Source organism: Haliotis asinina, chromosome 2 (genome assembly GCF_037392515.1).
Source record: "Haliotis asinina isolate JCU_RB_2024 chromosome 2, JCU_Hal_asi_v2, whole genome shotgun sequence".
NCBI classification, from domain to species: Eukaryota; Metazoa; Mollusca; class Gastropoda; order Lepetellida; family Haliotidae; genus Haliotis; species Haliotis asinina.
In genome coordinates this window covers 97,837,951-97,910,039 of record NC_090281.1, presented here as the reverse complement: position 1 = coordinate 97,910,039, position 72,089 = coordinate 97,837,951, and positions in this window count along the sequence as shown.

Sequence of the window (72,089 nt, the reverse complement as noted above, 5' to 3'; positions counted from 1 at the left end):
ATATAAAAACAGGCTATAGATCGCCAACAGCTGAAGGTAGATCACCACACTAGGGACCATGGGGACTTACAGTGCCGTTGCTACCTGCATGGACCCTAGCTGGATTTACACCATCCTTCAGCTGCTGACGATTGTAGGAAATCTTAGCCAAAACTAAAATAACAGAAATACTATATTTAAAACTCCTGGTAAACTTAAATTCACTTTGATCGTTTCAGGACTTACGTACCCTCTTAGGAGGACAATAATTTTACAATACTTCAACCCCCTTTGAGGGTACTGCCACTAACAGTGAGTGAGTGAGTTAATAGTTAACGTCACATCGGCAATATCGCAGCCATATCGTGACGAGAACAATGAAAAATACATGATATATATGAAGAATGTTTGATACAATCTAAAAACTGTTAACGAAGAACAGCAAAACCACTAGTATATCACAGACATTCATTTAAAAACTAGTAATGATATCTAAAACAGTTTAATTACTGAGAACAATACAAAATAAAAACGGGCTATAGATTGCCAACAACTGAAGGTAGATCACCATACTGGGTACCATGGGGACTTACAGTACATTTGCTTCCTGCATGGTCTCCAGCTGGATTTACACCGTCCCTTCAGCCGTTAGCAATTTCGTCATATCTAGCCATACATTAAAATTACACGTATGCTACAAGTAAAACAGTGGAAAGCTTTAATTTACTTCAAATGTTATGGGACTTACGTACCCTCTCAGGAGGACAATAATTTTACAGTACTTTAACCCCCCTTGAGGATACTGCCACCAACGATCTCAGTTACTAATTGAAACTTCCATTCGTAAAATATTTATCTATTTACAGCTCAGATAACAAATCTAACTCTTTTAAAAACGCAATAATTAAATGAGAACTATTATCAATAAAAAGATCCTTCAAAGTTCGTGATGAAATATATTTATCCCTTGTGATGGAATATTCTACACAGTCAAGCAAGACATGCTTGACTGTGATTCGTTCATCACAAGGGATACAAAATGGAGGATCTTCACCTTTCAATAGATATTGATGTGTATACCTGGTGTGGCCAATACGGCATCGTCGTATGATGACCTCCTCAAATCTGGACTGACAACCCAAGTAGGTGTAACCAATATAGGGTTTTATTTCATGTAATTTATTGATACCTACTTGAGTGTCCCACTTCTTCTGCATTATATCACGAATATATGATCTGATAACAGCTTTGTAATCAGAGTAGGACTGCCACTAACAATGTCAGTTACTAATCTAAACTACCAATAATAGAATATTTAATTATTTAGTCACTTAATAAATCTAATTCTTTTAAAAACGCAATAATTAAATGATAACTGACATTATTAAAAAGATCCTTCATAGTTCGGGATTTGAAATATGTGTCCCTTGTGATGGAATATTCAACACAGTCAAGCAAGACATGCTTGACCGTCATTCTTTCATCACAAGGGACACAAAAAGGAGGATCCTCACCTTTAAGCAGATATCCATGTGTATATCTTGTTTTGCCAATGCGACATCGTCGCATGATGACCTCCTCAAATCTGGACTGACAACCCAAGTAGGTGTAACCAATATAGGTTTTATTTCATGTAATGTATTGATACCTACTTGAGTGTTCCACTTCTTCTGCATCAGATTACGGATATACGTTCTAATGCAAGCTTTGTAATCAGTGTATGGAATAAGAAGTGGCGTCACAGATTTGTTGAGTGCTGCTTTAGCAGCAAGGTCAGCCAGTGTGTTACCAGAAATGCCTACGTGGCTGGGTAACCAACAGAAGACAATGTCGTATTGGCCAGTAGCAAGATCATTATACAATTCAATAATTTCTATTAAAGGTGGATGTTTACAAGAAATATGTTTCACAGCCTGAGACAAGAAAGAGAGTCTGAATAAATTATATATTGTTTCCGTTTATGGTGTCTTTGAATATATTTAAGAGCTGTTAATATGGCGTTACCTTCAGCTGCAAAAATAGAACTATTATCGGGTAATCTAGAAGATATTGTTCTGGATCCAATGACAGTGGCACAAGCAACTGCGCTATCGTCCTTGGACCCATCTGTAAATAAGGATTTATAATTGCTATATTTATGTTTCAATTGATTATATTCTTGTTTATACTGTAATTCATTGGTTTCTGATTTTTTAAATGTACTTAATGTTAGGTCAACTTGTGGCCTAACCAACTGCCAAGGAGGAGAAGAAAGAAGACGGGAAGGAGCTATATTTTCCAGCTCAATGCTAGAAGCAGCAAGAAATGGCTTAATTCTGAGCCCAAGAGGCGGAACAAGGGAAGACGTTTTGTTATGCAAATCCTCATAGAGAGGATTAAAGACACAATTAAATGCGGGATTAGATTCATTAGAAGCTAATTGTGTAATGTATTGTAAAGATAGTTTGATACGACGTAAGTTGAGAGAAAGCTCATCAGCTTCGACGTATAGACTGTCGATTGGAGAGGTTCTAAAAGAACCGAGACAAAATCTTAGGCCTTGGTGGTGCACAGGATCAAGTAGTTTTAGGTTGCTTTGACAAGCTCCACCATATACGATGGAACCGTAATCAAGTTTAGATCGGATCAGTGATCTATATAAGTGAAGGAGGGTAGTTTGATCCCCTCCCCATTTTGAATTTGAAACAACCTTTAGTAAATCGAGTGGCATTTGGCTTTAAGGGATTTAATATGCGGCAAAAAGGTCAAATGTGAGTCGAAAATAAGTCACAAGAACTTGGCCTCCTTAACGACTTTGATTGGGGTACCACTGAGATACAGTTCTGGGTCTTTATGGGACAGAAGTGTATACAATTAGTTTTTGATTTAGAAAATTTGAAGCCGTTTTCAAGACAACATTTATCTATTTTGTTTAAACACAGCTGCAATTGCCGTTCAATGGTATGCATATTTTTACCACGACAAGAAATATTAAAATCATCCACAAATAAAGATCCATCTATTAAATCGTTTAAAACTTTAGATAGACTAGTGATCTTGATGCTAAAAAGAGTGACTGATAAAATACTGCCTTGTGGAACACCCTGATCCTGATTGTAATGATCAGACAGGGTAGAACCCACACGGACATGAAATTTACCTGTTATTTAAAAAATTGGCTATGAATTGAGGCAAACGACCTCGCAAACCGAAATCATGTAAATCTCTTAAAATGCCATGTTTCCAGGTTGTGTGATATGCTTTCTCAAGATCAAAAAAGATAGACACAGCATGTTGTTGATCGACTGTACTTCTGTTTTTTTCGGAAACCGCATTGTATGTCTGCGATAAGGTTATTTGTTTCCAAGTACCAAACAATTCGATTATTTATCATGCGTTCCATGGTCTTGCAAACACAGCTTGTTAGTGAAATAGGTCGATAATTGGACGGATCCGTATGATCACGTGCAGGTTTAGGTATTGGTACTACCATGGCGTCCCACCATGAGGGAGGAAAGTTACCCGATGTCCAAATCTCATCAAGAATATTTAGAAGAGTTTCTAGGCAGGATTTTGGTAAGTTCTTCAGGAGTTGATAATGTATGTTATCAGCTCCTGTAGCAGTATCATGAGCTTGATCAAGAGCAGTATGGAGCTCATGAACAGAAAAAGTTTCATTATAATCTTCTCCATTATCTGAGTTGAAATTAATAGTTTTCTTTTCTTGTGGTTTTTGATACTGCTGGAATTTAGGTAAATAATTAGAAGAGGAAGTAAGTAACTGATCTCCATGTTTAAGATGATGGACAGTAGAATTAGTACCTTTGCCTTTAATTTTTTGGACCATGTTCCATACCTTGGACATGGGTGTCCGTGAATGTATTTTGGATACATAATTTTGCCAAGATTGGCGTTTGTTCTGTTTAAAAGTACGCCGTGCTTTAGCATTTAAAATTTTGAATTTATTTAAATTATGCACCATAGGATGGCGACGGAAATAATGTTCTGCTTTTTTCCTTGCCTTCCTAGCTTGTTTGCACTCATCGTTTAACCATGGATTTCTTATGTGTGGAACTACAGAGGACTTTGGTATACACTCAACAGCTATGGAATTCAGTTCATCAGAAAAGCATTTAATAGCATCGGGAACGTCAATAAAAAGTTCAGCTTTACGTTTTTCAGCATACAGTGTTTCATATAAAGCCCAGTTAGCCTTTTTAAAATTTCGTCTTGATGATGGAGGAACATCAGATGGTGTTACAGGTTTTAATACAGTAGGAAAATGGTCACTTCCACAGAGGTCATCGTAGACTGACCATTGAAATTCATTTAGTAGTTCTGAATTTGTCAATGACAAGTCAAGAGCAGAATAGGTCCCTGTCCCAGGGTTTAAATATGTGTTGGAACCATCATTATAAATACATAAATCATTGTCAGAACAAAAGTTCTCCAACAACTTACCTTTAGCGTTTGTAGTTACACTACCCCAAAGTGGGTTGTGTCCATTTAAATCTCCCATTATAATACAGGGCTTCGGGAGTTGGTCATATAGAGCTTGAAGATCGGGTTTGGCAAATACCGAAGACGGTGAAATATAAAGAGAGCATAGTGTAAACGCTACATGTAACGTAATTCACAGCAACAACCTGCATATTAGTAATAAGTGGAACAGGGCTTTGAATAACGTTTTGTCTGACTAGAATGGATGATCCGCCAGTGGCCCTATCACCTGGAGGTGAAAAACAATGATAAGCATTAAAAGGACGAAGGTCAAATATATCTGTTTGTTTTAAATATGTCTCTTGGAGACATAACGCTGAAGGTGTGAAATCTTGGACTAATAGCTGTAATTCATGTAAATTAGTCCTCAATCCTCTGCAGTTCCACTGTACAATATTATTGGAATAAACTATCTTTTTGGGGATTTATTGGGGATCTACCCTGCACTCTTTTGGAAGGCGACAAGCTATGTGCCCTAGAATGGACGTTTTCAGAAACGTCCATGTCTTCAAGAGACCCATATTTATTAAACAATTGAACTTTATTTTGTGACCCATTAGGAGCTCTGCCACTTTGATGTTTGGAAGCATCAGGCTTTGGCTTCGGTTTACTTTTCACCGTTTGTTGGTTATCAGCTGTTGATTGAGACTTTGAATGTGACTGAGATGATGATGATTTGTGATCAAAAGACGACTTTGATGTACTAGGAAGTGATTCCTCAGTCTGTGATGATATAGCAGGGTACAAAGCTGTGGAGAATCACAATTTACCCAAGTCAAGGTAGTTTGGCAGCCTGTGGTTGATGTTGTTTGAGAGCTAGAACCCGATGATGTTTTTGCTATTGTAGCATAACTTTCTGGAAGATCAGATCTCTTTACCAGTTTTTTTGCCTCAGAGAAAGAGATATTTTGTGTAAATTTGATTTTTTTTATCTCCATTTGTTCTTTCCAAATTGGACACTGTTTAGAATATGAAGAATGGTCGCCTGAGCAGTTGGTGCATTTTTTAAAATCACTGTCACAATCTTCTGTTGTGTGTGTCTTCTCACCACAGTGAGCACACACAACAGACAATGTGCAAGTACTAACACCATGACCAAACTTCTGGCATTTAAAACACCTTAATGGATTGGGTATATAGGTGTCTACATTGATGTGACAATAGCCTGCCTTTACTGATCTGGGAGCTGTTGGAGAGGAAAATGAAAAGAGGTAGGTATTAGTCTGAATGATCTCCTGGTTTTTACGTGTTGTAAAACGCTTAACATATGTGACCTCTTGATCTTTCATTTCTGAAACAATATCAAATTCAGACATGTCGGCAAATAATCCATCTCTATCCCTGATGATTCCTTTGCTTGTGTTAAGTGCCCTACGCGGAGATACTGATACTGGAATGCCGACGAATGTGGTGGTAGACATCAGGTTAGTAGTCTGTTGTCTTCTGTTGCACTCAACGAGCAACGCACCTGAACGCAAACGTCTGATATTTTTGACGTCACCAGCAATTCCTTGTATGCCTTTCTGTATCGCAAAAGGGTTTAACTTTAGTCTGCTGTCATCTTGAGTCTCAATCACGACAAAACGTGGCCAGTAATCAATGGAAGTGGACAGTCTTTGGTCGTTATCATCTGGATCATTGTCAAGTGGACGTTTTTTCTTTGTAATGGGGATTTGAGAAGCCATGGTTATGGTTGAATAGTTCATCATCCGAGCTCCCCACCCACCACGGAGTATCACAAGGACAATGCTAAAAACAAGCGGGTCTCCGGCTTGCAGCACCAAGGATACTCGGATGATATACTCCAGCAGAAAAATTAAAAGATTAATGATTCCACCAGATTGGCCCATGAGCCACCGCCTTCTGGCATACGACTCTAGGCAATAATAAACAGTAACGTTTTCAAATTCTGTTTCGAAAGTCGCCAAGGCTAGAAAATATAAACACACAATTCTCAAATTTTTGTGCAACACTACAGAGTTGTAGCACAGGGCTTGGCGTGACCAGCCGATTGCTAGAATCGGGCCGATTCTACCACCTGTCTAGGTGAAGTAAGGGCCAAAGTGGTGTGTTGGGCAATGGAACGCAGTTAAAAGCCCCAGTGCCCTCAACCACCAGGATCCCGTCCTCCACCGACATGGGACGCAACCCACGGCAAACGGGTTGGTGTACCAAATATCCCCCCGGGTCCACTACGGGGGTGTCGGCGAGCTCATGGCGTTACCCAGCACCCACCACGAGGAGGTGGCTCGCCACGGGTGCCACCTTACTCCGAAGGACGGCGTGTAGGACGGGGTGTATGGAGAAAGTTAGTGATATATCCAGAGCTGGCAGCTCACGTCTCGGTAATGAATTCGAAGAAGTGGCACACACAGGTGTGCACCTAATGCAGGTATTACAATCTAGTCATACATACCACCGCTCCTAATACAGTGGCTACTGCTCATATTATTACTACCGCTGTGCTGTTGCTGCCAGTTTGTTATCTACTATACAGGTGTTAACATAGCACAACAGTCCAACCCACCTACATAACGAGGTACCCATTCACAGGTGGGCTGACTGGGACACATAGTTACTACTACTACTACTACTACTACTACTACTACTACTACTACTACTACTACTACTACTACTACTACTACTACTACTTCATGAGGTGGAACCCCGAATTGAGTAGATGGAACCTCAATGACATAATGTCAGTTGCTGGATTGTCTGACCTTGACTCTGATTGCCGTCAAATAACTAGAAGGTTGCTTAGTGCGGTTTTCAACAATGCATAAACGTTCAGATTGCAAACGCTTTTGGACCCATCATGATGGACATGCACTAACTATAATGGCCATGTTCGTGTAGATGCCAACATGTTGACTGGACTTAACGAATGTGTTGACGTTATTGAAAGTAAACAATCATAGTGACGGAACTAGTAGGCAGAGTAGTACAGAGCACTGACTGATAATATATCTGGAACTAAAATTAGTGAAGTCACAGTTTGATAACCAAATGATGAAATCCCCTCAGAAGCAGCAAAATACAATACTGACAAGTCTCAAATTTTCAATAATGTTGTGCTAAGCAAACCAAAGGCAAAATATGAAGATTCACTATAGAGGTTTCATGTATAATGCAACTGAGTCAATTCTAAAGTAATAGATCACAAATATAATGTCAAAGCCCCGATGTCTTGGTGTGAGAGTGAGAAACAGCATTACTGAATGTAACATAGCGAGCGGTCAAGCAGCGGTTATGTAGGTCAAGCGTTGACGGGACAGGCAGTTATATACTCATTTAATCTCTCTGTCCTGTGTCGTGAACACAACCAGCCTGTCTATACAAGGTCACTGAGTCTTGAATATTCTAGCACCTACTACCATCACCATCAACATAGAATCATCTAGTAGTTCCCCGGAAGTAGGCACACGCAATCAAAACACATAGTAAAAGTGAGGTAACTCTAGATAACTACCTTAAAGGCCTATAAAATAGTAATAGCACTGAACATTTATGATACGAAATGTGACCCATACTATTTATGACTTAATTAATAAAACAGTCATCAAAATTTGCATCTATTTGGTTTACAAAAGACAACATAATTCAAATACAAAATAATCAATCACTATTTTCACAAATGTCAAACTACATTGTTAGGGTTCACATATCAATAATATTTGAGGCTTAATTATGTTCAGTATTGTCATGAAGACTAATTAAACTAATTAGGTCAAAGCCACAATGTCATTCCTTTAACAACAGTAATACTTTTATTGTTCTTAAAAATACATTGACACCTAAATATATTGCATTGTAAATTCTACCGTACCTGTTATTTTGTTACACACACTTAAAAATTCAGGTCTACAATTGCATGTTTATGAAATAAACCTGATCTACACTGTGTCAGATGAAAAAGTGAAATCTGCTGGTAGTTTTCAATGTTCTTGATATCCCCTCAACTGTCTGTCATAAAAAACATATTGCACTGAAGGCGATTTGAAGAGAATATTTTGATATTTCTTATTGATTTCTGACAATGTCTTTCTCGTTAGATCATAAAACATTTACTTTCAAGTCCTGTTATATGAAAGACAGTATCGTTATGCCAAAGACAGTCTGTGTTATTGGGGAAAAAATGTGAAATAAATTAGAAAAACTATTTAACTGTAACAAAAATCTTTGGTCTATCTGTAATGAAAGAAAGACAGTTCGCTTGTATTTTTTGGTTAGGATATTAAATACATCAGTGGCATTGATGATAAGCTAGGTTCATATCAATCAGTTTCTAAAGGTATTGTTTTTACCATACTTGTAGACCAAAATATATGCTATATATGCTAGAACTTTGCTTATTTGTTAGCCTACAGGCATGTCAGTGTTACTGGAAAGACATTTCAGAACATGTTAGTGGAGGACAAAGAAGAATTAAAAAACTGTATATTTCGTGCTTTAAATAAACAACAACTAAAGTATCAGTTACTATCTTGAAATTTGTTTCTTGTAGGAACTCAGGCAAAAGACTTAATGACAAGTTTGACAGTATTTGTCATGAATTTATGAAACTGCCAAACAGGTTTACAAGTAACAAATGTATCAAAGTTTGGATCACCATCCTCAAACTGCCGAACAGGTTTACAACTAACAAAAGAATCCAAGTTTAGATCATCTGCCTCAAACTGTTAAACAGGCTTGCTACTAATGAAGTATCAAAGTTTAGATCATCTGCCTAAAACTGTTAAACAGGCTTGCTACTAATAAAGTATCAAAGTTTAGATCATCTGCCTCAAACTGTTAAACAGGCTTGCTACTAATGAAGTATCAAAGTTTTGATCATCTGCCTCAAACTGTTAAACAGGCTTGCTACTAATGAAGTATCAAAGTTTAGATCATCTGCCTCAAACTGTTAAACAGGCTTGCTACTAATGAAGTATCAAAGTTTAGATCATCTGCCTCAAACTGTTAAACAGGCTTGCTACTAATGAAGTATCAAAGTTTAGATCATCTGCCTCAAACTGTTAAACAGGCTTGCTACTAATAAAGTATCAAAGTTTAGATCATCTGCCTCAAACTGTTAAACAGGCTTGCTACTAATGAAGTATCAAAGTTTAGATCATCTGCCTCAAACTGTTAAACAGGCTTGCTACTAATGAAGTATCAAAGTTTAGATCATCTGCCTCAAACTGTTAAACAGGCTTGCTACTAATAAAGTATCAAAGTTTAGATCATCTGCCTCAAACTGTTAAACAGGCTTGCTACTAATAAAGTATCAAAGTTTAGATCATCTGCCTCAAACTGTTAAACAGGCTTGCTACTAATAAAGTATCGAAGTTTAGATCATCTGCCTCAAACTGTTAAACAGGCTTGCTACTAATAAAGTATCAAAGTTTAGATCATCTGCCTCAAACTGTTAAACAGGCTTGCTACTAATGAAGTATCAAAGTTTTGATCATCTGCCTCAAACTGTTAAAGAGGCTTGCTACTAATAAAGTATAAAAGTTTAGATCATCTGCCTCAAACTGTTAAACAGGCTTGCTACTAATAAAGTATCAAAGTTTAGATCATCTGCCTCAAACTGTTAAACAGGCTTGCTACTAATGAAGTATAAAAGTTTAGATCATCTGCCTAAAACTGTTAAACAGGCTTGCTACTAATAAAGTATAAAAGTTTAGATCATCTGCCTCAAACTGTTAAACAGGCTTGCTACTAATGAAGTATCAAAGTTTAGATCATCTGCCTCAAACTGTTAAACAGGCTTGCTACTAATAAAGTATAAAAGTTTAGATCATCTGCCTCAAACTGTTAAACAGGCTTGCTACTAATGAAGTATCAAAGTTTTGATCATCTGCCTCAAACTGTTAAACAGGCTTGCTACTAATAAAGTATAAAAGTTTAGATCATCTGCCTCAAACTGTTAAACAGGCTTGCTACTAATAAAGTATAAAAGTTTAGATCATCTGCCTCAAACTGTTAAACAGGCTTGCTACTAATAAAGTATAAAAGTTTAGATCATCTGCCTCAAACTGTTAAACAGGCTTGCTACTAATGAAGTATCAAAGTTTTGATCATCTGCCTCAAACTGTTAAACAGGCTTGCTACTAATAAAGTATAAAAGTTTAGATCATCTGCCTCAAACTGTTAAACAGGCTTGCTACTAATAAAGTATAAAAGTTTAGATCATCTGCCTCAAACTGTTAAACAGGCTTGCTACTAATAAAGTATAAAAGTTTAGATCATCTGCCTCAAACTGTTAAACAGGCTTGCTACTAATAAAGTATAAAAGTTTAGATCATCTGCCTCAAACTGTTAAAGAGGCTTGCTACTAATAAAGTATAAAAGTTTAGATCATCTGCCTCAAACTGTTAAACAGGCTTGCTACTAATAAAGTATAAAAGTTTAGATCATCTGCCTCAAACTGTTAAACAGGCTTGCTACTAATGAAGTATAAAAGTTTAGATCATCTGCCTAAAACTGTTAAACAGGATTGCTACTAATGAAGTATCAAAGTTTAGATCATCTGCCTCAAACTGTTAAACAGGCTTGCTACTAATAAAGTATAAAAGTTTAGATCATCTGCCTCAAACTGTTAAACAGGCTTGCTACTAATGAAGTATCAAAGTTTTGATCATCTGCCTCAAACTGTTAAAGAGGCTTGCTACTAATAAAGTATCAAAGTTTAGATCATCTGCCTCAAACTGTTAAAGAGGCTTGCTACTAATAAAGTATCAAAGTTTAGATCATCTGCCTCAAACTGTTAAACAGGCTTGCTACTAATGAAGTATCAAAGTTTTGATCATCTGCCTCAAACTGTTAAAGAGGCTTGCTACTAATAAAGTATCAAAGTTTAGATCATCTGCCTCAAACTGTTAAACAGGCTTGCTACTAATAAAGTATAAAAGTTTAGATCATCTGCCTCAAACTGTTAAACAGGCTTGCTACTAATGAAGTATCAAAGTTTAGATCATCTGCCTCAAACTGTTAAACAGGCTTGCTACTAATAAAGTATCAAAGTTTTGATCATCTGCCTCAAACTGTTAAACAGGCTTGCTACTAATGAAGTATCAAAGTTTAGATCATCTGCCTCAAACTGTTAAACAGGCTTGCTACTAATGAAGTATCAAAGTTTTGATCATCTGCCTCAAACTGTTAAAGAGGCTTGCTACTAATGAAGTATCAAAGTTTAGATCATCTGCCTCAAACTGTTAAAGAGGCTTGCTACTAATAAAGTATAAAAGTTTAGATCATCTGCCTAAAACTGTTAAACAGGCTTGCTACTAATAAAGTATAAAAGTTTAGATCATCTGCCTCAAACTGTTAAACAGGCTTGCTACTAATGAAGTATCAAAGTTTAGATCATCTGCCTCAAACTGTTAAACAGGCTTGCTACTAATAAAGTATCAAAGTTTAGATCATCTGCCTCAAACTGTTAAACAGGCTTGCTACTAATAAAGTATAAAAGTTTAGATCATCTGCCTCAAACTGTTAAACAGGCTTGCTACTAATGAAGTATCAAAGTTTAGATCATCTGCCTCAAACTGTTAAACAGGCTTGCTACTAATAAAGTATCAAAGTTTAGATCATCTGCCTCAAACTGTTAAACAGGCTTGCTACTAATAAAGTATCAAAGTTTTGATCATCTGCCTCAAACTGTTAAACAGGCTTGCTACTAATAAAGTATAAAAGTTTAGATCATCTGCCTCAAACTGTTAAACAGGCTTGCTACTAATGAAGTATCAAAGTTTAGATCATCTGCCTAAAACTGTTAAAGAGGCTTGCTACTAATGAAGTATCAAAGTTTTGATCATCTGCCTCAAACTGTTAAACAGGCTTGCTACTAATGAAGTATAAAAGTTTAGATCATCTGCCTCAAACTGTTAAACAGGCTTGCTACTAATGAAGTATCAAAGTTTTGATCATCTGCCTCAAGCTGTCAAAGTAGCAAATAAATCAACAAAAATTAATCTCTGTATTTGTCATACCCATTGTACCAGTTCTGAAAATCATACAAAAATGAATGTTTCACTGATTTTTTGTTTTAGATGATCACCAATTAACTTTATTTAGGAAACTGGATGTTCAACGCTTTGATTGTTTCTGCAGACTGATTATTACAGTGTCATGATTAGTATGATCAGTCACACACTGTCTTTCAAATAACAGTCTTTAAAATAGATATAAGCATGCAAAGTTTCAAGAACAGACTTCTGTGGTAAGCATAAGGTAATTTTGTCTCATATCTTAATGCACATCTGAATAAATCAGGAAAGAAAAACAAAAACGAAAGATCATGTATATTAAACTATCTCTGCAGTAACAACATAAGTCCGTTAAATAACAGGTATTTTTGAAAGGTGTGGAACTTACAAATTGTTAAGGAAAATATCAATTGTTACTTCAAATATAAACTTAATGGTCCTAATGTAAGGACATAACAAATCTAGATGAACAAAGACCTTCTAGATATATTGGGTATTTTCAAATTTGTATTGAATTGTCTTTGCAGTTACATAACTTGTCTCTCCAGTAACAACCTTTGACAAAAGTAAAAGTATAGCTGCATTCAGAAGAGAAAGTGTAAAACATGTTTCAGTTTCTGCATATATACACCTTAGATCTTTGTCACAATTAAGCTGTTAATGACATTGACATTGAAATAAAAGGAATATGTAACTTAATCAAAATATTTTTCTTTGAAGTAAAACTGATGGTCTTTCCAATAACAAAATAGCTGTTATAGAAAAGACTGTTGTTTGAGAGAAATATTGCAGAAGTAAATTAAGAAAAAAAATGACTATTCCCTTTCCCATTTCTGACAACATCCTTGTATTGTAATTATGGTTCCAAATGCAAAGAGAAACACGTAATTTTGGAAAATTGTTTGTTTCTTTTGTTAATTGATGTTACTTAAAAGACACCGTTACAAAATACTTCCAAATGTTTACTTAATTTTCTTTAAACGTTTTGTCTTGAACTTAACGCCACATGTTTATCACTCTCAACCAGAAGTTGTTAATGAGCATGATAGGGAGTTTCACAAGATGAGAGATCACTGATTATTTGATACTTTTATGGAACTGTTACAGGAAAGACATTTTTCTTGTATACAAAAAAAAAAGAAAAAGATTGTTTTTTACTTCAAAATTCAGCTTGAAAATCACAGACATCTGCCAGGAATGGAAAAAAGGTCTATTCTTTTCAACTACTCCAGAAACAATATTTTCTTAAATGAAATTTCGTGCACAGCAGACAAAAAGGAATAAAATAGAAAGTATTTGGTCACTTTGTTTGTCATAAAAAATTGCCAAGATAGATTAGATATAGCTAATGACATATTGATAAAATTTGACGGTTATATTGAAGTTTGAATCCTGATACGTGAAAAAGCTGATTCTTTTGAGAATGACCCTTACAGGAAATGCACTCTCGTAACAGAACTAAGAAGCTTATGACTTTAATCGCACAGCCACAAAACGTTCAGGTTTGTCCTGAAGCAGACTGTTATCGATGAAACATTTTAAGAGTCAGTAACTGTTACTTCTGAGCATTCAGTTTAGGTTTAATTTCCTTCCTGTATTCTAAAAGAAATACAAACCATCCTGGTGGTTACCGTTTGGTTGTGTTCATGCACATGAGGGCACATGCTTAAAGCCACATACCACTTACCAAGAAATTCAGTAGCATATTAATAATGCAATATCCCATCCTTGATATTTTGTTAACATGATTTAAAGGCAAGTGAGATAATTATATTTGTATTTTATGGACTGCATTTGGTTATCTGGAGCTGAATATAGTATTAGAAATCACACGGGCTTCTTTTAAAAATAACGTTACAGTTGATGATGCTTAATATCTTGGTTTGATTCAATTTGTATTTAATCTATTACTCGGAATTCAGAATCAGCTTATCTTTACGATCAGTCTTATCTTAACTGTAAAAGAGTTGGCGCCAGACTCCCCGAAGCTTCCATTATTTGATAATGTCTGAACACATTCATGTTAGACTAAGCCACGCTCAAGTCACTAACATCAAACCAGTCGTAATCTACTTACCTGTTTAAACAGCCAGCTGTCGTAAAAGTGTCATGCGTTATCTGAGCTCTGTTAAAAAAGACATGTTTCACTTCTGAACTGTTATGAAATGTAGCAGGATTACTAAAAAAGAAAATGCAATCTAAAGATGTAATTGAATCTCGGACTTGTACAGACGTTTGCGAAGGTGACGTGACGGGAGATCTGAGTTTGTTGTGGCATTTACGCTGTACAGCAGAGGAGAATGAGCAAATGAATTAAATCGGCTAAGCCTGACATGGTGTCTGACCTTTGGTTTTACAAATGTATTTTCTTTGTGAATGTTTTATGTGATAATAAGTGACTCAGCTTCTTGTATCTTCTCACAGAGGAATGCAACAAACATGCCAATATATTCCGATTCTTGAAAGTGCATTTCTGCTTCAGCTGCTGGGTCAGGACACATGCACTGTCGATCAATAATAGGTAGTAACGATAACGTGAATGTCTAGTTCCTGATAACTTGTCAAACTTGCATTTCAGCAAATCTAGTGGCCTTGTCACGAACTCTTACTGACAGTGTTGTTATTTCTGTAGCCGACGTCTCTGTAGATTGTCATTTTATATACTAGTGTGTACTCTCTTTCAAAAGTTTAGACTCCCGTAAACACTCACTATTGAAGACTGATTGTTCCACTAACTTTGAGGAACCAAATGGAAACCATGCAGATGAATTGCAGGAATGAATCATGCATCAAAATGTTGAAATATCGTGCATATAAACAGCTGCGTTTTAGTGTAAACTTTTGTAAAGAATTCGCCAGTTTTTATCATTTATTTAACTCATGACAATCTTCTTTTCAACGTAACCAGTTTGGTTTTACAATACATCAGTTCATGTGTAAACTGTACCTTTAAACAGTATGGAATATTTTGCAAAATCTAGTTTTCAGAACAGTTGACTGTAGTAACTTCCTACATTTATACTAGCGAGGCTAAACTTTCGAAAGGAAGTATAAATGATAGCTTGCAAGCTTATCTATAATTGTCAACTACTATCTTTAACTCTAACGTTAGGCAATTATGTATGGTGCAATATTCGACAAGGTTAGAACACCTTTTGCTTTTTACAGCAACCAGCTGGTCACTCTTCAGGAAACCTAACATGTGATAACCAGTTTAAATAATGTCATTAATAAGCTCTGTAATATGGTTTTCGGGTTTATAAGTTATTAAATGTTCAATTCTGGTGAAGGCTTATCCTCGCTGTGAATGTGTCATACACCATTTGTCGATGACAATTGACTACTACTGACTATCCTTACACTTACACTTGTTACGGTTACGAATTTACCGTGACAAGCGATGAAAGAAGTCCCCTTGTGAACCAGCTAAACAGAATAAAGACAAGTCATAAACGTTCAAATTATGTACTATTATGCAACGAGAGCAAGGTATACAAGGTCACAAGTGAATTTCACAATACAGATTTCAAATACAATATAAGTGAGACAAAATCTAAGGCAATGGGTCACAAAATATATTTAGTAGTAAACTCACCGAAGTCTTGGTGTGAGAGAAAATCAACTATGCAGAATGTAAATACAGCGATCGGTCTGACAGCGGATAATGTAGATTCAAGCATTGACGGGTTTTGATGATCAAGCGTTGGCGATGTAACTACAGTAAATATGAATGAGTGTTGCCCTCAACACGGCTACCAGCCTTTTCATATACTAAGTCATTTCCCGAAAGTCCGGGCACTTACGACCATCGTCAACACTGTAGAATGCCCTCAAATAAGTCTCCCGGAAGTAAACACATAGAAAACTAAGAGCAGACAAATTCTGGAAAACCAGAATCCTAAAAGTGTTGACCATCTATTAAACAAAATGTGACCCATCATAATTATTTTTCAAGACACTAAATGTTGTGACTAAATAATAATTATTACTTAATTAATTACAAAATATACAGAAAATACACACTCGCAGCACACTATTCTATTGAGTGTTCTGTATCTTATTACACGATGTTTGACACGCGTCGCCATACAGCTCTAGTTCAAACATTGTCTTTCAACTGTTGACAAATATTGTCTATCACTGCAAACGTCTGCAAGTATTGTAACCCTGTAGTGACCAGTGATTGTCAGATTTATAAGGCTTCATTGTGAACAAGGTTGAACTTGACATACTCCTCATGTTGGTACTTGTTATTTGTACTTGAACTTGTTACAGGCTTGAACTTGGTACAGATTACACATTCAATATCATCAAAGGAACAGGAAAGGAACATACCTGTTAATTAGCAGTCTGAATGACGATCCCGCGTGTATTATTACAGACCATTACGGGTAGTGATTGGAGATACATACCATCATACATGCTCCACACTATCAAAGCACTTGATGTCCACTCTCTGTCATGAAATTATATACTGTCTATAAGAGATGGAAACCTATAATCAAAGTAGAATGTTTGGTTCGCCCTTGATTTTGGAATACTCATTGACTTGTTATTAACAAATCACTACAGTACCGTCATGTTCCCTTTTATCTCCACTTTGTCCTTCAGCTGTCACAAATAGGTCTGTTTAATAAACAGGATATCGGTGTCTTCTGTTTGAGCATAAAGTGGTTTGAACACGTAATCGAGAGAGGAAATGTATTGGCAATGACTATTTATCGACTTTCAGTGGACGCTAGTAGGGTTTATCTTCCTCGGCTCATTGTGTCCAGTTTACTAAGGAACTTTTACAATTATTCCTGGCATCGATCTGTATGGAGGAAGTCAATGACATGTACCACTGTTCGTGGACAGGGTGCACAGAAACTAAAACTATATAATAGCTGAGTCGTTCTCCAAAAAGTAAGGTAGTGCAACGAGCCACTCCGTCAGGTTTAGCATTACATTCTGACATGACAGGTGCCGTAACAGAGTGAATCCATCCGTAAATGTAACTGAACCTTTCTAGTAACGTCATGTTGCGTAAAACGAGATCACTCATACAGGAACATGAAATGTCATTAAATTTGGATTCCAGAACCATTGGCTAATCTGTTTAATCAGAAACTGTAGGGTTTATGTATTTATCGTGCATCCTGGACCTGTGTCAAATCCATTTCTCTCTGCAACCAATTCTTCTTGAATTCTCGCATTTCTGAGACACTGTTTTCTGTATTTCTTCATAAAACCAAACCTGTCTTCCTTTCCGCTTGTAAGCATGCTTGAAGGGCAGACGTTAAAGTCGCCCAGACAAAACTGCATTTTTAAGACGTGACCACAGAATGATTTCCATTTTCACAACTTCCCACCAGACAAATACAGTTATGAACAGCGCAATTCTAATGACATTTCCTTGTGCAAATTATCTCATATCTTCGTTTATTACCAGTTAAATGAGACCATCAAGGCTAAAGATCCAGTGTTGGTGACCAGAAGAGGATTTGGGTGTGATAGGTACAAGATCTGTCTGTTACCAGCAGAGTGAAAATTCCCGAGTGAGTTAGAGCCATTTAGATACAAGCCCTCAGAAAACTGAGTCAATATTAATCAGCTTCGTGTTGAAAGTAGATCCCAGTAACCAGAGATTCCTCTCACGTCGGCTTACAGATCACTGAGTTTTCATTCACGCTCAAACGAGACATTTATTATGATGGTGTAGTAGTTTGGTTAGATGTGTACAAAATCCCGATTCGTTTGTTTACCAAAGAAGGCACCAGGCCCTTCATCTATGCATAAAGCTAAAGTATGAAAAAGCCATTCCCATCAACGAGTCAGTTTGAAATTCCTTCTGAAACCAATTATGATTCAAGCAAACTAAGCAGATATAAATTGACTTGGTTCCGCATCAACAACGGTCCTGCAATTAGTGTTTCCCTCTTGTGCACAAGCAGGTCTGTCATGTTCGTCAAATAGAATTATAGCGTTAACAAACATTAACTAATTCAAATGTGTTTTTCTTTTTCCCACTGGGATCAAAATGTTGCTCTCTATATGAAACATGTCAAGTTTAATTTACAGGCTCAAAGGCAACGACGATGAAACGCCAGCACGACCCTCGCAGTCATAACTGCAAACAGTTACTAGTGTTACGAGTCTGTATTTTCTGCATATTTTGTTATTAATTAAGTAATAATTATTATTGGGTCACAACGTTTAGTGTTTTGAATAATAATTATGATGGGTCTCATTTCGTATAAAAGATGGTCAGCATTTTTAAGATTTTGGTAGCAGGCTGGTCGGAAATTATCTGCCCTAGGTTTTCTATTTGTTACTTCCGTGACACTGCTAGATATATCTACAGTATTGGCGATAGTCGTACGTGCCCGAACTTTTGGGAAATGACTGAGTATATATATAATGCTAGTTCCCGAGTTGGAGGGGGACACACTGACACATTCACTGGAGTTATCATCATCAATATCCGCCAACGCCTGAAACAGCTGTCAGACCGCTCGCTGTGTTGCATTTTGCATAACTGTTTATCTCTCGCACTAGGACCTTGGTGAGTTTGCTATATTATATTTTGTGACCCATTGACTTAGATTTTGTCTCACTTGTATTGTATTTGAAACCAGTATTGTAAAATTGACTTGTGACTTTGAATAACTTGCTCTCTTTGCCAAATAATACAAAATGTGAATGTTTTGTTACTTGTCTTTGTTCTGTTTTGCTGGTTCACGGGGGATTTCTTTCATCGTTTGTCACGGCAAATTCTTAACCGTAACACTAGTATCTCAAATATCCCGACTGACCATTACTTTGTGCCCCACAGAGTTCCGCTACATGTTATGCACGTCCACATATGGAGTGACTAGAAAGACAAAACCTGCTTGACTGTTGCGTGTACTTGTCCCCTTTAAGAATGTTTATGTGAAGTTTTTTGTAAGCAGGTATAACCATTGATATTTGATGAAAGGGGCCACGTTGTTTGCCAATAACTCGCAAAGGTAATTCGTCAAATAGATAGAAAACATATGATCTATTCGCCCTGCTGTGCTACATCTAAGGCAGCGAGGCTATTCCTATTATATGATAAAACCAGTAACGCGATAGTGTTGAACAGAGAGTATATTTACAAGGATTTCTCATTACATTGTGTGTACATGGCATTATTGTGTATAAAAATTGCCTTGCAAGAAATTTGTTAATACAATGGTGTTTGGTAAAAGTATGCAACATTCGAGAACTTGGTCTTGAGGGCTGAAGTGAAATTTTATGCATACGTTTGTTAACCATATGACCATTACCAAAACCCTGTCTCATGCAATGTGAGTTGAGATATCAAGTGTCACATACGAGTGGACGATAATACCGGTTAACCGGTATATTGCTATTCGAACTTCACAATACGATATATTGCGGTACATTTTTCGCGAACCGGTGCACCCGATATTATCGGTACTTTGCGTGATGTAGTTAAGACTACTAAGAACATTTGTATTTCCTTTATACTATACATTAACAGTTTTGAGATCTGAATGTTTATTTGCGTTATAATTGCATTAAGTGAACTTTAACCTTATAAATAACAAAACAATAGACTGGTACCGGCACTCGTTGTAAGAATAAGCAAACCGAAATGGCGGATGCCACTACAGGCGCTTTTTCTCGAGACCCAATCTTTAAAGCAAACTTAAGATTTGGAAACTTTTTGAACTGATACATACACGGTTGTGTTACACTTTCACAAAATATTGCAATACATACTGCAATACGCCAACACATATCACATTGTATTAGTATATATCACAATACGAAAATTTCGTCAGTACCCAACCCTACCTGCTTGAAGTGTGTGTACTTGTTAAACAGCTGTGCGAATGTCCCGTTCTCATAACATCCAGCGAAGGAAACCCGAATATGGCGCTGAGACGTTTCAGGGCATTTATGATGTACTCAGGTATCGAGTTAACTGCAACATTATAAAAAGAATGTATTAGGGATTACATTTCCTCATTAAATAACAGGTTAATGTACATGTTTAACTTGTGTCCCATCCGAGATTCGAACTCACAGTCTCAGAGTGCCGCACGAAACCACCACCACACATAATCACAATAACCGAATATATCTGGTCTGACGTAATGGGTAAGTATGTATACATATTTGCTACATGGATTTTATCCTCAGTTGTTAAGGGGTTGAACCTTATGTGAATAGTTTCACTCACATCGTGACTTTCAGATGCGTTTGGAAATACCAAGCCCTGGAAGTTTGGGAAAAAGAACACATCGACATATTTTTAAGTAATGAGTAATATTCATAAGGCGTATTTTAATGTGAACTAGTCTTTATTTATTCCAATCTTACCTGCAACATTTTCATTCATTTCTAATAAGCCTGATACTTCAGAACCTGGACTAACCTCATCTTAAGAAGCATATTCGGCAGGTCTATCCTGATTGTAGAAGATCTGGCGTCAGGCTCTTCAACTTGATGATGGCTGAAACTCACCTGTCAGACTCTGGCACGCTAACTAATCAACATCAAAACCGTTTCGGTCTACTTTTAATAGACTATGCTTAAAAGGATTTGTGATATAACTGAACTCGGCAGACAAACGGCATTGTTAACATCCGAGCTGCTATGACATAGCAGGGTTGTGAAAATCGAATAAAATCAAAAGACGGACTGAAGCAATAACTTTACAGACGTTTACTTTTGAGAGAGATAAAGACGTTATACTTAAAATGTGTAAATGAAGCTGGACATACGTGACTTGCGTTGATTACACAATGCCATTTAGAAAGTGGTCACATGTAACATATGTCATATCCAGGATTCCACAAAAATGGTAGTCGGACAACTGGTAGACTAGACTGCGTACCTCTGGTAAGTGTAAAATGACAAGGCTATGATTACACAAAACCATTTAGAATGTGGTCAAATGTAACATACGTCATATCCGGGATTCCACAAAAATGGAACTCGGACAACTGGTAGACTAGACTGCGCACCTCTGTTAAGTGTAAAATGACAAGGCTATGATTGCACAATGCCATTTAGAAAGTGGTCAGATGTAACATTTGTCATATCCAGGATTCCACAAAAATGGTAGTCGGACTACTAGTAGACTAGACTGCATACCTCTGTTAAGTGTAAAATGACAAGGCTATGATTACACAAAGCCATTTAGAATGTGGTCAAATGTAACATATGTCATATCCAGGATTACATTTTCTTAGTAAAGTAGTAAATTCTAGTACACTTTTGGTTGCGTGCCATCCGGGATTCGAACCCGCACCCTTAGAGTGAGGCATCAAATCACCAGCAACAAAGACAGCTGCCTAACCGGCTCAGCCACTGTGGCATCCAAAAAAATGGTAATATAGACTGCGTTACTTGTGTACCCCTCTGATAAGTGTAAACTGGTATGGCTCCTACGACCGAAAGCTGTGATTACACAATGCCATTTAGAAAGTGGACCAGTGTAGCATACGTCATGTTTGGCATTACACTAAATGATAAATGATGCGCGTGCTTTAACTAGCCACAGAGCTTCTGACCGTCCGTTTGTATTGTCGGGGACATCATGAATAACCTAGCAGGGTAATTGGGTTTGACGACAGTATCTAGAGATAAGTTATTTAGCTTCTGGAGATGAATTATGCATGTCGTTTTCTTAAATTACTGTATAATGGACTGTCAGTCTCGTTGAAAAGAGCAAACTTAAAACACAAACGAGCATATAATATTCGACTATACAGTGAGTAAAATATAAGCAAGGTTTTGTTAAATGACTCCACAAATTTCTAAAGCAATATGATTGGGTCACAAAACTAAAATATTAACTAAATGTATTAGACACCAAAGTCTTGAAACGTCAAGGTTGGTCCAAAGTCGTTCCACTATACACTTCAGCAGCCATCCACACCTTACTGAAAGTTAATTCAAACATCGCCATCTTCTCATGGCAAAGAAAAAAGAAAGAAAAAAGGACATAACTCCTCAGCTTACTCCTAATTAACCTATTGGGTGAAAATATATAGTCCAGGTAAGAGTTCAAATCCACATTCAACGGTGGTGACCCATGATATTACATATTAAATGTGACATTTCAAGTATCAAGAACACATCCTCATAACAGTTTGTGGGATTTTGTGAGCATTATTCCCGCTCCATGGAGGCACACGTATGGATGGATGTTTTCGTTTTAACAATGAATGTGACGGTTTCTGATGCTTTCAGTATCGTGTGGGTTGTTTGATGGTGATGTCAGCAATGTTGCATCAGAACGACAGATACATGCCTTCGGTAAACCATCTGAATTGGATATCGGCGCATAGAAGGAGTAAAACGTTTTAGTTTACCCCTTCTTTAACAAAACAACACGTGTGTAACTTGTCAAAATGTTACAAAGACTTCTGAATATTCTTTTCCCTGCAAGTCACTTTCATTTGAAAAATGCACAATAACTTTCGTTAACTCGGTGACCATATAATAAAGTGCCACATTCCAGCAATATCGCGGATGGGGACACCAGAACTGACCTTCACACATTGTGCCGATGTGGGGTTTCGAATACGGTTCTTCGGCGTAAGAAGCGGACGCTTCAACTACTAGGCTACACAACCGCCCCAAGTCTGCAATGTAGTGGTATTTCTTTGATAATAAAAATGAATGTATTTGATTTTCTACTAATGCCAATCTCATTGTCCAACGTTTGTGCATGGAATTGAATATCAAACGGAAACCGAAGGGATATTGCTTGGGTACAGAGACAGATTAACTTAGCATATGATATTAAGGGTGTTAGGATAGTTCCAAAGACTTAGAACTTGAATTTCATATCAGCGTGTAAAATTGTCACAAACTACTACCCATGGCAAAGACCTCTGTCTTCCAAGTGCAGTCACCTCTTCGGATGTCCGATCCTATCCATTGCCACAGGTATGTCGTCGTAACATGTCTTTCCACAGTTGTCAGAAAATGTCTGATGATAATCAGTACAAAAACTGACAGTTGGTGTGAGATATACACCATACAATGTACTTCATCATCGGCCGATCACATGCCATGTGCTCTCTGCGTGATGGAGTGAAAGACTTTTTAAAGAAACATTTCATTAGTAACAGGAACCTATATACAAAGTCTGAATTTTTTGTCAAGATTCTTTGTGTTTTTTGAGTCTTGAATACACATTCACTTAGTTATTAGTTGGGTGTCGGTGAATTACATATGAACCACAGCGATTCCTTTCATCTCTATGAGGACTTCCTGTGCTCTCACTTACATTTTCCAGCTCTTTAGTCAACATGATTTCGCTGTTTTAGGTCATTGTGGTCGGTAACGCTCGTAGTCTGAAGCTTAGTATGGTTCAAAGACGTAATCGATGGAAGGAGTAGATATTTAGAATGGTTATCTAACTTCATTGGACCGTATGTAGCGTAATACTTGCTCGGCTCATTACTCCGGATTACCGTGGAGCTGAAACGTTACTGCTGGTATCGATCTGTGAAGGACAGGGTGTATTGACAGAGTCTGTGAAAAATATCAGTGATTTCCCTCGTCAAATAGATTTATGGTGTTAACAAGCGAGAATTGAAGTGATATCTGTCCTACCTTTCCACATCGGTTTCAAAACCGTGTCATCGTGTAATATATTGAATATGATAGATGTCAAGTTAAATATGTCATGAATACAATACATATAGAAATGCAGTAATGATGAACCGCCAGGAAGACCCCTACAACGATAACTGCAAACAAAGGTTTACTACTACTACTACTGCTGCTGCTGCTGCTGCTGCTACTACTACTACTACTACTTCTACTGTTAAAATTAATAAACATAACTGAATGGGCCTGATGGTGTACGACTCTTCATGGTGGGCCTAGATAGATTTTCACTGAAATGAACGTATACCACCCAGTTAGGGCTGATCCCCTGAAAGTGGTTTTCTTACTGGGTTACCAACGGACATGAAGAGTACAATCTTTCAACTCCACAGCCCAGTCAGCCTTCCTCCGGTAGTGACAAAAACATAGTGGAGATGAGACTTGCCCCAGGGGAAGGCTCAAAACCCGATCAGGATTATCTTGGTCTAACCATCTCAAATCCACACTACTAGAGTGTGCGATAATTCACGTATCAATGGTAACTCGCAAAAAGACTCAGACTGGTTTATCCAATACTGCAGGCCATGTGACCCTGGGAACAATTACACCAGAACATATTATTTTGCCACGTGGATTTGACATGAAGAAACAAAACTAATAATCAAGAACAGCTTCAAATACATGCTTTAAATACAATGATGGCAATTTCAGTGTCGGTGGAGTTTGATTACCTTTGTTTTGCACAACGGAGGCTAACCATGGTAAATATTTCGTTCGGAGTGCACAATATTTTGGACAGGTAAACAGTATGTGGACTTCATCTTCCATGTGAAGATCCATACAATCCACAGCAGATGTTATAGTTGCAGTGTCGTTTCTCCTTCCCATATGCATTTACCTTCGGATTGTTCAATTCTATTCTAAATTGACTGAATGCACGTACCAAAGACTTGTCTTGAAGACAAGTAACATATGTTTCTGTGTTAAAATCAGTTTTGAATCCATAGTATAATGACAGATAACTTGAGGTAGAAATAGACAAATGCCAGTCCTGAATAAAGATATTCTGTAACCTTTGGTTGAACGTGGTGAAGAATAGGTTTTCACCATCAACTTCTTGTGATAACCAAGTGCATGCAAAACCCGTTGAAAAGAGCAGAGATCTGACCTCCGAAACCCAGTTATGTCTTCTATTATCGTCTAGAGATCCGCGTCAACCTATTTCCTCTTCCAAAAACAACCTCTTCCGGCATAGAGCTATTTGGCCCCGAAATGTTGGACAATCACTCTTCCCATTCTTCAGTTGCTGGTCTTTCCGAAGATCGTGTGTATAATTTGTATCACTCTATTTATGATGATATCTCTGCTATACCTGTAGAAAAACGGGGGCCAATCAAAACAAACAAATGCATCCTGTCCAAATGATGGAATTGATTTAATAAATGACATTATTACTATGAAACTTTAAGTGAACTGTTCATTACATGAAGTTAATTGTTGTGTCTATCCCGCCACTCGAAACTTTGAGGAACTTCACACAGTTTCCAACGAAAGATGATCAAATACTGGGAACAATACACCAAAGAAAAAACGGTTTTTACACAACATAAACAGAAACTAGAAAATGCATTTCCTGGATAGAGCATTGTCTTAAGTTAAGATCATCACGGACTTCCATGTCTAATCGTCAAAAGGCAGTTTAGAGAAGATTGAAATTACAGTGCAAGACAACACAATAAAATGTATTTCTCTTTAGGAACTGCAGCATACAAAATGTTCCATTATATACGCGTGACATTAATAATTATTAATAATGTGATCCGGTGTGACCTCTTGATTGCTAGATGACGCTTAGGTATCAGACACATAAAAATGCAATTAGCGAATAACGCTTCAAAAAGTGGCCAGCTGTTTGGTCGATAAACATTATCTTTCTTGATTGAAAATCGTGGTCAGAGAAGCTTTGGCTCTCTGATTGTGCAGAAAAAAAGGATGTCTCGTGGTATAAATTCTGAAATCTATTTCCAAAATACGTTGGTACAGTAGAGACATCGTTAATATTATTGATCTTCTTCAGCTGCACTGTAGCCTTTGGACTTGTCTGTCGAATCAGTATAAGGAGTTACCAATACGTAATTTGTGATTCATCGTGGATTTGTGTTTCAGTGTTCACGTTCAGTGTTCTTGCAATAGTGACATTTCATTCCAACAATGACATGCAATTTGACACTTTTTGAAGGAGCAAAAATGTAAACTTGTATCCTCTGCTGAAATTTAAACAGAGTTCCATTATTCACTGAGATGTCACTCATCTTATACTCTCTTAAAGAAATGAAAGAAAAGAAACTAAAAAACAAACCCGCAAATGGTGATTTTTTATTACATTGGGGTCATGTAGCCTCGGCAAAATCAATTCAAATATACTATTTCTTTCGTGCCAGTCTGGTGTGATTGTAACGACTTCAGCTCAAAACAAACCCCCAAAACAAAAACACATAAAAACCGGCAATTTTCACCTATGTTTTAGAAGTGTTTGAAGATATATTCGCTAAACCGTTATCAAGAAGACTAGCAAAGCAAAATACACGTGCATGTAAGCGGAAAAACATGCCGTACCAATCTCTATGAAAAGGCAAACATTATGTAAATTTTGTCAACGTATCAGTTTGCCTGGAAAAGAGGAAACCATCATGCCAATCGAAACATCGCCATAGACCGCCTTGAAGCTGGGGTGTCGCCATCTGCATTTCAACGTTCACCAGAGCACCACATCTCGCCTTGGCGATCGTTTCCTGCAGACAAGTTGCACCCAAGACCGCCTGAAAAAGCGGCCGTCCAACAGCTACCACCCAGGCACAGTCGCCCACGTGCGTGGTCGTGTTGTCACAGCCGTTGACACCGAACAACACATCCCTAGTTTGAGGCAAAAATCCCTACCAAACTGTCAGCAAAAGATTGCCTGCAGTGGGGATTCTACCAACAAGCCCAGTTGTCGTCCCTGTTTTAAGAGACGTCCATACAGCGTTTTATACATAAGCATAATTATGTGTAAGCGCTGCTACAGGTGTGACAGTAAAAGTGTATGGAAATCTATATTTAGACATTAAACTCTCGGGCTTCGACGATAGCGCGTAGAGCCATATAACATATTTACACAAAGGATTTCTACGCAAATGGAAATAGTTCATCACCTCATTTTCTCAATGAAAGTTTACTCGTATGTCTACCTTTGTACATAGACACATCAAAAATATAACTGATGAACAACATATATCAGATTTTGTATGGAAGAGGTATTATGCTGAGCCGTCTGGGCAATAGAGATATCTGGTCTGGTGACGCGCATGCACATGTGTGGCTGCTGCTTCAGTTTCGACATTAAGTGCGGAACACCCTTTAACTCATTTTCAGTCATAGTAATGACGTTCATATCTACTGCAGTTTTTGTGAATATAGTATTTCCTTAATTATTGTAAAATGTTTAGGTTTTTTTCCGAGGAATTTCCGGAAATAGGTTAGTGCAACTTAGGTCCAAGTTGAACCGACCAGATCACTATGTAACAAATATATTCTATATTAATTTTCCTCACTTCACTGAATAGAGCAACTTTGTGTGTAGATGGGTGAAAATAACATTTTGTGTAATGTTGGCGTGTATATTGATTCATTAGCCCTCTGTGAGCATGAGGGAACACTAACGTAAAACATTTTAGAATGTGTACTTCTGAGTCACTATTTTCTTCTTGTTCTTCATGAACATGAACATGTTATCGTTCCTTCTGTAAGCGAGTGGAACACATACGTTCAACATTCACCGACAAAAGAAAAACAAGTTTGTGTAGATTGTACATACTTAATTTTCCTTTTGCAGCCTCTTCTTCCTATCAGAACAAAACAGTTATCACCATATTAGTGCAAATCACATTTTCATCTTGATATTGTCTCTGTATCCTAGTTTATAACCAGTATAAATGAATCGATGGAAGCTGTTTTTGGAGAACAGAAGACTATTTGTGCCTAGGTGCAACCTCTGTCTCTTACAAGCCGAGCAATGGCTTTAAAGCCATTTAGGTACAAACTCCCAGAAAACGGAGTCAATATTAATCAGCTTCATGTTGAATGCAGATCCCAGTAACCAGAGATTCCACTCACGTCAGCTTACATTCGCTTTCAAACTGGGGCAAGTATCAAGATGATATATTAGTTTCGTTGGATGGTATACTTTAGAGTATATAAATCCCGATTCCTTTGTTTACCAAACAAGACTTCAGGCTCTTCATAACTATGCATATCTATAAAATATAAAAGGTCTTTCAAATTAGTCAGTTTTGATAGCTTCCTAACACGAATAATTATTCAAACAAACGAGGCAGATATTACAAACTTTCGTTCTGTATCAACAACGGTCTTACAATTAATGTTTCTCCCAGGCACAAAAGCAACTCTGTCCCGCTCGTCAATAGAATTATGGCGTGAACAAGCAGGAATCAAATTGATATATGTTGTACCTTTCCCCGTGGGTCTCAGATTGTTGCCATTTAGATGATACATGCCAAGTTTAATCTGCCATGAATACACATAGAAATGAAATTATGATCAAACGGCAGCAAGACCCCCCGCAGTGATAACTGCAAACAGTCGTCTCCGACGTCCTGACTGACCATTCACTCGAGGCACTTCTACGTCCTTCATGTGTCCATATAAGGAGTGAAAGGCAAGACAAAATCGACGTTACAGAACGCATGAATGGCACAGAAAAGAGCTTAATGGAATGTTTGTTATCATAACAATTCAACGGTTCCTGTATTGTATAAAATATAGCTACGATTCCGTGTATTGTTCCCCTTTAGGAATGTTTTTGCAACGTTTTTGCCAGCAAGTATAACAATTGGTATTTGATAAAAGGAAATGGGTCGCGATGTTTGCCAATAACTCGAAAACACGATTCTTCAAAGAGATAACAAACATATCATCTCTCCCCTCTGTTGTGCTGCATGAGAGGCAGCGAGGCCATTCCTGACATATGATGACACCCAGTAACACGATAGTGTTGAAGAGCGGTTTAGGAAGACAGGCTTCTCATTACGCAAAGTATACATGACAGTATAGAGTGTCACAATTATGTCGTCAACAAACTGATATAAAATCATTAGCTATTAAAATGGTCTTTGGTGAAACAATGTTTTAATCGACAATTTGCTCTTGAGAATTGGAGTGTAATATCATTCGTTAGTCAACCGTTAACTCGATGATCATTACTAGGCGTTATGTCTCATGCCGTTGGTTGATGTGTCAAGCGTGTAACTTTGTAGTTCAAGTTTGATAAATGTCAATTTCTCAATCAGAGTCCGTAAAACAAACATGGCTGCAGCTGTCATATTTAGAAATGCGCCCAGCTATCGCTGAGACGCCTGAGGGCACTTGTGTGCTCGGTTATTGTGTTCATTTTAACTCTAACACAATGTATATATTTCCTGATTGTCGGGGCTGCTCCTTTATTAGACAGAAGTATACTATCTGGATTTGGGAATAAGTGTATTTAACGACTTACCGTACATTCTCAGTGAGTGTGGGGGTAAATAAAGGACTTCGGCTGACAAAAATTAGAGGATAATCAGGAATATCACCGCCGTTCATTGAGGACGTCGCCAACAGGTTACTCCACTAAGTTTAGAACTCAACTGTGGACAACAAAGCATGGACATATTGGATTGAAATCTTTGGTTTATACAAGATCACTGGTGTTGTATTCATGAGAGAATAACAAAAAATTGTGGATCAAAGGTAGACTGATTAAAGATAAATAGACTACATGTCAAAGATGTTTTCATTGACTAGTGCAAGTGAAAGACAAAAGCTATGTTACCAATTGTATTTTGGTTATTATCAAAACAAATGAATTACAGGTACAGTTGTATTACCAAGGATGCTGTGTTCAAGCATATGCAGCAATATGTAGTGCATTCATATCCGAGCTATCATCGTGAGATGAACTCCAGTGTCCAAGAAGCCGCCATTCACTATTGCCATGTGAACACCTACACATTTATACGGAGGAAACTACCTTCCTGACAATAAATAATAACTATTTATACAGCGCCCTTTCCACACACTGATAGAGGGTTATTAGTCTCACTAACTATTTCACCGGGTACCCATTTTGTGCTGGGTGAACAGAGGCAATTGTGAACGAAATAACTTGTCTAAGATGAGACCATATGTGGCACATATGCTTCATTGTGTGGACCGAAGTCCTTGAAACGCTGAGGAGTGAAGCTGCCAGGAGTCACCCATCCAGGTTCTGTTCGCGCTCAACGTTGCTTAATTTCAACTGAGTTGTGATCTGAGCTCTATGCAGATGACCACACGCCACCACAATAAGTCATTGACACAGTACTGACCCAGCCCCTTTCTCCGATTCTTAATTATTAATGCGGTGCAAATATAAAACACAACATTGGAAAAAACATACTTTATCGACCGCATGTCTTTTTCAGAGGCTGATTAAATAATACCCAGCAAGTGGGCTTTGTGCAGTCACCTATGCTAATCTTAACTGTGATAGTTTGATTCACTTTTTAATGAGCCTGCTACTTCTGAATTTGGAATTAGCTTATCTTTACAACCACACTTGTCAATTCTGTCTTGATTGTAAAAGATTTGGCGCCAGGCTCCTCAGAGCGTGCTTAACTTGATAATGGCTTAAACCAACCTGTTAGACTCAGGCACGCTAACTCACCAACATCAAACCCGTCTCAATCTCCTTTAAACAGACAGTTTTCTTAAAAGCATTTGTGATTTAATTGAGTTCTGCGGAAAAAGAACATGGATAACTTCCGAACTGTTATGAAATTTAGCCGGCTAGTAAAAAGCAAAGCAAATGAAAGATGTAATTGAAGCTAGGGCCTTGCATAGACGGCTTCGTTGGAAATTGACGTGAAGGGAGATTTGAGTTAGTTGCAGTATTTGCTTTGTATAAAGAGCCTGATGGACAAATGAATTAAGTCATTTAACCCCGACATAGCGTTAGACCGATTGTTTGCCTGGTCGGGGCCTTCTCAAATGAATCTATAAAAACACCAGGTGTTTGAGATTTGTCTAAACATTTATTATTCGGTATCTTGCATTCTCTCATAGAAAGTAAACCACAGACACACGGCAAGTGGAAGTTGACGTGGTAGGTGTATTTCCGTCTCAACTGCACACTTTTTCCTGGACAGTGGTGGCATGAGAAGCAAATAACCCGAGAAAGTTCAGGTTCGGCATCGTGTCTCCGGGAGGAGCAGTAATTCGACCATTTCTCAAATATATCGTGGACTGTGGCTCATCGTTGGATCATGCCGTTTCATATTCAACATGACTGGCAAAGGTTTGTCGTTGACACTCATGCTTGTCCTGGTGGTGATAGAGTCACACGTGCTGAACCAAGCTATGTAGCTGAAAGGATCATTTACAACTTGCTGAATGTAATAAGCGTGTCCATGTAGATACTGACGCCGGTAGTATCACAGGCAATGTTCGCATTAAAAAATCCACTTGAAGAAGTGACACGCTTTGTTATAACAGAAAATGTCGATCAAACTCATCTTTGTTCGTAATTATAATGTCAAGACGTAGTAGTGTGGTTTGTTTGTTTATGGGCATCGAAACGACATTTAGATTCATATTTAGATCGACCATTTGAGTTAATGCTCAATGTCAATTTCGCTGCCTTCCAGTTTATACATGATTGGTGTGCCCAGTATTTCTCAGCGACTACGACCTGTACTCTGCGACCTGTGAGACATGTATAATTTGTGCTGATGTACAGGACGTTTGTATCAGTGTCGAGTGCATCATCTATAACCATCACACGAGCCATCCCCTTATAGATATAATATGTCACGAGTAGAAGAATCTCTTATTTCGGACTTCCAGTTATTCCTACAAATCTCAGATGTCAATGTCTCATTGAAATGCCACCTAAGAGTTCAATGTCAAGCCACTCCTTTCAGTGACTCAATGTGTGGTATTTGTGTAATCTGAGTTTGCCTTGGGAGCAGTAAGTCCTTTGTGATGCAGGAACATCCGTGAAAACAACAAGAACCGTTCTATACTGTACATACACTTTAGAAGATTTACTTAAAATGAATATGTTGAGATATGATTCTGTTACAATCTAGGTGTCTTTTCAGCACTTTGTGAGACCACCTTGCCCTGCAATACATCACTGAATACGTCTGCGTATTCTACCGATCAAAGCTAGTAGGAAATCGTGTAACAGGGTATCCCGATATTCGACAACGTCTTTCATCATATGATCAGTATGTGGAAGTCCTTTTTGGTTTAGTCTGTACTCTATTAGTCCCCACACATTCTATATTGTGTCAGTCTATCGTGCCAGTCTAAAACAGGGCGTCCGACAACCACTGTTTTGTGTAGTCGTAGGTGTGTTTTGGGTCGTTATCATGCTGGAAAATCCAATGGATCTTCATTCAGTCTTTCGGGTCTCTTGGAAGGTGGTGGCCTTTTCAGATGTCAGCATGTCGATCTAGTGCAAATAGACATCGGCGTCACTCCACCGGATGATATCCCACCCTACAATTGAAGTTACGGGTTATGTTGTGGACGTTGGCTGGTAGGTTACACGCTATCTTCTGTCCACATTTTGAAAAAAAGGACAGATCTTTCGTCAGAAAAGACATTACTCAAATTTTGATTTGGTGAGCCGTAACCAGTTTAAACGTTTTTCTTTTAGTGCATCTGTCAATTGTGAGGCAATTCCGCGCTTTTTCGCCCAGTTAAGTCTTTAAAATTCTATTGTTGCGGTTTTATTATATACCTAAGTGCTTCCTCTATTAATCATCTCATTTCTGATATACGCAATGTTTTCACAAGAAATGAATGCTATAACTCCATATCCAAACAATATAGTGTGAATAATTAACGTTTTATGATCCATACATTTACGTGGTATTCGCGTGCAGTATATTTACATTAATCTCACGGTTTGATCTTCCCATTTCTGATCAAGACATTCTCTTTTGCAACAGTGTATAGTCAGTCTACTGGTAACACACATCATTCTGCCGGCCAAAAATATATTAAAACTTCAAGTATACAACAGAATGAACTGTGCATTGATTGTTTTGTTAATATCGTCATGGGCATGTACAAAGTAGAAAGAATCAATGCATCTAAAAACGTCATGCCTAAATTTCATTCGAAACCCTTGAACAACGTATTATAACGTAAACATACACTTGTCATGTCCATTCTATAACCGCTTCTTTTTATATGCTATACACTGAATGCTATATGTCCGTTTCAAATGCTTGTAAGATATGAATAAGCCCAACCCATTGCTGTTATTATTGCGGTTACTCATAATCAGCAAACATATTCTGATTGATTTAAAGACCGAATGTATCAACCCAAAGATCAGGCAATCGAGTAGAGGCACACTATTCACATGGTAATACCTACAAAAAACGGAACTAATTAGTAGTGTTTTCTCTTTGTAGAGTTATCTTTCTCGAAATGCACTGTTCTCTCCATGTACTCAATGAAGACAGAAATTCAACTCCATATTTCTCACAATGCACACAAATCAGAAGAAAAGATCTGCTTCCGTTTACCTAATCAGTTTTTACGTGAAGGATATATTAATCCCATGAGCCTTAGAAATAAATCGGTACACCAATAAGATACATTCCTTTGAGAATACAGCATTTATGAATAATGCAGTGTGATTGACTTTTAACTGATGGCAATGTCATAGTTATATTTGCCGAGGAAACGGCATAAATCGATGTTCATAGTCTTATTACAATGAAATACAATTTTATCTTCCGGCAATCTAATACCAAACATTTTTTTATCATATTATGGAATCCATTAAAATGAACCTAACTCCATGATAATGTCCTTACCATAAATTACCATAAAAAGATTGATACCATTGTGTTTCTAGAAAGGTAGTGAATAATTGTCAAAACCGTTTGATCGGTAGCATCAATATCCGCCTTAAAATGGAAACATGGAAAAGGTTTAATATGAAGCTGAGCAGTTCTCACCATGAAACAATTCCGATGATGAAATAATGTCTCTGGGTATGTCTTGTGAAATCCATGGTCGACATTCTTTATCACCGTCTCATCAGTGTAGGCCAGTGAGTTGTGGCCAGTGCTTAATATCGTGCTTCTTTTCTGCTTCATTATGAGATGTTATTCTGAGAGTGCATATTATCTGACTATAATGAACAGGACATCCGATACTGGACAATATATAGGATCAGTTTTAGATCTTTGTGTGACGAGCTAAGGATATGGCACCTTTCTAAGTACTGGCTGATTGCAGCTTAAGGAGTCAATATAAAGACATATGGAAACATAAGGAACGGGATCTTTGCTTGGTTATTATATGTCAGCCATTATGGGAAGGGGTCGATAATGAAGATAATGAACAACGTATTGTTTTTAACTGACATTTGTTTGTGAATTTCCCATAAAGGCAATTTTGCCCGTAATACCTTAATAAGTCATTGAGTTGTAGGTAACACCTGGAAATGAATTAATATTGAAAAGTCACTGGCCAGGAAAACTAGTTAAATAAAAATGTCGCTAGTCCACTCTTTATGTCACTGGCCCAGCAAATATTGCGATCTTCGTGTGACAAGAGGTAATAAATATCACGAAACCTTTACTGACCTACTTTTTACACCTTAATAATTGACTTCATCATATTCATGGGCATTAAATAAAAAGCAAATTTACATGAAATTTTTAACTAGCAAATCGGGTTAGCTTTAACAATATATTAACTGTCCCGATTCACCTTCAGCTAGCATTAGGCTACCGGGCCAATAGCTATTTCGAACGATGAATGGAATGCAATTTCAAACTGCACGTAGGCTATTGGTTATTACTGTGCACATCCTTTGCTGACCGATTGTTTTAGAGGAGACCATTTGAATTCGTGTTTAGAATAAGGTTCATACATATATTTTCAATTCTGTCCATATACCTTCCGCTGCGTTATTGTTTTTGTGAGGGATATAGACCCAGACATGGACTGGTTTGAACACCGCTCAGGGTTTTCTTCCTGAAATTACCAATTTATGTATTTTTTCACATTTACCCGTCAATGCCAGCATCAAAGGTTTGAAAGGTGTAATCGACTGTAGTTACGAACCACGTCCTTAGTATTTCATCTTTGTCAACTGCTTCAGTTGGCAATAAACACGAAGGAGTATCATCCCAGTCACCCCAGACGTCCTGGAGGTTGAACAGAAATCTTCACGAACTGCCAATGTTTCTGTTGTTTGTATGTGATAAACGTTTTAGCAAAGGGAAAGCATTCAATGATTGATGGAAATATTTTCCAGATGTGTTACTCCCGTTGAAATGGGATAACGTGTTGCATTACACCGTGAAATATGTATGGTACTCAACATTCTGACAATTTCTTGTCAATAGGGCAGTCTCTACAGAAGAAACAGACATGATTTATTCCACTATCACATGAAGGATAGCCGTTTGATGAGGAAATGGGTGATATCAGATGGCTTGCAAAATTCCCTTTGCAAACATGTTTAAAGTTAGGCATATGCAACTCGTTTGGTTGGATGTAAAGAAAATTTTGTCCCATTATTTTTGCCCAACGTGTGGTATTGTATGGATGCATTTTGCAAAATCTTTCATCGATGTCAACCACATCGTAAAATGTATAAGCAAATACGGACCACACCATTGAGTCACTCAGCAGGGCCATCATTGTTTTGTTGGTCCCTTTTGTAATACAACGTCAGGCAATCAGTGTATGCTAACTACTTTTGTGTATAGTTCCATTTCCAGGGGAAAGTAATTTACGGACAAATATGACTCAGATCACTATCAAGGCTTTGGTAATTTTTTTTATTATGTTGGTTTTCCAAAGACTATTCAAACAGATCAAGGGCTCAGGCCGAATTCCAGCAGGCTACATATCAGTGAGTTTCCGCCAGACAGTTAATAAATATGACGACTTGCTGTTCTGAGACTGAAAATTACTGAATATGGAAGGCATTGTTTGGTGGTTTCAACCCTAGTTCTATTCTTGGGCTCAACCTGGGAATCAAGTCGTAAAACATGAAATAACCGGAGTGGGCAATTGACGCTGCCTTTATCTGAGATTTCTCATGGATGTGGGAAAGGGTTTTAAGGCTTTTATCCTGAACGTCTTGACCTCAACAGTAAACTCAGCGAGCATCACATGTGGCAGACATACACTGTCAAACTTCATCGGCTGGCATCAGCATCACAGAACATTATATTCGCTCTGCTTGTGGAAATGAAAGGGTGATACGAAACGTCAAAGAAGAAAACCTGTAATTTAGTTGAAAACGTCGAGTTCGGATTCTTTGTTGTCTTACATTTCTGGGATAGGCATTCATTGATTTCTTAACAGTTGGATGACGACGAATTATATATCAACCATGCTGTTTTCTTTCATCTCTGTTTGAACCTTTTCTGATCACACATTCATTATGTACCTCTTTAGTTAACAAGATTTAGCAGTTTAAAGTTATTGGGTTTGGAAACTGTAGCAGCACAAAGCGTAGTGAGCTTATCAGATGTAATTATTGATGGAACGATATACTTAAAACGTTAATACAAGGTCAATGGATCGTTGTAATTGTAACAGATGCTCGCTTCATTACTTCCGGGTAAGTGTGAAGACATTAAATTAATCCTTGCATTGATCTGTGAAGGGTGGGACCAGACAAGCACTGCAAAGGTAAGCGATAAGCACGATTCTGCCTGATCACTTCTTGCTTAAAAGCAAAGAGCAACTAGTACAACATACGTATAGACCCTGTGTCACATGCGTTTCAAACGATGGCTATCATAAATATGTATTTAATACGCATAAAAGTACCTCTTCAGTGAATCGTAGGAGTATGTGATGTTTGTGTCAGGCTGGTTTAAGCATCATTTCAGCTATACTGTGCAGCGTCAGAGTATTGTGGGAATAATTAGAATAATGTATGGAGTTCACAGATAAGGACGAATAAATGAATCAATCACTTTTCAGTTGCTAGACATTATACTGTAGTGAGTGAGTTTGGTTTTACGCCACCTTCAGTAATATTCCAGCAATATCCACACTAGTGACAAGCCACTCGTGGTGGGTGCTGGTTAACTCTAAGAGCTTGTCAATACCCCGTTGTGGACCCGGGGGAAAATCGGTGCATGAAGGGATCATGGAGGGTGAGGGCAATAGGAGTCTGAAACCCTGTTCCTGTAGCCACACACACCACTTCGGCTCTAACTTCTCCGAGACGGATAGTTGAATGGGCCCGGTCCAACCCATCGGTCACGCCAAGCCCCGAGCGTTACATTAAGTAATGTTGCACAAAATGTTGAAAATTGTACATTGATAATTGTAACTTTTATGTTGTTTTGTTTTTTTCACCTGAGTCGTATGGCCAGAAGGCGGGGGCTCATGGGCCAATCTGGTGGATTGATTATCCTTACTGCTGCTAGTTGGAGACCTACATTGTCCTTATGATACTCCGTGGTGGGTGGGTAGCTCGGATGATTTTATTACATTAACTGATGAAATTGCACGCCCCCCAAAATAGGCCAGACCCTCTTTATCTCTCTATCGATTGAATATTGCCCGCGTTTCCCTGTGATTGGGACTCTTCATAAGACATCTTTAAATTTGAACCGTTTGCAGTAGCTGAGGGTACTCAAGGTATTGCTTGGGATGTTAAGAACATTAAACGCTTACCTTCGAGTGCGCTGCTACTTGAGTGCGGAAATAAACAACAATCAACCAGCCTGACGAGTAACGAATTGTTAGTAAGCATTCCAGTCACAGTCTCTGGTCACAAAACTTTGCACAAGTAAAAGTATTGCCAGAGATCGTGATCGAGTGTTTGCTGAAATGTCGGAAAATGACATAATATCAGAAATGAAAGACCATGGAATGAAACCAATGAAACTTTCAAACCAAATGCGTATCTGTTTCCTTATTATCTCCGACAGCTCCCAAATCACTGAAGACAGGTTACTGTAACATCCAAGCTGACACGGTGCAACTACTTGCAGAGGGAGTTATACTACTTGTAACAGAAGATTGTAACAGCGATTCTAAAAAGTGTCCTATTTGGAAAGAGCAAATGGCGATGAACAAAATGAAATTTAGCCCAAATATCACTTTTTCGGGGGCAAAGAAACAAACAAACGAAACCAAAAACAAACAAACATAAAAACAAAACACAAAAACAAACAAAACCCAAACAAACCAAAAACAAACAAACAAACAAAAATGGTAAAGAGATCGGACGTTACAGAAGGTTATACTTGCAGGTGCCAAAACACTATCTGATTCCAGCGCTAAAATAACAAAATCATCCACAGGCTGCCAAACAACTTGACTTGGGTCAATTTCGACTCTCTTCAGTTTTTGTACCCATCTATATGATATCAGACAAAGGAATCACAACCTAAGGCGTCAAAGTCTTCTTCTGATCATAACTCATCCACTCAATCACTCTCAGAATGTCCGTTGTCATCTGATAGTCAACAAACTGTTAAACGCAAAACTAATTTGCAGGCTGTTGCATTGAGAATTACTTTACATGTTGCGTTTTCACTCTGCTTTCTCTGTACCTCTCCATCTACAGCGTTTTGCAAAACTGATCTTCAACGTCTACATGACCAACTCCAGCACCTTGCATTATCATGGGAGGTTTATATGGCCACACTCCACTCTGGGGTCGTGCAACTGCCAACGCTAAAATACTGGAGGAGTTTTGTTCAGATAATGATTTATGTATTTATAATGATGGTTCCAACACATATTTACAGCCTGTTGCAGGAACATATTCTGTTCCCGACTTATCGATCACGAATTCTGAACTACTATATGAATTTGAATGGTCAGTCCACGATGACCTCTGTGGAAGTGACCATTTCCCAATTATACTAAAACCTGTAACTCCATCTGCTGTACCTCCATCGTCAAGGCGGAATTTTTAAACGGATAACTGGGCTTAATAGGAAACAATGTGTTTTGCAAAACTTAAATCTGAATGTTTTATTGACATTCCTGGTGCAATGAAATGTTTTTCTGATGAACTGATTTCCATAACTCATGAATGTATACCAAAATCCTCTGCAGTTGCACATATCCGAAAACTATGTTCAACGATGTATGCAAACAAGCTAAGGAGGCACGGAAAAAAGCAGGACATTATTTCCGTCGCCATCCTAACAGCGCATAATTTAAATAAATTCAAAAGTTTACATTCTAAAGCGCGACGTACATAATGAACTTCAATCTTGGCGAACGTACATCTCCAAAATATATTCTCAAACGCCCATGTCTAAAAAATTAAAGGTAAAGGTACTTGTCCATCATCTTAAACGTTTAGATCAATTGCCCATAAATCAGATATTGAGAACACACTGGGTGAAACTCTCGTTAAACATGGGGAAGAGTAAAAATGGACTGTTTTCTACTAATGAGCTCCACACTGCTCACGATACTGCCACAGGGACTGATGACATACATTAAGCTACATACAAAAATGACATGGTTCTCGGACACATTTTGTTTTCAAAAGGGATGAGCGCGGTAGGACTGTTTTCGAATTTGACAGAAAAAAGTGACGACGGAGGAACACATTTTTATTTATTGTCTCGGGAATATATCTTGGAAAGTTTAGAACGTCTTACAGACACTCATTCTTATAGTGGTCAATTGGATGAAGTGGTCAACCTGATATAGAGCGGAACTATCTTTAATGGCACTCTCATCAAAGTTGACAAGGAGGCCATGTTCTTGGGTTTAATGTTTGACTGCCATCTAACGTTTCTGTCGCATATTAAATCCCTTAAATTTAAATGCCTGAAGGCACTTGACTTGTTGAAAGTGCCTAATTCAAAGTGAGACGGGTATCACGCTACTCGGATACACCTATACAGATCACTTGTCTGCTAGAAGGTAGGTTATGAATCCATTGTATATTGTGGAGCCGGTAAAAGCAACCTAAAACTATTAGATTTAGTTCACAATCAAGGTCTGAGTCTTTGTCTTGGGCCCTTCAGAACTTCTCCTATTACAGCCTTTACGTCGAGGCCGATGAGCCTTCTCTTAAGCAACGCCGAATAAAACTATCTTTACAATATCTTACAAACTTATATTCTACCGAGTCAAATACTGCATTTAATTGTGTCGTTAACCCTCTTTGTGAAGATTTGTATAGCATAAAGTCTTCTCTTGTTTTTCCTCTAGGCCTCAGAATTAGGCCATTTATTCCAATGCCGACATTGAGTTTGTGCCACTATCGTTGGATCCAGGACAATATCTTCTAGAAAGCCAAGTATCAGATCTATTTTCACAGCAGAATCAAACGCCATATTAATGGCTCTGAAATATATTAATGAACACCGTCAATATAAACAATACATAATCTATTGCGATTCTCTTTCATGCCTTCAGGCCATTAAACACATAATATAAGACAAAATGGTATAGATGTCAACTTCTTTATCATTTACAGATGGATGATCCACCTGACGAAGGATCAAGGAACATCCCAGGAACAATGATTCACTTGACAACGGGCAAAGGAAAGCTCAGAAACGTTGTATAAATAATAAAGAAGTTGACAAAGTTAATAACATTTGTCTTATATTAGAATACCAACTTCCAAATGCCTATCAAGAACCTCATTAAAAAGCTGTCTTGTAAACATCCGCTTTTAATAGAAATTTTCGAATTGTATAATGATCTACCATCAGTTGTTGGCGATCTATTTCATATTGTATTGTCTACTTCAGTTATACTGTTTATATAGTTTTATGTTCGCACCTGTGATAATCTAGTATTTCTAGTGTCGTTGGATTACAGGTTCTACTTACTCAATTTATGAATTTTAATATTGTGTTCGTCATGATATGGCTGCAATATTGCCTAGGTGACACTAAATATTAACTCATCCACACACGTCCGGCAATGTCACTGCGGAGGATACCAGAAATGGGCTTCACGCTTTGTATCCCATGTGGGGAATCGAACCCGGATCTTCGGCGTGACGAACGAACGCTTTGATCACTAGGCTTTCCCGTAGCCCCACATCATTCACATTATTTTCTAGCCAAAGTGTTCAGACTGTATAAGGTCATCGCCCAGATTCGTTTTAGCACCATAATCTACAGTGACAAAAACACAAAATTGTCCAAAGCATATATAATTTAGACTAAAGACTGAGTTTTGGTATGCCGGTATTTAGTAGTCAATCAGATTAGTTTTAGGTACATTTGTACAGGACACTGTGTCCTCGTAACTGTGTCATTAAGCAGGGCAAATTCCTGACACCATAACAAGTGCTGAGGCATCACTAACATAAACCTGGTCCACACAAATGTCTGCTCAACATATGTATATCAGCATTTGTATTGTCAGTTCTCATCTAATCCAATAAGGTCCTTTTCAGATGTTAAACGTGTTAACACAATCCAGATAAAATGCAAATATTCCCTTCAACCACCATTTCAGGTGCAAGACATTTGTGGTTTTTAATTTTCATCACTATAGCATGAGGCAAATTGAGTGAAGAGCACCATCACATAAATAGGTATTACATACAACAGATATACCTCCACGGGACATTTTGGCAATGCAGGCAAAATGTTATCAGAAGTATACTGAGAAACACCAGATGCCATATACCTTGTTTGATCATCGATAATGTCTATGTGAAACTGTTGATACTGGATACAGGTTGATACTGAATAAAGAATCACTCCGTAAAAGAAGTGAACCAACAAACAACAAAGAAATGTGATGCATCTATTAATTGTGTAAAGAACTAGCTAACTTCACTAATAAATGCAGTTCGGTATAAGGTATTATGATACAAGATCAGATTCAGTATCACGGAAGAGCCGCGATTATGGTGATAAAGGCAAAACGAATAATCAATGCTTTTTTATTATCCAAAACTGTATTCACAGGAGATATTGTTTGTGTGAGATCATACAATATCTGTAAGGAGATATCATACTGAGAGTACATTTTGCAAAATGCCCTGACAATACTATGGCGCCATCAACTTGATGCCGTCACAATGCTATGAATTCGCTGGACTGTAAAGCCTAATGATAGTACAGTTTTGAGAGATGTGCATTTCCACTGAAAACTAAATTAAATGAACGGTGTTTTTTTCAAAGACAAACAGAATCTCGTCCTTGTGTCTACTGATATCAGTTATATCAACACTCGTTGATAACAGTAACATTATTCTCGGCAAGTTTCGGGTATTTGTAACTTTGTCAACTCGTGTTGATGTAATTGATATCAGTGGTCACGTTTCTACATATCCAGCTTTCAATAACAGTAATCCAGCTTGCAAATAGGCTTCTAAGGGTATGCTAATCCTCACACACAAAGCTGGTCTTTTAGTACCTTGACATGGAATCTGACAATGATCACATCTGTTCACGACCTTAAGAGACTGTTGCACATGCAACCGCCATCAAAGGAACAATCAACAGTTCTCTGGGGATCACTGCAATATGTTGCTAAAAGAAAGTACCAATTACCATAACAATAGAAATGTTAATTATTGGGTCACACAAAAATATTGTTTCGTCGATTAACGTACAATGGTTTTTCACAGTTATGAGTTTTTGCGTCGTAGTCCAAACACAATTTTGCTAAATTGTTAATTTGGCTAAGAGCAAAACTATCATTTGTCAGCAGTTGCATCCTACCCGGAACCTGTGTAGAATGACATCGGGGAAAGGTGATAAATGAAACCTTGACATCTTATTTGAAATACAAGCCTGTCTGCTTTTATCTTCTCTTCATGTGCTTCCTGAATTGCTGTGGCTTAATCCCCTCCCTCCTCCGGTTAAAATATGCTCCTTGTTCTCAGCGCGAAGGGATATTTCGTGTGTCAATATCACACCTCACCAGAATGTACAACCTTTCACTCGTGAACACAAACATATCAATGCATTTTCACTAATAACTTTGAAATTGTATTTCCCGCATGATAAACGACTTCCACTAGAATGATAATTTCTGACAATTGATTGTGCGGGTATGAGGATCTTTTCGCCTTTGGGGAAGGAACATTCACATGATGAAGAAACATCACACAATTACTTTCACCGACAGATATAAAATATTGCTTGTTCTCATTAAAAGCAAAATCCAACCCTAATCACTCATATCTTCTGTCTCTCATACTTGGTTTTGGTAACAATTCTATGTGTATCCTGAACGCTTATTACAAACAAAGCAGTGTGAATTTATTACCAACTTTGCATATATATTTACCACGTATTTTGTCTATTTATCCTACGGTGACAGTATCAACGGTTAGAATGATGAGATATCCTGCAGCAAGGCATCTTGTCGATTAGAACAATAGATTTCCGTTGGTGTTAAACTGTTTGAAGTGGTTATCGACGCGTAGTCGGTCTCAGTAGGTTTGTGCTTTACCCTTCCAGAGATCACTCAAGAGAGGTTTATTGATCAGAAGTTTCTTTATTGAGTTTGCTTGAAGGACGCGTGTATCACTTCCTTTACAAAGTTAACAGGATACTTTTGTGGTCTTCAACCATGCTATTTTACTTTAGTAAACGTAAAGCCAGGCTTATATTGTCAGGCGGACATTGTTAGTATAATATTCCGAATTAATTCATTAACTCAATGTCGACATATGGCATTACACTTCATACATTAAACAAACCCTGAAAGGAATCTGAAACAGATTTAACAAAGGAAACATTTTTCACGTGGGAATATGTCAGTATCATCCCAAAGCTTGGTGGTCCCAGCAGTAACACAAAACAACACCATGGCATGATGTGTGACGCTGAGTGACAAATACCGCCATACGCCATAGCCAGTCTACTAACACCACCACAGAACACCATGTGTATTCTGCTTGCTGGTACGAAAGAGTGATACGAAACGTAGAATTGTCAAAGAAAGAACCTTAACCTAGTCGGAACTGTGATTCATTGCCTTTTGACTCATAGTTGCTTTTCATGCCTTGAATGCGTACGCATTGATTTTCTATCAGTAGGGTTACTACGAATGACGTATCAACCTTAGTGTTTCCTTTCATCTCCGTGATGACAGTTGTTGTTCTTACGCACATTAGTTACTCCGTTGGTGGACAAGAATTTGCAGTTTGAATTAATTGTGTTCGTTGACTGTAGCATCTTGCAACATGATGCGATAAGGAGATAAAATTGTATATACCAATAATGTTAATTGCATTAGAGTGGACTGTATTAATGATAAAAATAATACCTGCTTTAGTCATTAAAATGCTTCAAGTGCACTATTACATCACTGCTTGTATCGATATGAGTCGTACCTGACAAGACCTGCATTTGGAGTATTAAAACGTATCAATACTACTGAGAAACCGGGACAATGTTTATGCACGGGTATCCACAAAGTAGATAATGGCGGTTTAAATTGTCATTGTAGGGAAACCCATGATTGAGTTTCCGTTGTTGCACAGTTAGTGGAATGACTAAAGTCGTAATAATACTAGAAATCGACAAGCTCTGGTAGCTCAAGAACCAATGGTCATAAAGCGAGTCCACTTTATACACTGACTGACCCGTTTCTGGTTCTGGAAGGGCGCAAATACATAAACTATGACTAAGAAACCGCTTCGCTACAATGTCTACCCAAGAGAATCGTGGGTGCGAATACGCCAAATGTATTGTAAATACAACAAACGTAACATGCCAGCAACTAGTTTGGTATGATTACTTAGGGAGATTGCGTCAAAGTTGATAATGCCTTCTATGTACAAAGCGTCTTTTGACAATATGTATGGGAATAAAGGAGCAATAGTGTATCATAATATTTCCATTGAACTTCCATTGTGCACCGGATACGATTATTTTCGTGATAATTGATACCTTATTTTCTAAACGAATGAAACAATATATAGGACTGATCAACAAACAAATGTACCCTTCAGACCTGACTCCTCTTTGAAATCTGGCCTAAGCATTGTGATTTTGAGGGTCATTGTGTGCCACGTTGCAGTGTCGGACAAGTTCTTGCCTTCAATATCATGGACCCGGAATATCGTTGACGATTGGGCATCAGGGCATTCTACAATGTTGACCATTGTCGTAAGTGCCCGAACTTTCAAGAAATGAGTTAGTATATATGAAAAGGCTGGTTGCCGTGTTGATGGAGACACTCATTCATATTAACTGGAGGATACACCACTGCCAACGCTTGATCATCAAAACCCGTCAATGTCTGAACCTTCATTATCTGCTGTCAGACTGATCGCTGTGTTCACATTCTGCATAGTTGATTTTCTCTCACACCAAGACTTCGGTGAGTTTACTACTAAATATATTTTGTGACCCATTGCCTTAGATTTTGTCTCACTTATATTGTGTTTGAAATCTGTATTGTGAAATTGACTTGTGACCTTGTATACCTTGCTCTCGTTGCATAATAATACAATTTGAACGTTTATGACTTGTCTTTATTCTGTTTAGCTGGTTCACAAAGGGATTTCTTACACCATCTGTCTCTGTAAATTCTTAACCATAACATTTGACATAGTCGCCAAATACGGTTACTTCACTTGTCACGAACTTTCTAAATTAATGTTGTTTTGTCTTCATATCTGCCTAATAAACTATGGTTAGTGATATCAGCCAGTGGGATGTTCAGTTCGTCAATATCATTCATGACCATTATGTGCAATCCTTCACACCCCACACACATGAATGCATGCTCACTAATCTATTTACATTTTCATAAATATTAAATCGCAAGTGATAAACGTGTATTACGAAAATTGGATTTGGATTATGAACTAGTAATACACAACTTAGGATGATTGTTGATGGAGTCTGGAACAAACCGAAACAGCATCATATGTTGCAGCGGTAAATAGAAAGTATTATTCGATCTCAGTAACATCATTTGATATTCAGCTCGAATGTGTTTGTGTAATTTTCTGCAAAACACAGCAATCTATTTGTATAAGTTCTATGCTGAATGTTTACATCATGAGATTATTTGCAAAAGGGTATACATGTAGGCCATCGGCCCATGGTACATTGGTCACTGTCCACAGTTTGGTTAACACACTCCATAATGTAAATACATAAGGATAGAGCATTGACAATTTCAGTTTGCTCGTCTATAGTGCGCTCGGTGCAATAGGTTTACAGACGCATATCATTGATCATCAGGGTTTCAGTATTTTCTCGCAGATAGTGCAGTCATTGCAACAAGATTCATTCATTGCACTGAGATGAACGTAAGCACCTTGTCGAGCTGAAAAACAGATGTATGTTGGCGTTACACTGTTGAAGTGGTTATCGACGCTTCGTGGCAGTTGGCTTCTATTTTGTCCCATCCAGTGATCACTGTCTGATGGTTATCGACCAGTAAGTCCCTTCCTAGGTTGTTTGAAGGACAGTTGAAAAACTTCCTGTTCAAAATTAATGAGATACATTTGAAGTCGTACTGTTTGTTGTTCCTGCACACAATGCTCCATCACTTTCAATAAAACAAGGGAAACAATGCCAAATGAATGACATTGCAATGACAAAATGAATGTTTTAATTCCATTTAGACGGACACATCTGACAAAATAAGAAGATTGTATGAGATGAAATTACTTCCATCAGTTTTGATCTCAAACATGCATTTGTTCTGAGGTGTACAGCGTTGTTTGCGCCCGTCTTAAACATATTTTACGCACAGCCACTCTGATAGGGTGTGGACAGTAGTGTGCATCAGATTCGGTTCACGCACACTACACAAACATGCCCAATGCATATATTTTCACTATTGTTAATCTGTGTATATCCAGACTATATAATAAATCAGTAAATAGCATTTGAAACAAACTAGACTTGACTCCTTCTCTCAGCAAATGCCATCAGCCATTAGACATCACTTACTTTAGGATCAGATCATTCCTTCATAGAATTATCACTCATACTTTCAAATAAGCCTCGTAGCCGAGGATTCTGGAAATTTAACAACTCCTTTTTATATGATATAAAGTATGTGGAAATGACAAAATCCACAATGCAATCTACTCTTGATCAATACAAAATCAAGGATGAAAATATGACATCCGTCTATTGATGGTCAATCATAAACGGGAAACTACCACTGATGATTAAAGGAAGGACAATTTATCATGCCTCAACTCAAAAGAAAATTCTGCCACCCTGGAAATCAGACTAAATAAATCAGATACAGACCTCTTTGATAAATGATGAATAAACGATATACGAAAGGAAATTAACAAAATTAAGGGCTGATTTAGGTGACATAAATGGAAAGAAAATAGAAGAGATGCGAGTCAGATTAGGTAGAAAAAACCCAACAAAATACGTATTGAAATTTCTCAAAGCCAGAAAGTTGTTCTTATATAAATTCTTTGTAGAATTAGAAAAAAGTGATGGTACAGTCCGAAATAAACTTTCTATCAAAAGGAGTGAAATTTCTGTATAAAAATTATATGCATAAAAACATGCAAGTAAAATAGATCTGGATAAATTTTAAAAGATAATACCGTACCAAAACAAAGTAATGAATTAGTAAACAGTTAGTATGGAGGGTGAACTAACAAGCCGTGAGGTTTTTGACAGCCTTAGAAATATGAAAATGATAATAGACGAGGTCCTGGCGGTACTACAGCAGAATTGTATATTGTTTTGAATGATCTTGGCAAATTCTTGAGTGAATATCTTAATCTTTTGCTGGAAATGTGTCTGTCTCCTAAAAACAGGGACTTATAATAATATGTATTCTAAAAGGAAATAAGCCTAAAACGTTTGTACAGAACTGGCGACCCATTTCGCTTCAATCGAATAAGATTGCTGATGCAGCCATTGCCAACAGAATTAAGCATATTTGCAAAAATACGACCTAAACGTCTTTATCATTGGAAGGTACATAGAAGAAGTAACGTGACTAATGTATGACCTTATGGAACACACCGAAACATATCAAATCCCAGGACTGCTCCTACAGTTTGACTCAGTTGACTTAAAATATATGTTCGCAATTTCTATCATTGTGGACCATATTTCATTCAGTAGGTAAACCTTTCTACGAAGATGTTGAATTTCGTGTTTTGGTTAATGGTTTTGCAGGACCCTTGCCTTATATACGAGGGGATGTCAATAAGTTTTGAGCCTTGCATAGAAAAACACAAAATATTGGTATGAACCACATTTATTTTTCAACATAGTCCCCTTGTGAGTCAAGACACTTGTTCCATCTTTTCTGCCAGGCGCTGATGCCATCTCTGTAGAAGGCGCCATTTAGGTCCTCAAACCAAACCTCAGTAGCAGCAATAAGCTCATTATCATCTACGACCACGCAAGTGTTTCTTGAGATTTGGGAACAGATGGTAATCACTTGGTGCCAGGTCTGGAGAGTAGGAGGGATGCGGCAAGATTTCGTACCCGCATTCCTGGACAGCAGCGGCTGCAACGCGAGAGGTGTGTACTGGAGCATTGTCTTAATGTAGATGAATACCACGTCTGATCTTGCCCCGCCGCTTCTCCTTAATTGACTGTCACACTTGCCTCAACAAGTTAGTGTAATATTCCCCATTCATTGTTCTTCCTTTTGGTACGTAATCTATGCGGATGCGGATCTTTGCTATCCCAGAAGACTGTCGCCATTACCTTCTGCACTCATCTGGAGGCTTCGAACTTTTTGGTCCTGAGAGAAGTGACATGTTTCCATTCCATGGATTCTTGTTTGCTCTCAGGATCATAGTGGTGGATCCAGGTTTCACCACAGGTTACTAACCTAAAGTGAAAATCTTCCGGATTCTTGTTGTATCTGGTTAGCATGGAGTTGCTAATGGTGACCCTTGTTTGCTTCGTTTCATCTGTAAGCATTCTTGGCACCCATTTTGCGCACACCTTAGACATGACGAGATGTTCATGAGGAATTGTCTCGATGGATCCGTGTGAAATGCCTGTGGTCTCCTCGGACTCGTGGAGTGTGATTCGACGATTTTCCAGCACAAGTCTATGCACTCTGTCAATGTTTTCCTGACTAGTGCTTGTTGTTGGGCGACCTGAACAGGGGTCATCTTCAAGACTCTCTATACCATGCTTAAATTCATTGACCCATCGTTTGATGGTAGCAGATGAAGGGGAAGACTTCCCATAAACTGCTGAAAGCCTTTCTTCAGTGTTCTCCGCCGAGTTTCCTTCAAGAACTAAAAACTTAATTACTGCTCTATACTCAATTTTATTCATTTTCACTGCCGTGAGGGGGGTCTCTTTCTGTCAATGTGAGCTGTTCAATAACTTCTGAGAGTAGGATACCAAAACTTATATATCACATCAGCTACACCCCAAGGTACCATATGCTGTGACACCTGGGTATGAAAAATGCTCAAGGCTCAAAACGTACTGACATCCCCTCGTATGTTTGGTTTGTATAGCAATTTTGGCCTAAACGATGGAAAACGTATGTAAGAGGAATGAGAGGGAACTGAACACATTATGTCACGATGACACTGAATGGTTCGGAAAAATGTCTATACTGTATTAAATACACTACAATTCTTTGTGGGCTGAAACTTAATATTGAAAAAAAACCCATACAAACAAACACAAAAAAACCAACAACCCCCCCCCCCCAAAAAAAAAAAACCAACAACAACAAAACAACAAAAAACAAAAAACAAAAAAAACCAAAACAACAAACAAAACAACAACAACAACAAAAATGATCCAGACACATATTATGAAAAGAGTGAAAATTTTGACGGGCCTCTCATTAAAGTTCTGCTAAACTTCCGATAGGAGTACAGTCACCCACTCTCTTTGGGAGAAACACACTCCTGCTCCCCTAGTCAAATCACCTATTTGCTACACTCTTATATCCTCCAGATTATGTTTTAGATAAACTTCAAAAGCTATGTTTTAGATTTATTTAGAAAGGAAAACCAGACAAAGTTAAAATTGACATTATTACATCTCTCCCCAAACATCTAGGAGTAAAGATACCAAAACATATAGACACAATTGCTGCCCCAACCCCTCTTAGGCTAAAAATGCTAATACAGAAAATAAATAAGAGGGATTATCCTCTCCTTTGACAGATACCTGATGAAATTAACCTATGGTCTGCAGATAATGATTGTGTTAAAATGTTGTCACTCCAACCTTAACTAATCAGTTTTGGAAGGATGTGTTACTTGCCTGGGCTTGGTTCACATCTAAGTAAAAAGATACTCTATCTGATGTAATGATGGATGCATGCTGTTTAAATATTGGTATAACCACGGATTTGTATTTGCATCTGACATGTTGACAGTCTATCCTTTGATGATTTTATGGATCTATACAAACTCAAAACTAATTTCCTGAAAGCTGAAGGGGTCAAACAAACAATTATTACACGCATCGAAGAAATATAGTTCACATTTTCACAGCGCATTAAAGCGACAAACCCTTTTACTTTATCCAAATCAAAATTCAGCGGAGAAGGTAGCAAGCATTTCTGTGAAACACTCCAGTGCTCTAAGTTTAAGAGAGAACACTACAACAAAAACTGACATACCTTGAATCTATTTCTTCTACTAAAGAACTGGGAAATATTTAATATTCTCCCATGGAAGTGCACCCATAGCACTGATCTAACGTGGTTACAATACAGAATTATCAACAATATTCTACGTACAAACAGTTCTTGTTTAAGATCAGTCATATAGGCTCTCCCATTGTAGTTTTTGTAAATATAACTTTGAATGAATTACCCATCTCTTTTGAGACTTTGGAATTGGACTTGAACATTCCGTTGCATTTCACAAAACATGATGTTTTATTGGGAATCAAAGGGAAAAATAATAATCCAGTTAATGCAATAATACTTGACGTGACGCTTCATCTTTAGACAAAGGGAGATGATTAAGTATTATGACATTACAAACTATGTTCATTCCTCGTTTTGTGGTGTTGACAAATTTATTTCCTTTTGGCCATCTCTACATGCACTATTCGAGTACGACAAGGAGAGGGATGGATGATTTTGCCTATTATGCTTGTTTCATAAAGAAGCCATGGAACATACATACATACATACATACATACATACATACATACATACATACATACATACATACATACATACAGTTGTAAATGTATGTGTTTTTGTTATATGTACTGAGCTATGGTTGGAATGTATGTGTTTTTGTTATGTGTACTGAGCTATGGTTGGAATAGTTTGAAAGTCAGTGTTGAGCTGAACTAAACCATGTTGACATAAAACCTCTGGCATTAAGCAAGTTCTACAGAATTCAATATCCAAAACACTGGTTCCAAATAGACTGCTGCACCACGGGTCTGTTGAAAACATGAAACTGCCCATCTGGCAACCAGCTGGGTGTCCACAATATTTAATCAAACCAACCATTATCTTTCATTCAATATGTTATTAACAGGTGAAAGGCGATTTCATTTAATCAGTTTCATTGACAATATGTCTATATATAAACTGAGAGTACTGACATTTATCTCTTATTGCTTCTATACCAGAGGCTAAATATACGACTCCGTATTGTATAAGTGATCCATGACAAAGGGCAACACATAGTAGGAGATAACGAGCTAATGAGGAAGTTGTTCTGATGAAAACGCGAGAAACACGGTATTTGAATTGAGGATTTTATGTTGAATGCTTGCAATTATCGTATCAGATCTATAAAGAGGATATTAAACTATTTAAAATGTTCGAGAGATCTGTTTGTAGATTTGATCATAAGGCGTTTTGCTTTGTATGCCTTTTGGCACTAAAAGCTTATTTGCACATTATTGATTTCCCCTCTATAAACCTGATCTTTGTAGTAGGAATACGTGATTAAGATTCTGCAGATCATATTAAACTATTTGCTTCATACAAATAACTTGGAATACTATTGATAGGTTTAATGTCATCATCTCGAGGGAATGCAGATTGTCCGATGTCACATAACTCGATGTCTTGGATTACGTCAATCACAGGAACCACGGGAGAGTGGTTGGATGATGTGGCTTTATGTTGGTAAAGTTTACTTTGAAAATGCATCGATTTTATTTGCAAAATACCTACTACAAAATAGTTAACAGTCTGTATCCAACCGTTGCAATTACAAAGTAGGTGTTATCCACAAAATCGGCTATTATTGAACGAGTAGTGACTGACACAAAAAATGTTTGTTTTCTAGAATTGTCAGCTTACACAGTAAATAATGTGTACGTTCATAGAGGTACATTCCATACAACACGTACATGCAGAAAACGACATACAAAACGACAGTTCATTATTACCCCAGATAACTCTGTGAGGCGCTAGGATGTTATGGTTACGTGACCGGGTACCTATATTCTGCTGGATGAACCTTTATACACTTTTGACAACGATGTGAGAGGAATGTCACAACAGTTTTGTGCCATGAGTGTCTTATCATCCTGTGTGACGCCATCGAAATGGGTTCCACCTTTAGCCTTTTTGTGATTGGAAGCGGACAGAGCCAGATCCGAAAAATAAGATGGCTGCTTTTAAAACACAAAGCCACGGACAATGAATATTACCATGGCGTTATCTGGGTTACCTCCTATTGCAGGAGGACACATGTATGGAGACCTTTGTATTATTCGGGTGATATATATGACTATATGGCACAGCTTGTTGAAAAGTTAATTTGGACAGACGTACAGGTGGACGTCACGGTCCCGTTTCCTGAAGTGATCCTTGCTTTTGGTGACCGTAACTCCTCTACTGCAACACAGTCTCAGAGGACATGTAGCGCTATGTTCGCCTGCTGAGCTGCTGACACATATTTTGGTTCTGAAAAGATGATAATATCTAGCCAGATTTTGCATGTCTCAGATTCTCACCGTGGCAGTAATCGGTCTATATATTCCTTTGGATTATCAGAATAGATTGTAGTATGGATTTTAACTTGTGCGTCCTGAACCATGGGATAGCAGTTTTCATTAACTCGCCGATATCGTACACTGTCTCGGTGCCTCTGTTTCGCCAATACATAGTATTCACAGGTGGTCAATGTAACACATATTACAAGTTGGGATTACACTTTCTCGGTCAAGTACAGATTCTACTACTTTATGCTGGGTCCCGAGTTCGAACCCACACACTCAAAGCCACCTAACCGCCAGCACACAAAGTATTGGGTATGTAGTGATGAATCACCCCAGGAACCAATCAGCTATAAGAAGGCAGTTGCCATCTGTAGATTATCTGTCCTCGGTAAAATAGATGTTATGTATCTTGTCAGGAGGAGTAGATTAAGTGGGTAAATTGTGTTGTCTGTGTTCACTAATAAAGAAATGCCTAAGGCTATGTAGTTTGAAGGAAGCATAAAATGTTCAATGTTGCCTTTTGATCCCAATGGTTAACATACACGACTAGTCAAGAAAATGTGTTGCACATTATGTTCTGAAATTATCTATGTTCACGAATCAGTAGAAATCGCCACGAACGTGTCACTATATCAGTATAAAATAGACGTGCAGTACAGATGCAGAGGTAACACACTACAAAAGCGGTACTACTCTGCAAGAGTAACCAAGCTTGGAAGAAAGGGAAAGAACGAGAGTACCCATGATATGACTATCAGCAAGTACAATACAATGAGATGTAATGTGAGATACATAAGAAAATTCAACAACACTCTCTGTGGCACATGGGTCTTGCATTTTCTTTCTAGAGCAAGTGTTTCCCGTTTCTGATATATAATGATATATTTTCGTGAAACACAACCATGCTTTATGTGCATTCATCGTAGTTTTCTATGAATGATTCTAGGATATACTTGCCTCTTATGTACTCATGTTCGGTTGAGCTTTCACTGTCCAAAGATGTTTTTGAGAGCTGGCTGAACGCCTCGTACCAGCACTGATTCTTGTAATGCTTATAATGGTTTGGAAATGTCAAGCCGTTATTATGTAACATCAGCTTTAACGATCACTCCTCATGTAAGCCATTCAGCTGCGTAATAAACTTAAGTCTTTGTACATGTCACAGTAAGACTCCGGTCTCGGTTGTAAGCCTTACACAGTCATGAGAACAATCACGCCATGGTGAAGCAGTAGCGGATGGCAGATCCTTTATTTAAAAACGAAGCCAAGTGATTGATCCTCAACCCATCCTGGTGTTCTTGGGGACCCGATCGCGTTGCTGCTGCTCATCAGTTCTACTGAGTGCACTGGTATTACAGAACAATAAACAAACTGAAGCGCAAGATGACATGGATTTTATTCTAAGGCAGCATCCGATTTCCATTTAACGAGGGATCGGGATTTGATTTGTAATCCGTTATCGTAGTTTCAAGATGCCAACAAAGACTCTTGCTTCGATACGAGCGTGTAACAACGCTCTCATATGTCTGTCATAAACAATGATGTTGTTTTAAGCTTGTCAACAGTTCCATTAATTAATTCAGTATTTCTGTGGTAGTGAGTGCAAAGTAGACATCGTTTTCCCATCAACATCCTATTTCAAAAGAAGTATGAAACATGTACAACAGTTAGCCTTTGAAAAACAGCTCACTGCAAGCTATCCGGATTTGATTGAAACGGGAAGAGCACCTTGTATCTGGGCATATCGTGTTTAAGGTTGATTCACATAATGATTCATGCACGAAAACAATGTCATGCGGACAGTTATATTTTTCTGTTACTTTTCTGTACAAAAAACATGAACAAATATATAATATAAAAAGAGTATGTTAGCATCAAGCTTTCTCATTTTGTCTTCATTCGCAAGGGTGCGTTTGCAAAGCAGGGCAAATAGTACGCTTCCAGTACCACTTTGAGGCGAACAAATTAAAACTATGGGGCTAGAACAACTGAATCGCGAAAAAAACCCATCATTTTCTTGAACCAACTACTGCAACAGACATACATCCGATCAAGAAGGGTTTGGATCTTTGTCTGGGACCCCGAAATGGGCGCTTTGTGTATAATAATCATTTCGGGTACATGAAGACATGACAGCAATCCAAATTGGCTCACAACGTTTTATCTGTTAAAAAGGTCCTGCCAGTTTATAACAACCGACATTTTTACCTACTGGACTATAAGGACACAAGTCGGATCTGATGCACTTAATCAGTTTTTTCAGCTAAAATCCCCGACTCGTTACGTTAAGTGTCATGGGACACTGTCCAATAAAGGTTTGTTGTCACTCAGTTGAATAACACTGAACGCCGAGGTGCTAGAATAAAGAGACGCTCAAATATCCCGAAGCCCAGTGGATAGTTAAAATGTAATTTTCTTCTTACTGGCAAGTCTATCTGTTAGACACGGTTCCCCAGGGAAGGCTAGAATGACACAAACTTGATAGAGGACATTATGATGTGACCTCTGTCATTTCGAGGCGTGGATTACTTGATTGGTAAATATATCAAGGGCGTAACAAGCTTTGGGGTAGTACTCCTGTATAAACATACATTAATGAATATTTCAATACACAGGCAAACTGTTTCAGAAATAGTTTTACATTAATCATACGTTTCGAACCAACGCGATGGAAGTACGTTGCCAACCTGAAAAAGGTGACTGGTTATTTTTCTCTCTGTTGCGCAACAGTACTTCGCTATAGTGTGCCCGTGAGCAACGCCACCTGTGATTCTCAGTTAATACATAGTACAGTCGTTTTCATGAATACCACAGGGTTGTTTCCGTCAGCGGTTTTCTTTTTTCGGTAGTTGATGCACCATACGGGGGCCATTGTGGTCCGGCCGAGTTATATCCCCTTGTCACTTGTGACTGTAAGTTTTAATCACGTTGTATGTTTCATGGTTTGTCACCGCACGATCACCATTCACCATTTGTCATCGTTCTCTGACCCTAAGCTGACCCTGCATGCTATGGAAGAAACACTACCGGCCGGTCCCCTCTCACACTCACAATAACACATCTCCAGAACTCATGGACTGTCTACCACACAGACACACGACGTTGTCAGTGAGAGTGGGTGTCTTGGTTCAGGTATTTGCTGACATTATTACATGTGGGGTTGACATCTTTAATGCACATACAATGCAACGTTACAACGTATAAAGGACGTCATGATCACATGTGTGCATTCCGTGTCATTCCATGTCAAAAGCATCCTTATCGACCAAACAGTTTCAGGGTTAGCAGAAACCCCACAGGACATGAAAGAATATCATTGTGTTTATTCAAGAAAGGAATGTGCTGTCCATTGTGTACAAAGTGACATCCACAACTACACGTAATCCTGTCGTCATCCGCTCTTCAGCACTGTTGATACTGGCCAGTGACCTGAAGGGTGTGAGTAAGTAAATGAGTGAGTTTAGGTTTACGTTGCACTCAGCAATATTCCCGCTGTATGGCGGCGGTCTGTAAAATAACCGAGTCTGGACCAGACAATCCAGTGATCAACAACATGAGCATCAATGTGCACAACTGAGAACCGATGAGATGTGTCAAGGAAGTCAGCGAGTCTGACCACCCGATCCAGTGAGTTGCATCTTACGACAAGCATGGGTTGCTGAAGGCCATTACTCTAGCCCGGTCCTTGACGGGGAGAGTTGAAAGGAGGAGCATAATATCGATCTCTTATATTTTGGGAAGAAATTTATTATGTCTGAGTATTGGTCCTTTAAATAAAACCTGAGTCATTCAAACTTCAGTCGGTCCTCAGCGAGGATATCATTTAAAACATGTCTTTTCCTCTATCCTATGTCAACGAAACTATCACAGTACTCGCTTTATTCATATATACACTGTATATGATCGGACACACGGATTCAATAGCACGCTGCAATATCGTCACGTGGCGTGCCTCGTGCTACGCATCAATGGACGCGGTAGTCCCCACGATTTCACATTAAGGAAACACAAGAGAGGCGTGTGCTGCCAGCAGAGAAGGACATGCTTACCCTTTTCGCGATCACCTGGTGCCAGCATTGATTTTCATGGCTCCATTCATGTAACCGTGATGTTGCCGTTACACCAAATGGAACCTGTCTCAGTCGATAATCAAGACGGGTGACTCTCTGGCGATGACGTTTTCTGATTCACAACATATGATCTAACTGAGAACTCAGTTAGGGTTCAGTTAAGTCACTGATGTAGTCACTCTCTGTTTCTACATCGATTTGAGAGCGACACGAGGGGAAATGCCACTCAAACAGACCTTCCCAGACTAGCCGTGAAGGATGCCTAATAGCAGGGGTGTGTGCATATGTCAGACTATTTCGGAATGGACACAAATGGTAACATATGTTCCTGAGTCGAAAATCGATGAATGGTTACATTTACAACCTCCCCACATTGTTATGCACCTGTCGCGGAATGGAAACTGATGAAACCTCTGCTCGTCCACGCAATAAGGTATAATTATTTGACTTACATCCGAATGATAACCAAAGAACTCGCCTGAAGACTTGTTACATATACGTACTGAACCATGTATGATAAAACGTGAATATATCATAGGAAATGTAACAGTATGACGGGTCCTGTTTTCAATAACATTTACATGATTAATAAGTAATCTCTTACGTCTTTCATCTTAAACCCAGATTGCATTTGGTGCTGCAATTTACTCAGTGAGAACGGACTGCCTATTGCATTTCATTAAACATGCCCGATTCAAGGTCACGTTTACATACGACAATACTAGAACGACCGTACGATGATTGTGTGTTTTCTGGACTGAAAGTACATACAACACACCTGTGATGATCCGGGTTGGAACGGGTTTTCAGTAACCGGTGCTTGTCGTAACGGCCACAAACGGGATCACATGGTCAGGCTCGCTCACTTGGTTGACATGCCAACCCAACTGAGTAGAACGATACTCATGATCTTGATTATTGAATTGTCCGGTCCAGACTCGATTATTTATACACCGCTGCCATATAACTGGAATATTACTGAGTGCGGTGTTAAACAACCAACCAACCAGCCAACCAACATGTCAGTTCAGACGGCACTTGTGGTATTTTGCTGACATTATGGAACAGACCACATTACATGCTGAATGCTGAAGATTTAAGCTGAAGCATAGATGGTATCACAGAAAGAGTAAACAACAATTTACCAAAGCGCTCGTTCCTGAATGTGAAAACATCGTCTGCCCATCTGGTACAGGTTGTTCAGCTTGACCTGAGCTATTCTACACTCGCCTGACCTGAGGAGGAGGGTAATGGAACTCCGACCGGGTCATTCGAAATGAAAGACCACTGAATGGATGGGCAATGGTCATAATTAGCCCGTTTGTTAGCTTGGTTAGATAGGAACTCCCCCATTCCAAGTAAGAAGTTTCAGGGTTAATCCATCTAGCATAGGAACCGTTCCTCGAAATGTAACATAACATAAAAATCGCCTTGACTGTCAAAGTAATAAACAAAATAAGAAGGAAGCTTTTGTGAATTGAGGAGTTCAGGAAATGAAACTAATTACGACAAAGTACGATATTAATTCAGCAATCACTAAACAATCACTGAAAGAAACAAAAGACATGGAATTAAATAATTTTTGACTGGATACAATTTTCGTAATGCACTCCCTTTCTCTATTTCTGGAGATTATGAAGCTGATGCTTCCTTTTAAGACACTTGCCAGAAGAAAGTCTATATCTCAGTTATGGAGTTTCAGGTTACGTAACAACAATGATGAACATAATTCTCTCAAACCTTTAATTTCCTGTGTAAACGAACTCACGCGATCAATGACATCTGATAGATATCTTGCAGCCCTTGAACCTCAGACCACTTTAGTCGGTTCTTTTATCCTAGGAAAGCACATAGACGAAGAGCACGATCACTAATCCCCAGCATAAGCGCTGTTTGGCGGGTGGATGTGTCCAGGAGGAAGCTGCTGCTTTCTGTGCAGCTTCTGCTTCGCGTCACGCCCTTTACACCAAAGAGATCGCCATAAACTGGATAAATTGTGGCCTTGCCTGGTAAATGTCATTTGTCTGGGTGGGGTACCCATGAAAATCTCAGACAATATTGTTGGGTATGAGTGTGTGATGTCCAGTTTAATATTTCATTCAGAAGCAATTTCTTTCTATTCACGCTCAGAACGGTATGTTATTTGATAAACAAGGTCACCATGTTGGAAGCCTTACACCTAATTTGCATCAGTTTCTCAAAGGGTATCATGTTCCAAATAGGCGTATGCAGTTAAATAGAAATGATACATTATCAGGCATAGTCATGCCAAATCATATGAAATTGAAAATAATGTTTCAGTGGTTGTCAGTCTAGCTTTGCAACAAGGTTCTATGTGGAAACCTGACATTCAAGAAATATAAGTCACATGCCTACACTGAATATGATCATTGCATTGTATCGAAGCACAGTGAACATAATATCTGCTGGATGGTTCATGATGAACAGGCATCTCCCTGAAGGGATTTGCTTTCTTTGTCTGTTAGGCATGAATGAACGAACGATATTGAGTCCAGAGAAATGATCGGACACCACTGATCATGAGTCCGGAGTTCGCTTCAACAGTAAATGATAGGATTACCGGGTTGGGGTATATAATTGTAGTTACGAGACCTGATATTCCATGAAAGAAGGTGTAGACTTAGCTCTGAAACAATGTCTTGTAGGAATCATGCTAATTTAGCACCATTTCTTGATCTATTGTGTATTATATGCCATATCAATACTTCCTTAGGGCATATTGACAACTGAAATGCCATCAGGAGTATACTGATAACAACACATGTGATATGCCTTACTTGTCCATCGATAACATCTACATTGTATGTGAAATACAGGGTTGAGCCATGTGACAGGAAGATGACATATCCATGGACATGAATGTTTCTCCCATCCTGTGTGTATGTTCCATTATCACTATTATCGGAATTTCCGCTCCTAATGGAAACACGGAAAGAATGAATGATTACTTAGAAATTATATTTGAGCTGTCGGTATATCACACACCTAACATTGTACAAGAGCGGTCAAATAGCTAACATTCATCAGCGTTCATGAGCTCTCACTTTGGGAGGTTATATCAAGTATTCCATTCCCCCAAAAATCAACATCGTCAAGAACCTGCAGCTTAAGAGATGTTCGATCGGTGATAGAACTTGTGAGACTGCAGTAAAGATTCCCAAACGTTTTGTATAGTCATGTGATGTGAGGGACCTTTAGACATTTCAGTGTCCAATATATATACGTCTTCCTATTTCGACTTGTGCAACATGTTCCCATGTTTTTCAACAAACATGAATATGATCAAGCATCTATTTGACTGCAAATGTTGAATGTTAGGTGAACATATTTTAAAAAGAATAATTTGTTCGATATGTTTCATCTCTGCTTGATGGTGACTCATATACGCATGATGCTTGAGATGTTTCTACTTACAAAATGTATTCCGTCTTCACTGTGATAATTAGGAGTTTGTACTGTATTATTGTCATTAATGTATTTCCCGTTATTTTGTTGTTATGAATTTCTCATTGTTTAATGTGAATGGGGGTTTTGATTCTACAGTTACTTCACAGTACTAGTGCAGTAGAAGCTCTACAAAATGCTTTTGTTTCCATTTTGAAATTATTTTGTAGCTATTACCGAATCTATTTTCCATTGTCTTCTTTGCTTCAGCTGTCGAATATATCAGACAATTCATCTATTAACAACCTTGTCTTCCTATTCGATTAAAAACGCACGTAACAAGATGCAGTAGCTGGAATATCTAAATGCAACACTGATGAAAGATGGGTTCTCATCTTCCTGACATAGTATTTTTGAACGCTGAATGAGCAATAGCATGGCGCAATATGTCAAAAAAAAGATCGTTGCGATGAAGCGTTTCGTTCCAAGACCCAGATATGCCATGCTGCAGTAGCATCAATGTGTCACCGGAATAGAGACATATTCCAGCCATACGCTCTTTTGCTAACACCTTCCAAGCAAATTCATCTTCATTCATGCATATGAAACGTGTATTCTAATAGACGCCATTTTTGTAATGGGACTCTATAAGAGAGAATGTACTTATTGTATTGATGTACGGTGAATGCTCCTGTCAGGCATTTTATCAATCAGACAAAATACATAATAATTGTTCCTTTAATCTGCACCAAATAATGACAAACACTGGCAAAAAGACGAGAGCATCCCGGCCCACTTCCACACACGCTACGTAAGTCCTAATATTTTTCCAAGTCAATTTAAACTTAGCAGGATTTTTAAACGTAGTATTTCTGTTGTTTTAATTAAGACCACCGTAGCGTTACAATCGCTAGCAGCTGAAGGGATGATGTAAATCCAGGTAGGGTCCATACAGGTAGCAAAGATACTGGACGTCCCCATGGTCCCCTGTGTGGTGATCTACCTTCGGGTGGCAACCTATAGCTTATTTTCATATTGTATTGTCTACAGTTAAAGTATTTTACGTTTCATTTCTAGTGTTAACATACATCTTTAGTTGGTTTTACTGTCCTTTGTCGGCAGCTATTTTAAATTAATTACCTTGTTTTCATCGCTATATGGCTGCAATATTGCCGATGCGATGTAACATTTTAACTCACTAACTCCAAACACATACACCGAGATGCACCCTCTGAAATCAGTAAATATCAACAGCCGCTGTTTAGATTTAGATTCAGACAGTCAGCTGTATTACGGACACCGACTACACATCTCCCAAATGATTTTGGCTGCAATGTTGTAAACACAGTGACCATAGAATAACAACACTGCAGTAAGCGTTTGTCTACAGTGGTATTGCATATTCTCTATTACCGCTAATTATCACCACATTAATGCCAGTTTGTCTTTTGCGGCTGGAGAACTGACCCTGTGTTTTCTTATGTGAAATCAGATAGACATTTATTGATCGGAAATTCATTTGCCTATGGTCTGTCTGAGTCATGCCTATATCCCCTTATGTCGGAGATATATTGCCTGAAATAAATGTCTATTCCTTCTTATTTGATTACGTTTGGTTATTGATATAAATGCCATGCATAAAGCCCTTTGGTGTGGCTATGATCAGATTTTGAGGCTGAGGAATATGTATGAATCCCATGTAACAAAATATGACGTTCCAAGTAAAGAGGTTACATGATGAACATGTAAGCAAATAACAAATTATGTTGTATTTCAACATTATAGGATCTCTGTGGAAAGTAATTACCTGACACCATGTTGTGCTTAGAGCGGGGAAAAAGGTCAGAGGTACGCAAAGATTACATGTATGCTATTTTACTCTAAGCCAAGAGCTGCATTGAAATAAAACGGGATTAAATGTTGAGTGGACGATTAAAGTACTTCCACAGATACCTGCATGGTAGTAGCAGCCTCGACTAATGCCAATATATTGTTGGCTGAGATGCTGCTGTTTAAGATGAACATCCCAAGCAGACACCTTGTCGACCTCTGTCCTATTCCTGTCATACCTAGTGCCAAGTATGTTTCATGATATTTCAGACTATTGTTGGTACGTAACGAGTGAAAGCCGCGATGGATGAGTGGGTTAGGTGGCTGACTTTTTGTGCTAAGGTGAAAGTCAGGCAGATATTTCCATAAGCACTGCAGTTACTATTGTGATTCTAAGTATTATGTCACATATATCTTGCAGCCCATATACTACAGCTGATCCTAATCATCCTTCGGATGCATTGCTGTGTACAATATGGTGAGCCTGTTTCGAGATATATCTGAGCGGAATAGTTTGTCCTACATGGTGTCATGTCCTGTGTTGAAGCTGGGGGACTAATCTTTTGTTTTCTTATGTTAAGTTGGATAGACTGTTATTGATTGGGAACTTGCTTTCTCTTTCTGATGAACTGGTTGATGTATATCTCCCTTGAAGTGAGCCGTTTGATTTCAGAGATATTGATTAACATGGATGCATTTCCAATTGACTTTATTACATATTGCTTTGATATGAACAGTAGTCTAACTACTGTTCTTGTCCTGTCGTCTTAACCCATTTATGCATACATGCCAGTTCGGCGACGTATGAGGTTTTATGATTTTTTTACTAGTCCCTATTTTAGCAATGTACGTTCATTAGAATATGTTTATAACTTTTGTTGTTCAAATAGAAAAATAAAATAAAAGTGGTTTGTATTTTTTCCATTTTCAATCTTTCCGAAAGTGGGACAGTATGCAGATGAGTGAACTTAAATTAGGTAACACATTAGGCTTGGGTGCTGGGTGATCAACCTCTTGAATCTTAAGATTTACTCTTTTCATTTGCAAGCTTTCATGGAACATGACCAAAGTGGCTTTTATATGAAACTATATATATTAACAAACTGAAGCCTGAAATGTCCCATAAAACATTTTTTGATGAACTGAACACCATCGTTGCTAAATGTATCTCACAGTTCTCTGCTGGGAGAGATAATAATGAAATGTCTTCTATTCACGACCTTCTTAGGGTTCTTAAACATGCTCAAGATACTGCTGCAGGAATTGATAACGTTGATAATTTTATATCAACTGATTAAGCACTTGCAGAATCGAGTTTAGAAACCCTTTTAAATAGGTTTGATAGTATTTGGACGTCAGTGGAATTTCCCCTTTCATGGCGTGATGTTATACATCTCCAAAATAAGAAACGCATAGATGAAAATTCTTATCAGTTTCTACACTTAAGGTTCAGTAATACAGGGCAGTCATGGAGAAAACCCGAATGAACATTAACGGTCCAATGCTGCAAGAAACTGTACGTCAAAAATGATAAGTGTTCCAAGGACAAGGTAGCAGAACAGTCAGTGTCTTGTGTGGCCACCATTAGCATCAATTTTTTGCTTGGCATCGGCGTCCCCTAGACTGGACCAGATTCCGGATGAAGTGCCTGGGGATGACTTGGTGCTCTTCCTTCAAGGCCACAAACAGAGCAGTTAACGTTTGTGGCTGAGGGTCACGCTGTCGCACACGACGATCCAATTCACCCCACAAATGTTCAATAGGGTTAAGATCCGGTGATCGTGATGGCCAGTCAAGTACCTGAACATTGCTGTGGGCAAGGAAATCCCTGGATATTCTTTCCAAGCGATATCAAACTGAAAAAATGACGTTCAGGCGGTTCATGAAAGGAAGGACATGAGCCCTGATGAATTCATCACGGTAACGTCGAGCTGTCAAAGTGCCCTGGACCTGAATGAGATCTGTCTTGCCACTGTATGAGATGTCGTCCCAAACCATGCCACTTCCATCACCAAATCTGTTCACTTCCTGTACACAATTTGCAGCGTAGCGTTCGTTACGACGTCGATATACACGTGCTCTTCCGTCGAGACGTCGGACGTTCCCCACCTTTGCAGTGGCCATGGGAGATGGCCCTAGCAAAGGTCTTCGGGAGCGAATACCATCTTCACGTAAGCCGTTCCTCACAGTCTAATCAGAAATTGTGGACTACCCATCTTGTGGAGGATGTTGTGGTGAACCTGTTCCGTAAATGTCGAAGCGGAATAAACCTGTCCTGAGCGGGCGTGGTCCCACGGGGTCGACCTGACCTGGGACGATCACGTGTTGACCCTTGCTGCAGGTAACGATGGTCTTGCTATGGTACTCCGTGACGCCATCACTTGCCTTGCAATCGTAGGCTGAGACTCCCCAGCCTCTAAATGACCAATCGCTTTGTTGTGCTGAGCCTCAGCATGTCTAGACATGACTTTAACACCAAATTTAAGGTTGTCAACTGCCGCAAGGGCATTGAACATCCCCAAATACACACACACACACTTTTATTGGAAATGATGTGCGTGCAAGAGCAAACACATGAATTTCTACCCGTAGCATTTATTGGGCAAAACAGATTTTGGTGCGTTTTGGCGAGTTGTCCTCAATGACAATGGATTCAAACTTGTCAATGTTTGCAGACAACGTTCACCATATATATACTGATTACATAGACACCAATGATTCAAATTCGAAAGGTTACACGGAAAACTACTACCTTTGCCTTTCTTTTTTGAGTAGTTTATAAGTGTTTCAGTTCCTGAACCTGACCATTACCATACCGATCCTTTAAAGTATCGACCAGTTTCACTAACTAGCTGCATTTGCAAAACCATGGCATGCATGATCAGTAACTGAACTGTTCGGTACTTACAATCTACAATCTACGAAACATACAATCTACTAACGACCATACAATGTTGTATATGTAAGAAACAGAAGTAACGGTTCAAATGATTTGGTATAGCAGAGCATGAAATAATTACCCAAGGTCCTTCACTTCCTCCAGGTGTGTGTATGAATGCACCTACCTAACACTGTGAAATAACCCTGTACCCATGGGTTTCATATGTGAGGAACAGCAGAGGACCTAGGGATACATTCATTAACTATGATGATTATTTCATCCGAAAACATTTTATGGAATCACGAAATCCCATGAAATGATCAGGTTTCAATTTGTTAATACACATTGTATCACATAAAAGCCAGTTTGGTTTTATTCCATGAAGGCTGTCACAAGAAAAGGGTCAGTTTTACGATTAAGGATGTTCATTTCCCGAACCTATGCCTAATACATAACATATTTTAACGTCACTCATATGTATAATGTAATTGACGAAATTTTGCAGTGTAGAAAAGTATGAAAGAATATTGACTGGTAAAATGACACCTCATTCCTTTCATTGCTTGCCAAAGGAAACCAGCTCACAAACTTTGCTGAAAATCTAACATCCAATGCATGAATGGGTTTATATCTGTTGCCAGGCAGGGAAACAGTTTACTTGATCTTCTCTTGATCTTCTCGAACCGCCGCCTTCCCCTCACTTGGCAGACACTCTGTCTGCTAGACCGCGGAATATAACCCACGAGACTGGTATTTGTTAACAGGCGGAGGATCATTATCACGGCCTGTTTGGTATCTGAATTCACTGTTCAAAAGTTGTGACGGGAATTACCGACACAATTCTGTACATCTGATAGGAGTGCTTTAAAACACTAGATTACCCGTGAGGAACATATGTTTTGAGACTTGCCTTTGTAAGAAAACGGGAAAAGAGGGTAAAGCTATAATTCACTGATGCATGTATTCACTAGGTGTCATAATCAGTGACGACGAATTGTTCACCATAGCCTATCCTGACAATATCATTGTCGTACTTGATGATCAGTGTCGCCGCGCACTTCCAGGAACGAATACCGAGCTGACGTGTACCACTACGATCCATATCCGTTCAGTGCACAGCAATGGGTCCTCTGTACTTGACATGTAACGTACAGTAGCACTGGGATACATCGAGGCCATAGTGTTGAAACGGAGTCTCTCATGTCGGAATATTGTGAGCTCCTTGATGAAAGTGGGATAGGTTCTACTGTACTGAATCAGAATCAGCTGTTCTTCTCTTCTTTGGTGAGAGAAGAGACTGATTGAGACTTTGGAAACTGACTGAATGATTCTGTGGAAAATGTTTATATTTTTGTACATGCTCATTCAGCACTGGTATGCTACGTTTTCACATAGCATGACACTTTTCAAGTATTTCACCTACTAGTATTTCTGTGGGAAGGGTACTTGTCAGACATTGTTTCTTCATCAGATCAAAGTTTAATGGGGTCTATGGTGCATCAGGAACTGGTAGAGGTTTTCCTTCAGAAGATGCATTTAACGACATATGTCAGTATCGCAAACAATGAGCAGTGAAACAGTCAAGGGGTAGAGAGAAACGTCGAAGATGGAATAGCCATTACGAATATTACAGAAAATAAACGGTTCATATTATGTCAAAAATGGTGTAATTTAAATACTGTTTAATTTGTACGTCTGTCTGAGTTCACCTCAAACAGTACACATCTTTTAACATAGGTTTGATGCCACGCTGCCAGGACGGGTTTCTTGTAGCTATGCAAGTTTGACATCTTTATCAAGTGTAATGCCCTTACATAACCAGAGTATTGGAATTAACAAACCCGGCATTTGTAACACTAGAAATATTACTCAGCAAGGCATGCTTAAGTTTTCCTTCCCAATAGACATCTTCACAATTTTCATAAAAATGATTTTATGGCCGTGTGCGTTTCAAATGCGTCAATTGCTTTTAAGAAATATTCATTAAGTGTACATGCTTAGTGGCATGTGTGAGACTGTAAACAGCTATGCTGTATCCCCCACCTCCTATAGTGCCGTGCGCTTGGGAAACTGACTATTAAAAGTTTGTTATCAGCTGTTCGGAAACTCCTAAGGTGCAAAGTTAAGGAGAGTTTCATTTATCCTGGGGCTTCTGAGGTTGTTAGAATGCAATTTTCTACTCAGTGAATATTTTGTCTGGCAGGGGCGAATGCTCGAGGGAGTGTGAAAAACACAAGTACGGAAGAGACCAGTTCTACGTATTCTATGTCATTTCCAAGTGGGGATTTACTGGGTGACACATTTAAATCATTTTAATGTAACAGGAAACGCTAGGCCGACTGCATTCACAGAAAACATCCATAACCGCCATTTGTCATGCAGGCAGAATGGACACTTGCCGTAGAATCGATACCAACATCATATGCAGCGAACGTTGTACAGTTTTTGACATTATGTTTACATTGCAAAGTGACCACCATTTTTGACGCCTCAACGATGACGATATCACATGAAAGCATTTTGATGTAACGAAGCTGCACATGCAAGGTGAACATTTTTTCACAATCTGTCCAGTATTATATACATGTGTTACTACATGAAAATGTATACAGTGTGAAAGTTCCGTGTTTTGCAACCTCTTGAGTGTTCTGTACATGTGTTGTAACATGAAAATGTATACAGTGTGAAAGTTCCGTGTTTTGCAACATCTTGAGTGTTCTGTACATGTGTTGTAACATGAAAATGTATACAGTGTGAAAGTTCCGTGTTTTGCAACCTCTTGAGTGTTCTGTAAATGTGTTGTAACATGAAAATGTATACAGTGTGAAAGTTCCGTGTTTTGCAACCTCTTGAGTGTTCTGTACATGTGTTGTAACATGAAAATGTATACAGTGTGAAAGTTCCGTGTTTTGCAACCTCTTGAGTGTTCTGTACATGTGTTGTAACATGAAAACATATACATTATGAGAGTTCCGTGTTTTTAAAACGCAGATTGCGTCGAAATATATTCACAGAAAGTCGGTAAATGTGAAAATAGTGCAGCAATGAGTGCACCATCTGGTCCAATGAACACTCTAAGGCCATACAAATCTTCCAATGAGCTTTGCAGTAAGACGTATGAAAGAACGGAACTGCATGGAATTTTTATGCGCAACCATCCGGAGCATTTCGGCAATGTAACTCCATATTACCATTCAGGATACAATGCTACTCACGTGAAACATGCTCCTCTATACCAGCAACTATTTAATATTGGTTAGATGTGTTAACGTATTTCTTTCAATCAGTTCTATGATTCTCCTAAGTAATGCGTAATACTGAAACACATGTGGACATTCTGTGAGGGAAACACAAACAAGAAGTCTGACATACCCCCTTTCCATCCCCAATTTCTGTAAGGGAAAAGAAAACAGGACGGCTGATGTGCCTTTCTATTCTGCTGGACATCAAGGAAAGGCATTCGTGTCCAGTGTCCATATTGATGAGGAAATTTGTAATAAACGGCATTGACTCATGTTAATGATATTTTCCGATCTAGAGATATTACTGATTTTCATCGAGCCATGCCACTTGATTTCCCCCGCCACTTTACACCCAGTAGAATCTGGGTGGATGGAAATGGCCTTAGCTATCTGTAGACATTAAGAACACGTTACCTCTTCAACTGATGGAGATACTTTGTTTCATTATCGCCAGACATAGGCGTAAGATGTTTATTAGGTGGGTTCAACGCAGACAATCAGACAATGTCCAAAGGCAATGTCCCAATGTGGCAAGTATGTTCCTCAAGCAAAAATCGATAAAAGCCTACTTTTATGTCCAACTATACTATGATATTTTCCGTCACTGACACGTGTTACATGCTGATTCCCAAATTATTGTCCTCCTGAGAGGGCACGTATGTCCCTAATACATTTAAAGAAAAAGAAAGTTTAAACCTGCTACTTTTTTAATCGTAGAATATGTGTGTTTTCACTGTATGGCCAGGTTTGTCGTCTGTCCCCAATGACTGAAGGGATGGTGTAAATAGTATTTTTACCGTCTTTCGATGACAGGTTTTACATTCTAACTTTTTGATTTTCATATTGATATAAACTAGATTGTTCTTGTCATGATATGGCTGAAACATTGCCGACGTGACGGTATATAATAACTCATTCACTCACCCATTCGCCAAGATGAAAGCGGTTAACCGGAAATCAGTCCATGCAGGATTTCAGCGTGAAAATGTGGCGTATCTGCAGTTATTAATATGAGTGATATAAATATTGACCTTGCTGTTAGGGGGAGTTTCCAAAACAGGCCTAGGCTACCTATTCAGGCTGAAAGTGATCTTCACCGAACTATTGTTTTTCTTGTGATATGACATGTAATGTGAGATGGCCGCACCCTTATTTATAGTATATTTGGTCTGGAATTTGTCATAATATTCTAGTTGAGACTCTAAAGGCCCATGCATTTATATAGTGATGGACACGGTGTTCATGGTATAGTGGGAATCTGTCAGTAGCAAAGATGTATTATGAATACGGAAAGGCTTCGTGTTTAAAATTTAAAAATGTATTATCTACCTATTGCTTCCTGCTATTCACGGATTGATACCACGGTTTCGTCAATAAGCGTTGAAGAATGCTCGGTTGACTTTGCGAAATACGAAGGGGCACTGAAACATGTATGAAATCTTCCGTCACGTTATTTACACTAATATTTATATGTTCAATAACTAATGATTGACGTCTTTCATCTTTAATCAAGATAGCATTCGATGCCAATATTCACTCATTCAGAAATGTCTAATGCAGTCTAAACAACGTTCATTAAGTATGTATGATTCATGGTCACGTAACATGTAGGGAAATTCCAGAGGTATTCATTATTAGTTCTATTTGCAGCACAGTGTTGTGTCTTGACAGTGTGGCCAAACCTGTATACACAGGGAAGGGTATAGTGGACGTAGCTGTTCATGCAGCAGGACACGGTGAAACACATACACGCAGGGTTCATCCTTCGTGATATACATTTGAAAAATAGCTAATCGATAAAACATTGACACGTTTTTGATTGTTCTGTAAGGCTCTGCTCCCGCTACCCCGGATGTGTACAAAATATCGGTCTGCTCAATATAACCTGCTGACTAACTCCATGAACATCTATATAGAATTTTCTGCACAAAACGTAAAGTTCTGGGAGGGCGTTTAGAATCTTGAGTACGTTCATTGGTAACATCATATGAATTCCTTTTTGACATTCGTGAACACTGTCTGTACGCAAAATAAACTGAGAAATGATATGACTGGCAGAATGGAGGGATCGAGGGGAAAAACGTATACTAGCCCTTCATACTTGTACATCACGAGGCAACATGGTCTAATGAAACACAATTATTTTAACGTTCCCTTTGACGATAGAAATAGGGTTCCTGTACTCCTCAACATTGGTTAATGATTGATATTGTACACCCAGAGGTATTGTTTCGTGAAATATGGTTCTTTCAAGTTTCTTGAGCAAATCCCACTACGCAAGTGCAACGCATACTATTACAAATGAAGGTGAATATCTACATTCATCGAAAAAACAGGTCAGTAGTTTCAACTGAAGACAAAAGCAAAACTTTTTTAGTCCTTTAAACTTCATGCGGAAACGATTAATTAATCGTTGCAAATGTTTCAAGTTTATCGATATGTAGATGACATCTAGTTTAATATGTATGCTAATATGTATATGTCTGCCCGCGAGTGTTCGTGTGTATGTGCGTGTTATTGCCCACGTGTGGCTAGTTTAAATTACACGTTCTCTGTTGAATCCCGTTGGTTATGATCACGCGACCAGCAGTCCCATTACCATTGCTGCAGCATGATCCCATGCGATACTTGGGAAGTTTTTCACAGAGTCGATTGTACAATTGTAACTATGTCCTGAGCATATATTTGTTTCAGCAGTATTACATTTATTTATGTACGATGTAAATAAGACATTTAATGGAAATTTGACTTGTATGTGAAAAACTGAATACTGCTTACCTTAAGGCTTGCTGAAGAATTTCAGATTTGCCAAACCATTTTAAATCAATTGACGCACAAGATTATTGTGAGTCATATTCGCAATGGAATGACGACAAATACAATTTCAACTCACGTTTTATTAACCCATAACTGTGTATTCATAATCAGAATTCACAAACTGCACGAAAGTAGCAGTATCTCCCAAACGGTATCAGTCCGGCCTTGGCTGTATTACAGCTACTCACAATTACAATGATATGGCGTCTTTGATAAACATTGTATGCTGCATTTTAGTTAATATCTAATGTGCATTCAATATGAGTCCTCGACTTGGCTTAGGAACATCGAAACGTGTTTATAGACTGCAAAGATGCAGGCAATCCCGTGCACATGTTCTATTTGGCTGGAGTAATGCTTCGTCTGGTTATTTCACTTACAAGTCAACCAAGATCGTCGAAAAGACGAAAAAGGTAAATGTACTTAGTATGGGAGTGAGTGAGTTTAGTTTTACGTCGCACTCAGCAATGTTCCAGCTATATGGTGATGGTCTGTAAATAATCGAGCCTGGACCAGACAATCCCGTGATCAACAACATAAGCATCGATCTGTGCGATTGGGAACCGATGACATGTCTCAACTAGTCAGCAAGCCTGACCACCCTATCCCGTTAGTCGCCTCTTATGGCAGGCCTTGGTTGCTGAAGGCCTATTCTATCCCGGAGCTTCACGGGTCCTTAATATGGTTTGTGATAAGAATGTGAATCCTGCCATGACATTGATGACTAAAATACATACTGCACATGACTGCACACAAATATACGTATGGAGAAAGCTATTATCACTGAGCTGTGGCGGATTGCCTATCACTCCTGATTAACACTCAATGTTAATAGGGTGAAACGTTAGATATTCTGACACTGAGCGGCATAGGGTTATTAAATAAGGCAATTTGATATTTTAGAAAAAGCCTAC